General features: G+C 39.5%; 3 protein-coding genes across 8 annotated transcripts in view; 1 reads left to right on the plus strand and 2 right to left on the minus strand.

The window, feature by feature from the left end:
• LOC109031334 (peptidyl-prolyl cis-trans isomerase, rhodopsin-specific isozyme) overlaps positions 1-6,030 on the plus strand; it is a 6,148-nt gene extending 118 nt beyond the window's left edge. The window contains exons 1-7 of one of the 4 annotated variants that reach the window (XR_011899677.1): positions 1-41; positions 774-1,020; positions 1,658-1,777; positions 3,375-3,457; positions 3,811-3,962; positions 4,890-5,440; positions 5,837-6,030. The exon at positions 1-41 is cut by the window's left edge and continues 118 nt beyond it. Coding sequence is in view for 3 of the 4 variants with exons in the window: in XM_019042788.2 (XP_018898333.1) it covers positions 1-41; positions 774-1,020; positions 1,658-1,777; positions 3,375-3,457; positions 3,811-3,962; positions 4,890-5,043 (797 nt within the window). In the remaining variant the exon portion in view is untranslated. Of the gene's footprint in view, positions 42-773; positions 1,021-1,657; positions 1,778-3,374; positions 3,458-3,810; positions 3,963-4,889 lie in introns of all 4 variants that reach the window. The other 3 variants (XM_019042788.2, XM_019042789.2, XM_072299129.1) reach the window with 3 other exon arrangements.
• A 15,296-nt stretch (positions 6,031-21,326) lies between these two features.
• Positions 21,327-56,251, minus strand: LOC109031271 (uncharacterized). Of its 2 annotated transcripts, none has more exons than XM_072299130.1 (8): positions 55,955-56,251; positions 39,020-39,131; positions 34,196-34,352; positions 32,426-32,551; positions 31,355-31,510; positions 28,066-28,183; positions 25,774-26,031; positions 21,327-24,811 (listed from the first exon to the last, which is right to left on the minus strand). In XM_072299130.1, the coding sequence occupies exons 1-8, from the start codon at positions 56,001-56,003 to the stop codon at positions 23,226-23,228; spliced, it is 2,562 nt and encodes an 853-aa protein (XP_072155231.1). In that variant the 5' UTR covers positions 56,004-56,251; the 3' UTR covers positions 21,327-23,225. The 2 variants fall into 2 exon arrangements, with proteins under 2 accessions (XP_072155231.1, XP_072155232.1); XM_072299131.1 differs by lacking the exon at positions 55,955-56,251 and adding an exon at positions 45,004-45,310.
• A 6,910-nt stretch (positions 56,252-63,161) lies between these two features.
• The window catches only part of LOC109031318 (probable cytochrome P450 6a13), a 15,124-nt gene continuing 6,196 nt past the window's right edge, over positions 63,162-72,089 (minus strand). For both annotated transcript variants that reach the window (XM_019042774.2, XM_019042773.2), the window contains 3 exons: positions 68,277-68,644; positions 66,743-66,994; positions 63,162-63,596 (listed from right to left, as the gene is read on the minus strand). In XM_019042774.2, the coding sequence (XP_018898319.2) occupies positions 63,430-63,596; positions 66,743-66,994; positions 68,277-68,644 (787 nt within the window). In that variant the 3' untranslated portion in view covers positions 63,162-63,429. The remainder of the gene's footprint in view (positions 63,597-66,742; positions 66,995-68,276; positions 68,645-72,089) is intronic.

Raw genomic sequence — 72,089 nt, forward strand, 5'->3', positions numbered from 1 at the left:
TATTTTTAATAACGTTTTGCATCACGTTTTTCGGAAGCCTTGTAAGTTCCTATTGATTTTGCAGTGACCATCCAAACCGTTCAAGTAGTCCAATTATTTTGCCTTAACATTCTTTGAGGCGAGCATTTATTCAGGTCCGTAAATGTATAATTAGTTGAGTTTTTCATGGCAAAAAGTCTCGATGTCAAATAACCCGTCATGCTTCAGAGTAGAATACTAGTAGTTTCAGATCACTGATTCACCAATGAATGTTTATTTTATTCACATTTTTCGCACACACATAACACGTATTAAGGCTCAACATACATGTCAACAAGCCCCTTAAAATTTAAATGTTATCGACCGTTATAAAAATCATTTAGAGAATAATAAGTATTTCCACGTATTATAGTTTTAGGTGCTTAAGAAAAACACTTTCTTCCCCATTTTTAGACCCTTTTAAAGTCAAGGAAATGTTATGAAAATATCTTGATCCTCTGTTATAAGAATACGAGTATACGTAACACAAAACGAAAGTCTTATCGACCGCGGAATAATTTAGAAGCTTGCCGTCAGTTTCATGACTTTACACGAGTGAAAACAAACCAGTTGATTCCTCAGAAGACTGAGATTTTGACATTCAACTTATTTAGGACATTAATGATCAAGTAAGAATCTTGCCTCCACCTCGCTTGCAGCAGTAAGGGTTAACAGGTTACTCTTTTGGATTCTATTTCGATTGCTTCTTATCTCTTATTTTATCTGTTATTCTTGTTATTCCATATCATCAAAAGGCATTCCTCGATGATGATGATGACACTGCCACAGCGCCACCGATGCCGATGTTCAACATCACTCACAAAGTTTTTATGGACTTCAAGCAAGGGGACAAAGATTTAGGGCGCATCATATTCGGGCTGTTCGGCGAGATAGCTCCGAAAACGGTGGAGAACTTCAGAACGATTGCAACGGTCGGTATCAAGGGCAAAACATACGCTGGTACAAATATTCATCGGGTCATACACAACTTCTTGATACAAGGTAAAATCTTACAATCAACAGCTCGTAATTTCCCAACTATTTGGATTGGAATCTTAAACCAATGCTTGATACAGGATGGACATTGAACCACCGTAGGCAACATTAAATCATCAAAATTTTGCTCAGCAAACATGAAACATATTGGAAGTATCTAAAATACTCATAAACAGAAAAGCACTTAAGTTTACATCAGTATTAGTCCTCTCTTCCAACTCAATAAAGTAAAAAATCCAAGGAAGTTGAATCGGATACTTTTGGAAACGAACTAAAACCGTGTATGATTGGACAAATTTATGCTAAAAGGAACTATGTTGCGAGCGAACTCTATGCAAATAGTCCCTTTTAACATAAATACGTCAAGTTGGAAGAATATAACTAGAATCAGCCCAAGTACATTTCACTTTGTCTAATTTCCTCCCACGTGCTATTTCTTTTCAAGAAGAGTAAAGCACCATAACGCCTTGAAACTGTACGATAATTTTCCATTTAGTATTACGGATATACGTAAAAGTTCAAAGAAAAATTTTGCTTTGTATTTCTGCAAAAAATGCAGAAAAAAAACAAAGAAATAAATTGGGCCACGCCCGATGCCTCGCAGCTGATCCTAATTAACGTCATCCAATTATTATTCTTCCAGGTGGAGACATCATTAATAATGACGGTTCTGGTGAGACGAGCATTTACGGCAGAACGTTCGAGGATGAGACTCATGAGGTCAAATTTTGGGCCCCGGGATTTTTGGCAATGGCAAATCATGGTAATTATTTTCTTTTCTTAAGTTTTTTGAAGTGATGAAATTCAGGGTCCTATAATTAAGATTTTAAAGAGTTTGTAAACGTGTTAGAAACATTCGTTATTACTTTCCGTACAAATGTCAGGTCAGAGTCAACTTTAAACCCAATTTGCAATCGTTCTAATGCTGTTCTCGTTTTCTGTTCGAACATCTACCGTCTAAAACGTTGTTTTAATTTTTCCTCCTCGTGTAGGGTTTCGATCAGAGACCACCGATGACCGATGAATTCAACCCTTTAAGGAACCATTCAGAAGCGAGCAACAGCGAGATATCTATAAAAAACTGCGCTTCCCAGTTCCTCTCGAGCTTAAAATATTTCTCGATTTGCAGTATTCAATAATGAAGCTTTCATCTCAATTCCAATAGCTCTCTTCTAACGCGTTCCCATTTTCTGATACTGCCAACGCGAAACGGAACGAAAGATCGTTTACTTACTCTCTTGCCTTAACGACCCACACCGTTTAGGAGCACAATATGGGATCTCAGAATATGACTGGAAGTCAATAAATGTAAAAGTGCCCGATTGGAAGATTAACAATTAATTTTAATGATCCAGCACAGCATTATGCCACAAACTACGTTTACTTTAACTTTTCAGTACGTTAAAGATGTTACGGATAAAGTCTGTTTTGAAGAAGGTCCGGATTGGCCCAGATGGATTTAGGTAGGTATGCTGGGTTTTTTGCTAGAACTGTTGCAATTCGACACTCAAGTTGAACAGCGCTATGCACTGCAGATCTGCATGGCCTAAATGTATAGGAAGATTAGCTTTTCCACTCTTATATAAAATTTTCCGTTTTACACTGAATTTTAAAGAACAGAGGAAAAATTACGATGTTTCTTACTTTTTAGGGGGAATATCTATCTGATCGAGCTTACACTAGTTTAATTTCTCACACACAAGTCTGTAAAATCTCTGTAAAATCTTTACTGTATGTTACAAAAATCAGTGATTTTTTTAAAAACTTAAATATTTAAATTATGCAAGACTTTGTACATGTACAGTGCTCATTCTCTGTAAACGTATAGTAAAATTAAAACTTTGAATATGATACCTGCTTAACCACCCAGTACTACTTGGGACTCATGAGATCTTAAACCGTCATCTCTCAGATATTGGTTTATGATGGTTCGCTCCGTGCAGATACGCGTTGATCTCAAAACTACACATACTTCGATTGAATGAAATTGCTCGATCATGAATCATTCCGAAGTGTTTTGTGTATCACTCAACACAATTTAATGATGAAATTCTCTGAAATAACGCAGAGAACTGAATAAATTTTAAGCAAACGTCACAAATTGTGTCACGCTTTTTTCAACATTCATTTCAGTTTCATCAGTATTTTGAATTATGTCTGCAACAAATTTTGTAATGATATTTGCTTAACCACGGTATGATAGAAGTATATGCATTCTATGTAAGAATTTTAAACTTTAAATTTACAAGTTTATCGACAGACTGAAATTGGTCGCAAACGCTGAACTGAAGCACGTAGACCCATCTCAATATTTTAACAAAGCTTATAATTAATGTATTATTTCTTTATGTATAAATTAGGTCCGAATACTAACGGATGCCAATTTTTCGTGACGTGCACTGCTACTTCGTGGCTTGACGGTGATTATGTTGGTTTTGGAAAGGTAAACATTTTTATTTTATCAACTGTTTTAAAATGTGAACGCAATTTATTTGAGAGCTATAATCTGTTACAAATTAGATGGGCCATGCATCTTAAGAAACAGAAAGATCAACGGATCTTGACAACGACTGCAGGTATCGTTGCCAATAGTTATGTCTTTTTCTAAAAGTGTGGGGAATGACACTTTCGGAACCAATGTGTCAAAATGGAGGTTGTTGTCTTGTTTGTACGTTGGTTTACATTTTAGGGAATATAAACCACCCACCACATCTAATCTTGGATGCGATTTTTCTTTACTCTCAATGACCTATTTTTTAAATCAAAATTCATCATATTTTGACATATTTTTGCCAGGTTATTTATGGACTAAAGACTGTGCATTTAATCGAAAAAACCGAGGCAAATGACAGAGGGCAGCCAAAAGTACCGATAAAAATTGTAAAATGCGGAGAACTCCCCTTTGACACGCCGGTTTCGGTGATTAATCCAGGAGAAAACCCTTACACGTAAGTAAATGATTTTTAATCTTTCAAAATGTTTCGACCCAAAATATTCAACTATACTCTTTTCTCATACTGTACATAAAAATGCGTCTGACTCCGTTGCAAATTTTTCATTATTTTCTCCGGCGCAGCGTTTAATTTGAAGAAAAGTAAAGCACTCCTAGACTTGGAGGTTTTTTTTAAAGCATGTTGTAACTAGGCTGAAACTGTTGAACATAATGATGGACACAGTTTTTTATGATTAAGCATTGTAGAAAAGATAAAACTAAAGGATGTAGAAGATTCATAACGTTTCCTCTCAGTTATTGACAGTAACGTTTTCGCAAATCGCACCATACGGCAACGTTGCATCGATGTTGCCCCAAAGCGGTTCGCTCGAAGTCCACGATTTGTAAAGGTTAACCCGGCACACAGCACATGTAGCTCAGACATTCCTCAAGCAGGCACATTTGTAGCCAGGGGTTGTCATTAAGCAAGAAGCAAGCCAAAACGCCTGCAATTTCTAGTGCATGCAACACGGTCATCCTTCGAACACGAATAGTTGCATCAAAGCGTTGTGATCTGAAAGACAAGAGCGCCTGGAATTTCTCGCACATAAAAAACGTACATTTCTCAAACATGAAAAGTTGTATTTGAGTGTTCCCATTAGGGAAGCCTTAGCGCCTGCAATTTCTCGTGTATACAAAATTGATATCCCTTGAACACGAATATTTCCATCCAGACGTTGCTGCAAGAGCGCCGCAGCACCTTCAACTTCATCGTCTTGCGATATCGAAATATGCAATGTCATTTACAATAAGGTTGTGCGATTTGATTATTTATTAAACATTGAAATAAAAATAAGTGCTTATTCAACGGTTTTGTATCTATTTGAGCTAATGAAATGAACGAATAAGTTAAACCTTGCTTTAAATTTTTCGCACGCTGCAGCGTCAAAAACTGGATCAAGGCATCGGCCATTCCACTGGTGTCCTCCTTCGTCGTCCTTGGTATATTTCACTGGATGATTGTAAGGCTCGAAAGGTTTGAAAAATTCATGGATGAAGAGATCTATCAGCTCATTGATGAAAAGAAGACCAACTGATCTCAACTTCGATTATTTTCCCACATCTCTATGTTCGTTTTACAAAGGCATACGTTTTTTAAGTTTGTTTGAGTCTTCTCAAAGACCTGCTTCAATTTTCTTTTTATAATTTTTTTTTTTGTGATTTACGATTATTTTTCCATTTTTATTAACATGACGTGATTTCAAATTTTGAACAGGCAAAATAACAATACAGCTTCACAAATAACTTGAGGCTGAGTAACTTCGAAAAGATCATGTTTTTGTCGTATTTTCCGAGACTACATTGAGACAAACGGGTCTTGAAGTCCGACTCTCCTTCACTTTTGTGCCTCTGCAACTGTTGGTTCCGTCCAGCTCTCCATTGAATTTAAAATACTTCGCTATGAATTAAAATTCAGACTTGAAATAAAAAGGCGTAAGTGAAATTTAAGCTTTCTGTACGAGCCTGAAATCATTTGTCTGTAGTCCAGCCGGGAAATAAAATGTGATGAACTCTCCGAATCTTCCAGAAACTAGTTCCACAGCATATTCTACGGGTAATGTGACAACACCCATTGCAGCTATGAGAACTACGCTACAAAAATCGATATAAATCAATATTTTTTTTCTTTTTCTTTTCATCATAACATTCGTAGAGATTATCGAAAATCACGTACTTTGATGGCAATGTTTCCAATTTTTGCTGAGATTTATTTTTTTTTTCAAATAGAAACAAGTCCATTTGATTGATTTACATTTTCACGAATTATTTACTAAAGGCTAAGAAAATATTTGAAAAATCTCGTGCGAATTATTTGGATTTTATTTCCAGTTGAAAAATTAAATATGATGACGAGGAAGTCTGCAAACTTCTCAAACCAAGACACGGGGTTATCTGCGGTCTCTAATAATTTATGAAATGACCTGCAGGGCACCTCTGAACAAATTTCCACTGTTCCTTGTTATTTTTTACGATATTTATACTTGTTGTACGTAAATTTTAATAAATAATCATTTTTGGTTGAATTATGAGTTTTTCCTTTTTATTGAAGTATATAATATACCTGAAAATAATAAATCAGGTATGACCTTCCTCGGGAATATCATTGGCGGATCCAGCAAACTGGCAACTTTGCCTTCCCTCAATTTAAACCTATGGAATGTATCAATTCTTGGAGGGTCCATGTGCTCCGACAAGAATCGATTATTTAGCATAGGTTTAAATGGAGAAAGTCCGGTTTTGCCAAATTGCCGGATCCGCCTCTGGGGAAGATGGAATGCAGAGGAGAAATATTCAGAATGGATGTGATACTGACACTATTGCTAACAGAAAATTAAGTATTTTTCTGCATTATAATGTAGAAGAACGTTCCATCGAAAACTCGACTTTTACAATTAAGCCAAAATGACGGAAATCGCACTTCAGCCGATTTTGAAAATTTGACGGTTTTTGACTGGACAAACCGAGGCCAAGATAAGGGAAAATTGTGTCTTTAGTCGGTTTTATCAATCGTCTTTTTTATAGTGCCCGTGTCAGTTGCGGATGGAATCGAAGATCAGCATCGTAAAACTTTTCTTGAATTGTCGATAGCCTGTCTTCAATTCTACTCGACATAGCCAGATAGCGCGATAAAGAGGTAGACCGACAAAGCCGATTGCAGACTCCATTTCCTTTCACAATTAGCCTCGTATTCTCCGGTCAACAAACCCAAAATTTCAATATCCGGCCTGATGTAAAATTATATTGACAATATCGAAATGAGAAATTGAGAGAGAAGGAGGTGTTGTTATGGTTGCTCATTTTCAAAATGAAATTGTATTACTTTCTCCTTTTGAATCGTCTTTTTAAATTCTCATTGGTGAATATTTGGTTTTATTTCTATCCTTAAAATATTCGATGTACAATATACCTTATATATGTATAGGTACTTTTTTTTATTTTTTTTAATTTTTTCTTTACGAAATTGTTACTTCATTTTGAAAACATTTATATTTTTAAAACGTGACAAATATTTGTAAAACCTTTTCCAAGCAACATTAATCTCAATGAGCCGCAGTTGTGCCGACAGAAACTGCAAAAATGAATAAAAGAGGAAAAAAAAACCAAGAAGCACGCAATCTTTAGTTTTAACCCATTTGTACATCGATCTTTTAGAGTCAAATACGTCAAATTTTGAGCGTTTGGTTGCGCGTACACCTCGCTGCAGCACAATAAAAGCACAAAATGTAAAAGAAAAAAGTAAAGTGCTTTGGAAATCATTAAATTTGACACGGAACCACCAATATTTAAAAAACACACATTATATTATTATTCTCCTTTGATAAATTGATACTTATTTTTTCCCATCAATTTAAATGAGAATAATCAATGCAAAGTGTGCAAACATTTCAAAATCATGAGTTAAAAAACGCTGACTACGCGAGTATAAATATTAAAGCCCAATAAAGCGGAGCGGCGTGCTGCCAGCGCGAGAGGCTCACTGGCGCCTACAAACCTAAGTGGATACTTCACGCATTGCACAATGCTTGAAGTATCCACTTAGGTTTGTAGGCGCCAATGCGCGTTTCGCGCTGGCCACCCGCCCGCCGTGCGGCGGCGCCTGAAGCAACTATTTCACAACAGATGTTGCACAGTATTATACGAAATTGAACGTATTGAGAATGACAGGCATCCTTTAAAAGTGCAGATCTTTCCTCGCAAAATAAATCAAGATACTTATCGTACACAGGAAAAATCTAAGAGCCTTTAGCTGAGGCAAATATAGAGGTTTATCCGGTTCAGGTATAACAAGGTGGGAATTTCTTGAAAGATAATTAAGTCCTGTTACACCAAAGAGGTGTAGAGAGTTTTAGTGAATTTTGTCTCATGGAATTGACGCTCCCCCATTTTTACCAAAACTCTCAACTATATATTATTCTCCGTTGGACCAAACAGACAAAACAAAAAAAAAAGCAAACCCTCATTCTTCCAAGACATTATACATTTTCATCTAAAAACGTCGTGAGCAATTGTCGTTTGTATTTACACGTGGGCCAATTAACTTTGGGTCTCAACTGGCACGTGGACCAAAACTCCGTGCCGAAAAAACGCGTGGACATAAATTACTGGAAAAAACAGTTGCGCGGACAAAAAATCGTTGACGAAATGTCCTATAACCTTTAAAAATGATTTTAAAAATATTTTCGGAGTTCTTACCCCATTCTGCGGGCAGGAGTCGGACTCGCCGTCGCAATCGGTCGTCTGTTCGAGGTCCAGGTGGTTCTGCGAGGCCAGGCACTTTTTGGCCGCGTCCGGGTTTTTGAAGCTCCAAAATCGGGCCTGAACCCCTTTTCCGCACTCCACGGAGCATTTGGACCAGGAACTCCAGTCCGTCACCTCGCAACCCGCATCCACGTTCCCTCCTCCTCGAATCCTTCCAAATTAAACAAATTTCAAATTAAAAGTGTAAGAGATAACAAATCTTCTTCCGATCTCTTTTCTTGCGAGTGGTCACATGACGGAAATACAGCCACCAATAATCGTTACGATGGCAACGGTGCTTGCAAAAGTTCTGAGTCGTCAGTTGCTCAATCTGGGCTGTGACACATGGGAAAAAGAACAGAGCGTTTTGAAGTTTCGCTAACGATGCAATTGTGAGTACGAAACACTCGTGCAATTGAAACCCAATAACGTAGGAAGTAGGGCCTCTCGCTTGCGGGAAGGCGGAACGGTGGCAAAGTTGTTTCCCGTCATGCCGAACGTGCGTGCGGCTAAAATGTCAGTATGAGGAGTCTTTGCGATGCCTTTCTCTTGTTCAGCTCCCGATCCCCTCTGTGTCATCATCATAGTCGCAGACACGGATTAAAAAGATCATTCTGTAAAGTAAGTATTTTAAGACTCCGCAATAATCGCATCCTCTGGTGTGAAATTGCCCTAGTTCAGTATAGTATTGGTGCGTAACTGAAATAGGGTAATTTCACAAGCTGTGGCGGATGGATTGAGAAGAGAAACTGAGTTGAAGCTAATTGGCACGTGAAATGTCAGGAGCGAGTTAATTTATTAATCAGTCAGAGTTGAATCGGACAAGTGCGTCCACTATCAAAAAAAAAAAAAGGATTATAAGAAATCTTTAATTATAAATGAGCTCTACTCGAGTTTTTAAACTTGGCGCATCGCGAAAAATGAGGAAATGATTATTTTTTCGAAAATATTGGTCTCATTGGTCAGAATCTGACTAGTTGAGTTTTGAGCCCCTCAAGATATTCTTGTGAACATGAAAGTTCGTTGCTGTTACTTTGCGTTTGGTTGCGTCCAACTGTTGGTTCACATTTTCCTTTTGACTCTCCCGAGAATGAGAGTATTTATTTTAGACTATTAGAGCCATTTAGAGGCGTATTAAGAATGATAAATGAGCAAAGCTCTTGATAGCCATCAACTCCTTGACGCGGCAGATTTATCACCGCCCTGATACTCGAGTCAACGTGAAACCCAAAGAATTTTATAAAGTCGCAGTTAAAGTCAAGGAGGCGGTCGGAGCATTTTCCCCAAGATCTTGCTCTCGCGAACAGGGCGCTAAACGTTAATATCCTAACCTAATGACCTGCCCGGGTTTCAAGTGGGCTAATTCTTCCACGGCGTTAATTTACCAGCCGAGATTTCAGGTGGGGTGCCTCTCGAGTCGGAAATTGCGATGTATCGAAATTCGATATTTCGCAGTTGAGGAGGTGTCATTGGTCGGATTTGATCGAGGATAAGTGGGTTATCGATATCGATATCGCAGCGCGGAGGGTCGAAAAAAATAGGGTCCAAATTGCCTTGCGTTGGCGATGCAAATCAACCCAAGCTTATCCTCTCGAGTCCTTTCACAACCTCTCTCCGGTGTATTTATTACTCGCCGCTTTCAATGCAAATTCTTTCAAGACGATTCCATTCGCTTCCGCGGTTTTCGTAATCTTATAATATCTGCCGTATTTCATCTCTCGTCCCTGCCCGGGGCCTGGGTCCTCTCGCTTTAACTCCTCAGAGGTATTAAACAAATTCATTCGCGAAAAGGGAAACAAATCACCAGATCTTGAATAATTAAAAAGAACTTAAACCTAACTTTAATTTCATCCTAAGAAATGCTTATTTCAATAGTATTAACGGCTTCGAGGTGTTTGAACTTTATTAAATATTATTATTCGACTTAGAAGGATCAATTTTGGCTCCAGTCAGAATTTATTTAGATCTTCACAGTTTTCTTTTAATCCCGGAGTGACACGAAAGCGCGATCCTATTCGAAGATACCGAAGGAAAAGTTGCTCGACTGACTAATTTAGGGCCAGGACTTTCTCCACGCGAAAGGGAAAGTTGGGATAACTTTCGTATTTTTAAATATCTTTTAAATTTTAAAGACGTGAATTCAAGAGCACTTTGTCGAGGTGGTTCTATGTCATTTTGAAGAAAGATTTTATACTCGATCAATCAGTGGTTAATTTCTGGCGTTTATACGGAATCTCTCCAAAAATCCGTGAATGTCACGTCGTGCTGAAGTACGTTAAGTATTTCTGCACAAGATTTGACGTAGAACGCACCATAATTCTGGAAGTATGCCTAAAAAGAACAAGGTACATAGTTTCGTCTCTCGGTTGTTGACATTTAGCTGACATGTACTTTTAAAGCTATTTTCACAAAGCTTAGTTAAATCTTCTTTCCAAGTACATGACGGACTCTATAGCGTAATGTGAGGTTGGGAAGTCCAGAAATTATTCATGGGTTGATCGACGGTCGAATCATTCTTTGAAGTGTTGAAGATCGACCATAATTTGCAGTTTCTGTCACTATAGGAATTCTGCTCGGCAAATTCTTACAAAACAGGAAAAGGAAATTTTTTTTTATGTTTTCTTTTAGAGAGTGATCGGGCTTTGTATAGACGCTATTATCAAAAGATATAATGAAACAAATTAAGGATTTTTCCCCCTAAAAAGATACTTTGTGATTTTTTCAACGAATTTTAAGAATTTTATAGCATGGATAATTCATGAAAATATTGCAAAATAATTTGAGACTATTATCCTTTAAAATTTTGAAAACTCACTCTCAAATCTTCTCAAAACACTTCTTGAGTATGTTCTCAATACTACTCTGTATGAAATTCCAGTGTTTGTATGAGAACAATATTGGAATCAAGTCTTCACTCAACTTGTTATTAATTTTGCTTGTTTTTGTAGCTGTAAATGAGCCCATCGACTCGAACTCCGTGACTTCTTGGTGTTTCAATAATTTGCAATAATTTAGTTTTTACCCATTTTTTTATTGAACCGATTACTTTCCAAAACACGCAAGCGCCAATCTCTTTTTTGGTGGTACAGGGGTCTTATTCCTTTTTTTTTTCTGGCACAATCAATCTTATCTGATTTCAAAATAGCCTTCTCAAAGAACACACATTTTGTGGAATTTGAAGATAGTTAACAAAGCGAATTAAACGATTCTTCTTGTTTTTCTTGCCTTCACAATTTTTGCGCTTACGTGATTTTGGTTCACTTTTGTATTACGTCGGGCTTTGTATGAAATATCACGAGTATTTTGAAAATATTTTGTTCCGATGGAGGAGGTTGTTTCAGGTCCACAACAGCGGTATCGGCGTACTTGGAGCGCAACTCGGCCCTGCCAACTTGGATTCTGGAAACTCGGAAGCTGGACGTTTGGATTGATTATCCGTGCTCGATGTTTTAAGGGTTATCCGACCCGGGCACTGCCATTCCGAAGAGAGCAGTAAGTCCATTTCTCTATGAGCCATGCCTAGCCCATGTTTTTATTTGTCTCAAGGTTCATCTCAGCATGCGTTTACTGCTCTCGTCACTATCACGGCGGCATTCCTCCTCGCTGCCCCTTCCAAGTTTTTGACGAAGTTAATCTGTCATAAATCCCGGGAAGTTTTTGTCGTTCCACGTTATTTTCCCAAGGTCTCTAAGAACAAAACCAATCAGTATCAAATGAGGCAAGCAAGACGAGAGCAGCGGCCCCACCTCAAGCAACGCTGTTGCCTAGTTTCACAAATCTTCAGATTCTGAGATCTCTAATCCTCTTGATCCCTCTCCTTCACGTAGTTCAGGAACATATAGAAAGACGAGGGTGGGTTTTAAAGTGAGTTTACCGATTTTATAACTTAAAAAGGGCATACGGACAAGAGCGTAGTTGCATGATAATGAGATAAAGCACAAAAATATAACCCGAATATGCGAATAAATGAGGAGGGAATTAAAACATGGGTAAATAAGGCTAAAACATTAAAAACACAAAAAGGCAGGACGTCTCGAGTTGTTACCAGCTCATTTTCAGAGGAAAAAAACACAAAAAAATTAATATAAATAAATTAAAAAATGAAAAAATTAAATATAAAATTAATAATTAATCATTTAAATTAAATATTACTTAGTATATTTTGATTAAAAATTAATTTAATAATTTTTTCATTAATTGGTTTGTTTCTTTTGCAGCGGAAGATGAGCTGGTAACAACTCGAAACTTCCTGCCTTTTTGTGTACTTAATTTTTTGGCCTTGTTTGCCCATGTTTTAATTCCCTCCTTATTTATTCATGATAACAAGTGGGCTCAGGTTATCATTCCATTTTAATTAATTTAGATTGGTCGCTGCAACTGGAGGTGAAGAAGGGGCGTGGAAACTTTACAAAATGGCTCATGCTGAAAATTTTTTTTTTTATTTTTTTTAACGAAATGATTCCGTTTCGGCTGCCCATAACGAAATCAAATCAAATACTGAGTTATTAGCCGATTTTCACCACAGTGATGTATAATGTGTTTTGATTAAAGCATGGCCTGAGTTCGCATATCACCGTAGTGATAATAGGCTAATAGCTCAGTATTTGATTTGATGGTAATTTTTTAAGTTATATATACAAAAATATACAACAGTTAGACCTTTAGGTCGCTATTTTCTTATTCATGCCTTTTGAAGTTTCAATCTTTTTGCCTTATTTTACCCGCGTTTTAATTATTTAATCTGTTGCGCATAAAAACTACCTATATGCAAGAGGAAATTATGAAACCAGCACTAAATCGGACACACCTTCAGCTTTCTGACGAGATCATTTTTTTTCTTTTTCTGTTTTTGAATTTTGTCAGAGCGTTACGGAGGAATCGTTAATTATTTACCACACCCCTGTCCTCCTCCAAACGCACTCCCCTTTCACGCGCTGTGATAGAACATCACACGATCAGAAAATGTCAGTCTTTTAAAATGCATGAAAATGATTTTTACTTGATTGAATACAGACGTAAGTTACTAGTTTTTCGGCATTGAAACGCTTTTCCCACTAAGGAAAATTAATGGCTGTGATCCCGAAAGTAAAAGTGCACGTTCAATATGAACTCATAATTTAGCGGTAATAGTAATCAATAGTGGTGGTATTTTTACCATTTAGCGATCTTTCCTAGTCTGTCGGCAAATTCTTGCACTTTTTACCGCGGTGCAACAACCTATGTACAATTTCGTCTCAGAATCCATGCCCTTAGTGCTATTGAAATGCATCGCGATCCTTTCAAATTTAACTCTAAAAGTAGCACATTGGCTCAAAGCACAAACATTTTTGTTCCGTGAAGAGTGTTAGAGGAATTACCCGATTCAGTTAAAAAATTAGCAGTGACCCGAAATAAAGGAATTTCATGGTTATTGTATTACCTTAAGAATAGAGCCTTTTTGTGTAATTTTGGGATAATGAACTCTTCAAATGAATTAAAATTATATTCTCCTTTTCTTCGCTTCCACGGGTGCTCCTTTTATCCACTGAGTTGTACCCTGCTGCTCTTTATTCAATATCATATCATTTGCTCAACTCATGCTTGCTTTTCAGCTCTCCTCCGCTGCGAACATTCTCTGTCCTCTTGATATTTTAAGGTAGAATCATTCCTTTTACTTTTGAAACAAGTGGTTTCGTAAAAGAATATTTATACACATTTCTACATATCAAAAGGCTGACTTATTTCCTTTTTGTGGGGTTCACTGAAACGTGAATTGAGCTCACCTTTATTTGAATCGGTAATGTATTGTAGAAATCCATCGTTGCAGGTTTCAGAAGAAAGAAAACGTTCATGTTTTATGTTTTACATGGAAGTTTGCAAGATTTGACGTGAAATAACTCTTCAGAAGATTATTGTGACAAGATTGAATCAAATGGGGTTGTAATTACATGACTTTCAGGATGGCAACAATTGTTTAAGGTTTGAACCTTTGCCTTACTTTTTTAATTGCTTATCGAATTTTTTCAACGATACTCAACGTTGACAAAATATACAACGCCAGAATGGCAAATAGTCTCTACGGCTTTTTCTTTTTAATAATATCATACATTGATCTACCAAGAACAGAAAAACAAGAACCATCTAGGTTTTCAGGTGCGATCATGGTTCTCTTCTTTTAAGAAAATATGCAGATAACTCGACAATCGCAAACTCTCCGCGCATTATACATTTAGTTACAGCCAGACATTTTACTTTGTTGACTCGATGGACATCAAATGATTACTTCATATTGAGGATGGTTTAACGACAAGTATACTAACAAAACCATGCCACAACAACGTGACGATACGTTGTGTTGGCGACGGCGTCTGAGTGCAACTATTCGTGTTTGACTGCTATCTGTGCTGCATGTCCGACAAATTGAAGGCGCGCGATCTTTCCTACGCGTGAGTACTAAGCGCCATTCACTAACAACTGCATAAACTGTCACTCACCATATTCAATGATTATTTTTGTTCTTTATTATGTTGGCCTTCCATATTTACGTTGACCTACAATCAGCTTAAAACTCCTTAATCATTAATTTCCATCATGCCGTAAAACAAACAAATTCTACCACTGGTACTACTACTCTTTTCGCTGTCTGTTATCTTCAGTTCCCATTCCATTACGTTCTTCCTCTTTCTTAATTTCGTTTAAAAGACGTATGAGACTAGTGCAGGGAAATAAGACTATTGATAAAAAGCAAATAACAGTAATTTGATGAACATTTGAATAGTTCCCGATGCACATTCGTAGTTTATAATGTTGGCTGAGAAAATACTCACTCATAAATATTTGTGAACACGATTGTGCGCACGTCCTGATTCAAATTAACATTGTTTACGGTTGCGAAAGGCCGTACTAGCATTATATTACTCGGAGATGCTTCTTAATTTTTTAGATCTCCTGCTTGTATTTTTTAGAGTACTCTTAATCTCAAGTCTCATCCCTTCAATCAAAAAATACTCAAAGCTTTGATTAGCCCTAATCTTCGTCTAAATCGGAAACTCGAAGGTTTTGAAAAAAAATGCGGGTGAAAAATTAACAATGACACCCATTATCGTGCTTAAGAGGCTTAGCGCACGGTCATTGAACACATTGAGGGACATTTTCTGTGATTTTGGAAAAAAAAACCATCAGGTAAAATTGAATAGTTTCAGCTTTTTAATTGAATTGAGCTGAAAAGGAAAAATTTCAATATTAAAAATTGAACACCGGTTTCTAGTTCTTTACGTGCAGTTCTTTGAGCCTGTACATGCGAAAAGAAAAAAAAACAAACAAAAATAATTTGTAATGACTTACCCCACTCAGTCTTAAAGAAAATAAGTCAAGGTAGATACCAAAATTTAAGCGTGGTTAAGCTTATACTTGTAGTACTATGATGATGTAATAAAAAATGTATCAGTGCTATCTCATAGACAAAATCCGGAGGAGATGACATACTATGCTACTTGCGAATTCTCTCGCAGGTATTGTTCGCCAAATCGAAAATCCTCGACTTTACAGCAGTAATTTTCCAGTCTCATGATCGACATGTGAGGCTGTGCGTGCCGGGCGGGGACATTAAAACGTTGACATTTCCATATTTCGTGGCGGTAACAGAATCCTGCATGAAAATTGGACGTATTTCTATCAAACGGAACCACGTGCATAAGACATAAGCCCTGAGACCCGTAAGAATATGTGCATAACAGGGCTCACGTCCTAATGCACATAGTTCCGTTTGATAGAAATACGTCCAATTGGACGAGACGCCCCTGCCGGGTCCCCGTGTCTCAAAGGGTTGAGAAGGCGCGGGAATCAGGAAGCCCCCGGAAGAGGGAGAAGCGTGGGACTGACCAGGTGTTTGCGACGCCCCCGCACCCTCCCCGCCCGCTCGCACCCCCCTCGCCCCCCTCGTCCCCGCCTGTCGCGGTTCCCGGCGTCATCGTCGCGATTCCATCGGCAAGTCCCGAACACTTTCCAAAATTGTCGGATTTATTTCGCGCCGTCGTCAGGACTCCAGACGCATCCATCCATCGCCGCGACCGCAATTCTTAAGTGCCTCCCGGAGACAAAAGGAACCGAAAGAAAGACCCGGCGGGGGCCGCGCTGCGCTGTTGGTAAATCGCGCAGAATCAACACTCCGTCATTTTCATTAGTCTTCGCCCGATAAGATTTCGGCGTGATAGGATCTTGACTGGGTCTGTCGCATTGAGAAGATACGACCAAGTAAGCACACAGTGAAAAAAAAAAAAAAAAAAAAAAAAAAAAAAAAAAAAAAAAAAAATTCACTTAGATTCAGTCACAAACTGATTGCGGTAGACGCACGAGTCGTATAGACAGTTAATATATTACGTTAATATATAATAGTATATTACACGACAAACAAGCTCATTCGAGCGCAATTTTCCCTTACAGAGATACGCTGTTTAGCAGAAAATTCAGGTGGCTGCGCTGCACTGATGATGGGTCCAATGGAGAATTTGCATGCAAATTTTTATTGCTTCATCTGAAAGTGCTTAAAGAGCTGATTTCATTGTGTTTTTATAATTTTTGTCTGATATGGGAAATAGGATAAAAATAGACTTGAAAGTGGGAAAATGCACCGCCCAGTGACGGGCCCAACTGGCGGCATTTCCTATTTGAACACACGTATTTTTGCAGATTAGATCATTTTGTCATACCTTCTCCAATTATTGTTCAACTCATGAACCAAGGATATCCTCGTATTCAGTTCACTGAGTAGTTTCTACCTAAACACGAAATTCATCAAATTTCAGACATCTGCAAATTCTCTATTAGACCCGAGACGCGTCTGCAGTTGCCTTCCCAAATGGTCGTAACTAATAACTGCACCAAACAGCGTATCTCCTGAGGGAAAATTGTGCTCGAGTGGGCTTTTTCCCTCTGCATTGAGATTTCCAGTTTTCTGGATTTTTAACGCACGTTGGCTAAAATAATTTCAACTTACTGTTAGATTCAGTGCTCATACACAACCTTGAGCACACTTCCTTGAGTATTTCAGATTGAGTCACCCGCACAGCACGTTTTACGGCAGAGAGATTTCCTTGCTCACGAATGAACGACGATGACTCCTAGAGGAATAAGTCAGCGTTTGAGTAAATTTCTTGGCTCACAAATAATTGACACGGAGTCCGAAAGGAATAAGTCATTGCGTGAGTGAAGTTACCTGTTTTCACGGCAAAGCAGCTCAGTCCCAAAGTTATGTTGACTCAGAATAAAGTTCAATATTGAACATTCCAAAGTCACTCAGAGCCGAAATTATTTTTAAAAATGTAGACTTAACTTTATTAAAATCAACAACAATTTTTTTAAATAAGTTCGGCTGAGAGGAAGCGTCTCCTTTGGCTTATTACAGCTAGATGGCCCAACTTGAAATGATTTTCCTCTCCAAAAAAATACTTTGACAAACATATCAGTTTGGTTCCTTTTTGCTTAGCTCAGAGCAATTGTTTTGTGGTAATTTTACAGAAAAATACTGCCGGCCGTAAAATTTGACCCAAAAACTTTTATTTCCTTCGTGTTTGAGATTCGCTCAGAATTTTTGAAATTTGGCTACGCTGCCGAGGCTTTCAGAAGTATGTCGTGTAGAGCTAAAGAGCCGAACCGGTTAAAAACGTGTTACTGTGTTTTTCGTATCGTCGCTTTCTTCCTCATTTTTAGACACTGCCGAGAGAAGAAAGATGGGGAGGGGAGGGGAGCATGAACTCAATAATGGAGTACGCTCGCCTGCTTCTTAGCTGAAACAATGTTTGAAACCGTTCTTTCTTCTCTTTTCTTCTCTCAATAAACACTTTTCGTTGAATGGTGAATGTCGCGAATAAGACCGAGAGTTTCTGAAGCTCGTACTCCCCGGTCAGGGGTCCATGAAAAAAGGTCTACAATTCGCAATTTATTTGAGAATTTGAGTGGAAATAATTGACTTTGGTGTTCCTGCATGTTTAGGGCTTGAGACTTCTTTTGAAGGAAGTAGGGGGGAGTGTAAACGGCATTTTGATTAAAATTTTACCAAAAAACTTTTTTTTTTCATGTTTCGTAACAAGAATCTCATAAGTCTACAGCTTTTTTCTTGCAATTTCAAAAGGACGTATATTTTTCATTATGTTTCAAAAAATTTTATCACCCTCTTTGTTTGGGCTCTTCATGTCTACTCATTTTGATTCAGATCATGCCTAGGTATTGTCCTGTATGTAAGCTGTCGTAGCTTTGCTATGCAGAACGTTACAATCATACGCAACAGGCATCCAACGTAAAAATTAGGGATTTCACGACATCAACGATAAAGAATGAGTAATGGATGCGATTATCAGCGGAACAGTTTGAGATGGAAAAGTCGTTTTATATTTTTAAAAAGGGTAAAGGGAAAATAAGAATAAGAAAGGGTGAAAATAATAATGGAAAGAATAATAATATCTCCAAATTAAAATTTTCTGACGACCAACATGATAAGTTTACTCAGTCATAAACTCCTTATTTGCTACCTCCTATAACTTCTCTTTGTTCGTCTATTTGTCCTGAAGAGGACGTGGACGTTGCAATGAATTATATTGAATCTCCTCGCAAATAAAATAAAAAAATAAGTATCTTTTTAAGTAATAATCCTCATTTTCTGTGTTTTCTCAACTAACGGCAGCTGAACTGCTTCAGTGACAATGTTTTTACTCCCTGTTTTGGCCTTTGACATTATACAGGGTTATTCAAAAGTTACGCACCACTGGCCATAACTTTAGTTCTAATTATGATATCGATTTGCGGTTTGTGGCGTCCTCCCTCATATCGAGGGGGAAACTTTTTGAGGTACTTTTCAGTTCTTCACCCCCCCAGGGGGAGGGGGGGCGGGGGGCAACTCAAAAATTTCAAATGGCAACCCCCATCATGTGATACATCGTTGGAAAGAGCATGAGAAAAGAAAATTTTTGGCGCAAACCGGAAGTCAATCTGACCCCCCTGTCAAAAGTTAGGGGGGTCCAAAGGTTATTTAGGGGGTCCGTACCTTCATTTTTTAGAGTAGCTTCGGCGGCTCTTGGACATACCGTTTCTCTTTTCAAAGAGTCCTCGAATACTCCAAGTCTGATACCGAAGTCTTCATATTGCCCCCGGGCCACCACAGCCCCCCCGTAGGAGGGGATGGGCCTGTTACAATGAAACATTGCATTAAAATGCGAAAAGTCACAGAAGAGTTTCAAACTTAGCATCAAATCCGAGTGGAACTTCTTGCCAATGTTAGCGCAAACGCAGCCTGCGACTTTAAAGTGAGTTTTCAAAACTCTTAGCCCCCTGCCCCCCTCATTTTTGGTTGCAGAGCGGGTAAAAACCGGGAAATTCACTACGAATAATGCCCGAAACTAATGTCCAACTTGAGGAGGACCCTTGAAACGTTGCGATCAGTCGGAGCATTGAAGTACAAGGACTGCCACCCCCTTAAAGAACGGAAACATCCAAAACACCCCCGCTGCCCCCCTCATATTTCGTTGCGGAGCGGGTAAAAATCGGGAAAATCGCCAGAAATGATGCCCCGGTTCTTACCAGCTCTGCAACGAAAAAAGAGGGGGGCAGCGGGGGTTTTATGGATGTTTCCGTCCTTAAAGTGGGCGGCAGTTCCTGTGTTGCAGTTCTCCGACTGAGCGCAACGTTTCAAGGGTTCTCGTCAAGTTCTACAGTGGTTTCGGGCATCATTTCTGGCGATTTTCCCGGTTTTTACCCGCTCCGCAACGAAATATGAGGGGGGCAGCGGGGGTGTTTTGGATGTTTCCGTTCTTTAAGGGGGTGGCAGTCCTTGTACTTCAATGCTCCGACTGATCGCAACGTTTCAAGGGTCCTCCTCAAGTTGGACATTAGTTTCGGGCATTATTCGTAGTGAATTTCCCGGTTTTTACCCGCTCTGCAACCAAAAATGAGGGGGGCAGGGGGCTAAGAGTTTTGAAAACTCACTTTAAAGTCGCAGGCTGCGTTTGCGCTAACATTGGCAAGAAGTTCCACTCGGATTTGATGCTAAGTTTGAAACTCTTCTGTGACTTTTCGCATTTTAATGCAATGTTTCATTGTAACAGGCCCATCCCCTCCTACGGGGGGGCTGTGGTGGCCCGGGGGCAATATGAAGACTTCGGTATCAGACTTGGAGTATTCGAGGACTCTTTGAAAAGAGAAACGGTATGTCCAAGAGCCGCCGAAGCTACTCTAAAAAATGAAGGTACGGACCCCCTAAATAACCTTTGGACCCCCCTAACTTTTGACAGGGGGGTCAGATTGACTTCCGGTTTGCGCCAAAAATTTTCTTTTCTCATGCTCTTTCCAACGATGTATCACATGATGGGGGTTGCCATTTGAAATTTTTGAGTTGCCCCCCGCCCCCCCTCCCCCTGGGGGGGTGAAGAACTGAAAAGTACCTCAAAAAGTTTCCCCCTCGATATGAGGGAGGAAGCCACAAACCGCAAAACGATATCATAATTAGAACTAAAGTTATGGCTAGTGGTGCGTAACTTTTGAATAACCCTGTATTATTTACTTATTTTATGAAGAAATTTCAAAATCATTTCAAAAGAAGACTTATAAAACTTGAGACTTCGCTCAGCAGGCTTCTCATTCTGCGGGACGTTTTTCATCCTTCGATATTTGCCAGCAAAAAACGCCTTCAATTGTGAAAGTATACTACAAACAACTCGAGAGTTGTAATAGTTGCATACTTGATCTACAGGCAGGCACTCTCGCGGGTTCTGTAAAACTGCAAATGCTGAAATCCGACGGCGGCGTAAGTCCGCAATCACATATCTCGTTTGCGGTGTCCGAAAATATCTGTCTCTATGTTATGTTTTTAAAGGAGAACAAATCGACATCATTCCTTGAAGTTTTTGCAGAATTTTCGTCACACACAGAGAGGAAAAATCACGACAGTTTTAAAGTATTGCCGTTGAGTAGTTTATCCCTTCCATTTTCCTTGGGTCAACAAAACTGCTCAACCCTCGAAAAAAAGAAAGATACCACTTTATGAAAATAAGGAGAGTAAAAAAAAAATCATAGGGACAGGGTGGATGGATTGAAAATAAATATGAAAACGATATTTTCCTGACTTCTTTCACTTTAATACGTTATTCACATTACAAAAGTAGGTACAAATTATAGTTATTTGACACATAAGATTACTTAGGCATCCAACAACATTCTATTTTCAAGAAAGGTGATAATTAAAATAAGTCACCTCCATAATTAGCAAAAGCGCAATTATTTGTTATCACTTTATTAAAGAAGCTTAGCACGTTAAATTTGAGTCAAGGTGTTTAGTGTCAATTGAAATATTCCAAAGTCAAACACTGAAAAACAAAATTAAGTGAAATCAAGTGCTCAGTATTAGGGTGCCATAATAGCAGTTATCAATTTAAATAAAGTCATTCTAGTCCATGTAAATATTATCTTTTCATTTTCAATAAAATAAAAACGTTCTTAAAGTTTATATATTATCATGGAATGCTTAATTTAACTCAATTTTTTTCGATGTAACTTTTGATAACGAGCGGGATAGTATTGTTTTTGGTTAATTAATGTTATTCAAAAACCATTGAATAATGTTGCATTCATGCGCAAAACATGTACGACTGACTTATTTATGATTTTTTGGTCACAGTTTTATGCTAGATGGCCTTGAAAAATTCTGTACCATCAAAAGTTGACAAAACTTGGAGTTTTGAATCTTCTTCGTGTGTTCCCTCAAATGAAGAAAACTTGAAGCTCCTAACTCTAAATTTTATCAACATCGGACGTATTTGTGGCATAATCAAGAAAATTTAAAAAGCAAAAAATCCTCATAAATATAATCACTGGGCACATTATCTGCATCTGCAAATAAAGTATAGAACGTGGTAGAAAAAAGTAGAAATTGATACAAAACCATAGGCAGCAAATAAATCAGGACCACCTAACAGCGATCAGATCATAATCATATTGACTAATCAACTTATTTGACTAAAGAGTTAATAAATTACTTACATAGTCCGTAATGATAGGTCATTATAATACATTATATAAATAAAAAAACAACAAAAGAAACATACAAAAAAAGTTTTTGGATTATTTAAGGAGAGCAAAAAATATTCTGTCTTTCAAACCAGGCCTCTTCATGCTATAGATTACTCTGTAGTTTTTGGTGCATCAGTCCTGAGATGCTTAGTTTAAATTACGATCATTTTTCGTGTTCTTTTCTGATAATCTCAAAAGCGAGATCCCATGGAGATTCTCTTCCTGTATACTAAGATACAGTGCGAAATGAAAACAAGGGCCCATTCTTTCCACCACAATGTTACAAAAGCTCTAGGAGTATACTGATGGCCATAGGAAATTCAAAAAGCAGCAGTGAATTTACTTAACAAAAAAGAATGGATTACGACTTCAAATCATACTTAACATTCTTTCATTTTGGAGAGCAAGAGGCAGAAAAGATGAAACGGCACAAAATGTACAAAACAAAACAAATACGAAATGTAGGAAGATCATTGTAAAAATTATGAGAGGGTTCTGTCTGGAGTTTCGCAAGCGTTTTACGCTCACCTATATAAAAGAAAATAAATAAAGCAAAAAGAGACAAATAGTTTGTTTCCAAAGAGAGATAGCCAAAAATACTGTCGAATCCTCGGTCCTCTCCCAACATTATTTACAGTCTGTGTACAATTTGACCTACGCTTCCTGATACCACAAATTTCCATTAACGAGCTTAAGACCTGCAAATTTTGCTTATTTAAAGAGTTACCCTCACAATTCTCTCAAAACAACCCTTCAATCTATCATGTGTGCAATACACGCATGCAGCGGTAGAGCTTGTTGCATTAGGCAACAAATGAAGGGGTTTCTCTGAATAACTGCTGTGAAGGATGGCGTGTGAGTAGGCAAGATTCGCGGGTCCTCATGCTCTCTTTCCGTCGAGACTTGGGAGGAACTTGAGATAGCTGCCGGGCAGCCGAAAGGCGCTTCATTTCTTCGCGGTGCCGCCATTGACCAGGGCGGCCGGCGGGGTGGGCCTCTGACCGCTGCTGTTCCGCGCCATCGTCTTCTTCTGCTTGTTCTCCGACTCCTCCTCAAAGGACATCTGCGAGTGGATGCACTCCAGGGACTGTTGCTGCTGTTTCTTCTGCCCGACGGAAGAGCGGGCCAACCGCGGGGACTTGGCAATGCGGGGCTCTCGTTTGTTCATCTGCTTCTCGACCCAGCGCAGCATGGTCAGAACAGCATCGGGTCCAGCGAGACGGTAATCGGCCGCCGTCTTGACCGTGGGCGAGGAATCCACTCGGAAGGTGATGGCGATACCCTGGAGAGCGAGCATGGCGTCTTCGTTACCAGCGTAGATAACCCGGACCCGCTCTGACCAGTCGACACCGTACATGGTGCGCAGGATGTGGATGGAGGCCCGGCCTTGGTCCCACTTGACCGGGGGCTTGGCCTCGATGGCCAACTGCCCGATGTGCGGCTCGAAGCCGGCCGCCTTGAACAGCTCCGTCGCCTTGTTGACGATGTCGTCGCGCATGTTGAGCGGGGTCTCTCGGTAGTGGAATGTGAGGAGGAGGCCCTTGTTCTCGATCCAGGCCCCCTCGCGACAGACCTCGTCCTGGAGGGAACGCATGAGCTCGCGCAGTTTCTCCGCGTACTCGTGCGGCACCGGGTGGATGAACTTGGTGCCGTCCGGGTGGAGGATCTCCAGACCGTGGGAACCGGCGTAGGTCACGTTCTCGATGCCGACCATCTTCTTGACGTTCTCGAGGCTTCGCCCGGAGATGACGGAGATGTTCACGTCGGGCATGTTGGTGAGCCGCTCGAGGACGCGCTTCGTTTCGTCGGACATGACGGCCAAGTCAGGATGGGAGGTCAGGTGGGTGAGGGTACCGTCGTAGTCGAGGATGAGGCTGAGCTTGCAGATTCGGTCGATGTGGCCGTGGAGGTACATGTCGAAATCGTCGAGGGTGAGTTGGAGGGTTTTCGTGGTCAAGGGATCTTTATCTTCGTCGTCGAGGGCGCCCATGGAAGCGAGGAAGGAGTTCATCCAGTGGTTCACGTCCCAGATCTCCTCACGATGGCGGAGTTGGATCATGCGGAGCTCACGTTCCTCGAGGGGCATGTGGAGGGCGCGGTGGATGACCTCGGCGCAGTCGTTGATCTCGTAGGGGTTGACGACGAGGGCCTCGTGCATCATGCCGCCGGCGCCGGCGAAGGGGGAGAGGATGAGGACGCCGGGGTCGCGGATCTGGCAGGCGACGTACTCTTTGGCGACGAGGTTCATGCCGTCACGGAGCGGGGTGACGAGGGCGACGGCGGCGTCCCGGTAGAGGGCGGCCAGCTGCTCCTGGCTGATGGTGCCGTAGATGTAACGGATCGGCGACCAGTTCGGCTTGGAGAAGCGCCCGTTGATCCGCCCGATCATCTGGTCCATCTCGTCCTTCAGCTGACGGTACTCCCGCACGATCGTCCGCGATGGCACCGAGACCTGGAGCAGTGTCACCTTCTCGATGTATTGAGGGTACTTCTCCAAAAGACGCTCGAACGCCAAGATTCGGTGCACTAGACCTGCAATGACACATACAATTATGAGAATCTTTCACTAACTACTCTTTCACATGCTACGCAATGTATCTTGTAATATGATAGTTTAATTTCTGCCCTCTTTCCCCTCTTCCTCTCCCCCCTCTCATTTTGAAGAGAGTGTTATTTCCTTTTTTCACATGCCGAGAGTAGAAGAGACCCTTTTTCAAGAAAATAACCGAAAACGGAAAAATCAGAAGTGGCTAAAATATAAAAGGTCGCAATTGAGGCAGTAATAAAGGAGAACTTTTTGAAGCCACTTTCAGTGATAACCTTAAGGTAATCGGTCGATCTTTTTCTTCATTTTAAGCAGAAAATTCAATTATCAAAGCTTATTTCTAAGACAAGCGCGACAAGAGATGTAACAGAGATCCTCCCGTTCCCGGGGAAGTTTTCAGGAATTCACGGATAAAATCTTATTTTCCCAGTAAACTTCGGCAAAGAAACACAGACACACAAGCACATGCACATTCACAAGGTAATCACTCACAACTACCGGAATTTTCCAGTGACGAACCCTGGAATTCCAGTTCCCATTCCTAGCACTTTACCATCGCAAAAAACTTTGATACATAGGTACGACTGACTAAATTTAATTAACACTAGTTTCTCTCGGAACTGCACAGAGAAAGAAACTTCGTGCGTGGGACCCGAAGTTGAGGTCATATGGATCTCTGAAGTTTTCGGATCTAAAAACTTGAGGTCCAGCTGTCGAAGTTCGGATCAGACATCTGAAGTACTTCGATGTATACCGAAGGGTCCGGGTCACACATCTGAAGTACTCCGGTACATACCGAAGTGCCTCGATGTCTGACCCGAATATCGGCTGCTGGACCTAATGTTTTCGGATGCGCGATCAGAAAACTTCAGAGATCCATATGACCTCAACTTCGGGTCCCATGCACGAAGTTTTTTTCTCCGTGTGCAGGGTGGGATTAGCGCATTACCTTTGGTGTAGTCCAGACGGTCGACCCCGAGGATGACCTTGACGGATTCTGTGTCCTTGATGGAGACGGGGGCGGCTTCGGCGAGCTGGACGAAGCGCTCGTACGGGATCCCGATGGGCAGCGCTTTGACGTGGATCGTCCGCCCGGCCAACTCCACGAGCATCCCGCTCCGGTCCACGCGGCAGCCCAGCCGCCGGCAGCAGCAGTCGATGAAGTTAAGGCAGTAGTCCTCAATGTGGAAACCAACGAAGTCGTTCGCTGAAAACAGATGCGGCTTTTTAGTCTAGCGATACCAACCTCTCCGACTAACAATTCCCGAGAGATGTTCCCATAGAGTTCCCATAGTAATGTAAATGGGAGAGCTGGCGCCATGTTCTGCTCGACGAGTTCCGAGCCCGGTGTGCGCCGAGCTTCGGTCACTTTTTCATTACATGTTCGATCCGAAATGGTGGTGTGGAATCCGTTGTAATTCCTATCTCCTTTGTTTACATGGCCGGGTACCCGTGTATCGAAATAATCGATGTGTATCGAAAAAGTGACCCGGCGTCACACAGGAGTCTCGGAATTCGGGCCCCGAAAAATGCCTAGAAGTAGCGCCAGCCCTCTTACTTACATTACGACCCTATGTACTCTATGGATGTCTATCAAACATCAGAAGGGAAGTTTTGGAGGGGCAATGTCTGAGCAGGGTGGCATGAAACGTAGGAAAGAAATGAAACCTTGGAAATAGCAGAGAAATATTTCATGAAATTTTACAAGGCTGTGAAAATATTTTTCAGGGGCTAAAGTATGCAACCCGCACTCAAACACACACAAATAGAAGAGAGTCACATTTTTTACATTTTGCAAAACATGAAAGGGAAGGGATATTTTTCAATATTTTCCATAAATTTCTGAAATATCATGAAATATTTCACGTGGAATTGCGACATTTTATTTTTCATGAAGTTTTGCCAACCTGTGTCTCGGCTTCCTGGGGCTAGTCCTTACTAGGTTTATTTAGTTTTGTCTCTTTAGGTATTGAAATTTAAGATGTTTAAAGGAAAATTCGATTTTAAAATTAAGATATTAGACTTTAGGAGCATCGGAAAGATATTCAGGGTCATCTGTGAGGGAATTATTTCCTATGTTCTACATTTTCAATCTTGTTAAAAGTTTTTTATTGCTTTGTGCTCGGAGCAATGATAATACGCTCAATATTGAATGAAAAATAAAAACGGGAGCGATTTCCTCTTGTTGAATCATTTATAACCCTGGTAAGAATTGGCGATAGGAGCTGCGTTTCAAAATACCATAGGAGTTCTTATAGCCGACTAAAGAAGGCTATTGAAAATCATATAGCTGGCTGTAGAAAGCGGAGCAAATCATATAGCCGGGCTATACGAAGCTATAAAAAATTATACAGTCGGGATATAGTTCCTATCGCCGGACTTTACACTTAATCGCCATTGGCTATAAAAGGCTATACGAAATTGTGTAGAAATTCGTGTGCTTTGGAAATAATTAAGTTTGATATGGAACTACCTTAATAACACACGTTATATTTTCCTTTAAGACGTTTTTTTTTCATCAATTAAAATGAGAATAATCCATACAGAGTGTGCAAACATTTCAAAGTCATGAGTTGAAAAACGCTGACTCCGCGAGATTAAACATTAGAGCCTAACACAAAGCGGAGCAGCGACGCACTGGCGCCTACAAACCTAACAGGGATACTTCACGCATTGCGCAATGCGTGAAGTATCCCTGTTAGGTTTGTAGGTGCCAATGCGCCTTTCGCGCTTTCTGCCCGCCCGCTGCGCCGCAGCGTGCCACGGCGTCTGAAGAAACTATTTCACACCAGAGGTATTGCACAGTATCATAAGAAATTGAAGGCGCTCCAACATATTAAGAATGTCAGGCATCCTTCAAAAGTACGGAACGTTCCTCGCAAAATAAATCAAGATACTACGGCACAAAAATAGAGCGGTGGTCCAAAAACTAACTAAGGCCTAGTATCCGTATTTAGTAACGTTTAGCATAAACTTTATCGTCTGGCTGTTGCTTAGTCGCCATCGGCCATAAAAGGCTAAAAGAAATTGTACAGCCGGCTACAGAAGCAATTGGAAATCTTACAGCCGGCTTTACGTCTATAGTATTTTGGAACACAGATTCTACTGCCAATTTTTACCAGGGAAACTATGTTATCTTGTGAATTCATCGTGTACCTACTGAAAAAGCAAGCATTTGAATTAATGATATCCTGGAAAGGGTATAATTTGTACTAGGTCAATCGCAACTCAAAACACTTACCCAATATTCCCTGCAGAATTTGGTCGTCCCAGGGGAAGAGCCTCATGATATCCCAGGATGGGAAAGGAATGTGCAAGAAAAAGCCGAGTTTGCACCGCAAATTCTCTTCATCACAAACCTAGAATCAACAAAACTTACTTAAGTCCCACATATTTTTTCAAACATAAAAGTGTCGACACGGTAATTTATTAGGTATAGAGAAGAAATTGGTTAAATTTTAAATCTACAGGATCTTATTAGATTTTCGAAAATATTTAACTTAACGGATTTGGGAGCTTAATGCAGTAATAGTGACAATTTTGTTGTTTAAAAGAAAACCAAGTTTGAACTTGAACAATTGATCTCAAAACTACTCATTATTTTGTAAAACATAGTGAATTTAAACAATTAATAGAAAATTTGAAGCGTAGAGTTTAAACTATCGACATTTAAGACAAACTGGTTTTTTAAATCAGCATTCCATGTAAAATACTGAGAATGAAGTAACCTTTACAAAACCTGGAAAATTGGTGAATTCATTAATGAAATCAAACTTTCCTTACGATTTTTTTCATCCCTTCTTCTCCCACGAAAGTCCTCTCTCTCCCTCCTACTCTACTTCAAGACAATTTGTCAAGCAGTCCTGGACCAGACCCCTCCTCCCCAAAAACCTAACGTCATCTTTTTGTTCGGTAGACAAAAAATCAGGACTATTCTCCAATGTTGCCACATTTCCGCTGAAAATGTTAGATTTACTCGGTTACTATTGAGCATTTGATCGAGAATATCAGGGAGTACCGTCAAGAATCAGCGGAATTTAAAACCGAATCTGTTATTTTTGTGGGTGAAAAGCTAATACCGTAGGTAGCTTTTGGAACCTTGGAATGAAGATTCGCTCTTTTGTCTAAGACACGACGATTTATGGACCGTTCTATGCCTATTTGCTCGCGATACGCAAACAGAATAGTTTCGCATGAGGTGCGTCCGATTCATGCTTGGTTCAATCACCCAGCCGACTTTTGATTTGAGTATACGTGCCACTTGGCAGTCGAGAAAATCAGCGCTGCAAGGTGCCGAACTTAATGCACGCACGACGACCTAAAACGCGGTCGATGGCGGTCATCTTGGCAATGGCGGCATCGTCGAATTCGTCCCCGCGAGCAGTGGCGAGACGTGAATGATCGATTATCGATATTTCTCCATTTGAAGCTATGGTAAAGAATCGATAACTGAGGCGTTCACTGCGAACACCCTGTTTATCGATCCTTTCCCATAGGTTTAAATGGCAAATCAATCGATATATCGCAAAGCACGCCACGCCACTGCTCGCGAGAGGGTCTCGCCCGGAGTTTGACCCTCGCCTTAGGATCGACGAAAAAACTCGACTTTTTTCACGAGCTTATCGCCTTCACAAACATTGACAAATATGTTATCAGCGAATCGGTTGATAGGTCAATGGATACCGGGAGCCATGTCGCTCGTTCGACTTATCCGAAACGTGTTTATCCACCGTTTCCGGCCCGTGTTTACAAAGTGAAAGCTGGATGTAAATATTTTGCATCTCGTTAGAGACCCTCGCTTTCGTATTTGCAACGCTTTCAGTTTGTCTTTGAAAAAGATGTGCGTTTTCAGTTTTAAAAGACTGCTAGTCAAGGTTAGCACTATTTGACAGCAAGTCGTATGGATCGTATTCGATAGTGGTTCGATGTATCGTTTGGTTCAAAACAATAGAACATAACCTCGAACGAAAATTTTAGGACTTAAGTAGGAAAAGCTGAAAACGAGAAAAATCCTAACAATCTCACTTTTCATTGCCATTTTATACTCATAAGAATTAAAAATCCATCACAAGAGATCCGTTCCGTCAGATTCCTGACTTTTAAGGCTATGTTTACATGTTGAACCAATCGGAATTGATACAATCTCACCTGCTTGATGTGTCGAATCCGATCCATGTTCTCCCAAATTAAATTTCTGCGATTTTGCAATTAATTTTTTATGTTCAGACTGCCTAAGTGCGTGGATAAATTCTCCTTGTAAAGTGTCGGGTCATTTTATACTTGGGTATATGGATTTATAAATTAAAATTTATCTCGAAGTTGCTCGTTACTATATAAAATAACTTCGCATTGCGTTTGGAACGCTCCCAATTGAACAGTAAAGAAGGTGAGTTTCCACTTTTAATGAACTGATCGTCAAAGTTAGACTTATATACCGGCGGGGCAGATTTTCTGCCGACTTAAAATTCGGAGTTATTTACACGCTATTTCTGACGTTAACTTTACATTAATGCGTAAAAAATCCCCTGTAAAAATTGTGAGTCACTTCCCGGTTTACCGAAGGATATTTATCACAAATGTGCTAATTCTTGTACTATAAAATTCAAAAAATTGATAGAAAAGGTGAGGCTAAAATTTTTAATATTGCTACTCTTTGAGAATCGGCAACTGGCAGGATTCTCTGAATCAAATCACAATAAATCAGTGAAAATCAGGCACATTTTCAAAATTTGGTAAGTCTTAAAATTGACTATTATTTCGTCTATACATTTAGCTGAATGCCTGATTTGACAGATTGCCTGCGATTGGCAAAACATTGTAAAGCAAAGATGATTCTAAAAATTTCTCATCAGTGAAAATCCTTGAATATCTATGTAGTTCATAATCAGTCGGTTCGAAAGTCAAATTGGCTCTAAAGAATGAATCAACTCACTTTAATTAATTTATGAATCACTCAAATTTTACAATGTTTTCCTTCTTCGATACGCTGCACTTGAAACTTGGCGAGAAAAATCAGCGCATCGAGATGACCCCTCATTATAAACTACGCCGAGGCAGTAAGTCAAGTGCGCAATCTGGCCCAGGTAGACCTTGAGTTATTTAGTTTTACTCTCTTGTCTCCCTTATTGGTAATTTTTTTTTTTCTTTTAAATTTTTGGGCGCTAGTACTCGCCTCATAAGCTTATTTTCCCTTTGTTTTTACTAATTTATTTTTCTTGTTTCATTTACTACCTATCAAGGCCTGTAATTTAAGACAAAAAATATATGAGTTTTTGATCAGTAAACTGTAATTATTAGAGCTTTTTCTTTTGTCAAGAGATTCTTGACTTCACCAATCTGTTTTAAAAAAATATTTGCAAATCCGTCAACCTCTAAATTATTACAAGATCTGAATCACCCCGAAAAGTCTATTGCATTAGCTATTTTTGTGCATTTTTCATAGTGTTATCTACAGATCTAGGTGTATTGGTAGAAATTCTGAGAGCATCTCGTGTGAAACCCACACGCAAGGAAATAAATGAAAGACAAACCTGACGGATGGTTGTGGCCGCGGTGAAAAGTTGGTAGTCATGGATCCAAACTACGGGCAGAGTCTCAGTTTTTCCCTCCTCGTCAAGCTCCTTCAAGATTCGCCTCAAAGCGTCCAGGGTTGCTTTCGCGAATAAGTCGTTCACTCTGCAGTATGCCTACAAGTTGACAAAGGAATAAAGAAAAATTTCATTTTGAATTTTTGAATTCATGAGAAACAGTTATTTGGTGGAAATGAATTAGCGCATTTGCATTCTGAGAGAAGTTTTCAAAGGTCTCAATCCAATTTTTCTTATGAATCCCCGAAAGAGATTTTAATTTACTTTTAAGGACATTAAACTGCACTGCTCGTCATATCCATACGTGTAGCTAAAACATTTGAATGTGTATAAGCATGGAGAAAAAAAAAGAATTTTTTTTTGCATTTCGGGCATCTTGGATTTTTTTGATGACGTAGGTCGGTACGGACGATTTTCATCATCGAATTTCTTGGAAATGGTGTATTTCATGGAAAAAATTCATCCTATATAAAGTGTTAGAAATAATATGATGTAAGCAAAAAAAGCGGACGTATGGTCCATTTTTCATACTTCAGATTCCGGATTTTGCTAAGGTACCTATACCGGCCTATGTTACAGGGTAAACAATCAAGATGCAAACACTTCATTTTCTCTCTATGGTGTATAAGAAGGGGGAAAGGACCCATTTACTTCTCAAGAGGATCTAATTGGTATTTAACAGCTATATGTATAAGGTCACAGCTGTCTGTGGGAGGAGGGCCATCAGTTCTCTGAGGTTTCAGCCCCCCTCCCTCCCTTCAACTAGGTATTTGGCCATAAATGGTCCTCTGAGGAGTTTAAAATAGATGTTTCATCTTTAATTGTCATCCTGGCGCATGAAAGGAAATTTTCGCTTCTTTATAGAATATTAATGACTTAATGACTTATGTGAAACCAATTATCATCTTGCCCAAGACATCCAACTATACAGTTACCAATCTAAATGAGCGTTTAAAAATGTGACATTTTTTACAAAATCTATTTGAGGCAAGGTAAAAAATTAAAATTTCTCACCTTCCAAGTATCTGCTTGAAACACGGCTCTGTCGGGCATAGAGTGAAACAGAGGCCAAAACGTTCCGTTACAACATCCATTGTAATAAGCTTCGAACTCGTTTTCGTCTACATTCACTGGAATAATCTGTAAATCAAGGTATTATAGGATAACCTTCTTTCTCTAATATTTTGACGATACATCGTAATTTCATAGCCTGGAATCCATCTCTCTTAAAATGTATTAGTTTTAAGGGCCATAAATGAGAATGGCCAAGCATTCAGCTTTGATGTGTAGTATAGTTACATAAAAATGGCGGAGAAATTGATTTTAAAAAAACTCATATAGCTCATAGCGAAAAGGTGCCCCAGGCCTTTAAATTAATAAAATGTTGTGCGAAAGCCAAGTGATTTGCAAAGAAGAAAACAAATAATAAAATCAAAATATAAGTTATATAATAATCAAATATAAATAATCAATAAAAACAAACAATCTGCTGTAAAGTATATCTGACATTAAGTCCAGCTCTATATAACACTTGGGTCAGTTACAAAAAACGGGGACCAGTGGAAATATACCGATGACGTTATTCATAATAAGTTTCAGCTCATATGTCCATGAGGATGATCTCAGAACAAGCACTAACCACTGAAATTAGCCTTTCGCTCAGTATTTTTTGACACTGATTACTTGGCTATGACCTTAAATCCGTATCACATTAATTCTGGAAGGAAAATGGTGCTGCGACCTTAACCAGGAATTCGCTCCTATGTTTCAAAAATGCAACACACACAAATATCAAGCAGATATAGTCGCATCTGTGCGATGCCATGTATTAATTTTACTTTTTATGTTGGTAGTAACGAAGAACGAAGGAGCTGGCTTATTTTCAAGTAGAATGCGCCTGTCACAGATACAATCTGGAAGATACAGTCGCGTAAAACGACTTCTCTTGGGTAAGGTGGCACGTAAAAAAGTCCGAAATCGAAAGCTACTCTTTTGTGCGCAATTTTCGTGATTTGGAACACGACCTTTCGAATTTTCCGCGTCTAGGGGCAGTTCTCAGTCACCTCATGTGGAAATAAGCAACGGCAGCTCGTGGTAACTTGCAGTTGACGAAAACTGACCACTCTAAACATAATATTTATCAACGTGACCTGCAAATCGATGAAATTCAGGTGACAACTCAAGGCATGGACATCCATTAAAGATCACGTTTGGCTTTTAAACAAAACAAATGAACAAAAACAACGAATCGAGAGCTTTCGGAATTTACCGACAACCACAGAGACCGCAAGTAGTTACCGTTTGCTCGTTTCCAGTGACTAAAAAACTGCCCCCAATTTCCCGCGTCTGGGCGCGGGTAGTTTGGAACGGCGTGTTCCGAAGCACGCAGATTGCGCGCGAAGGTGTGGATTTCAGACTTTTCGGATATGTCCAGCCTAATTTTTGGGCTAAGCCTCTTTAAAGTTTCTTCGCACCGCTGTATCTCTCGGGTGCAACTGACTCATTATATCGTCACTCTCCGGGCGAAGTATCACAAATGCCATGCGACGTTTCAAAATTTCTGCCGCCATTTTATTTTTTACAGAGACATTGTCGGTTGAATCTGTTTGAAAATTCCAGTCCATTTTATCAGCAGCACGAAGACTATTCAGTGAAACTTTTGGACAGCTTCGTTGAACAATTTATCTTTATTATAAAAAATAAAGGGGCTTGTGATGCTTTGGCCCGATGGTGACGATATGTAGATTAGATAGATGAGATATAATCAGAGATAGATTAGGCTACCTGACTAGAAAGAAGACCCGCAGTTGGGGCACGATCATCTGGGTGAGACTCTGGTATCTTTTCGTCCGGTTTCATGTCGTAGAGGCCGGACCAACCAATCCAGACACCCTTGTAGTCGATGACTACTGGAGCCACCGCTGTAACCAGACCGCCGGCACTGCAATCAAAACAAATCATCATTTAGCATATTTTCAAAATCGACACTTTTCTTTTACCTCCGTCGATCTAATCAAATAAAGAAAAGTGAACCTAGACCTTGACGTGAAATCTGAGCACTCGTGTTCCCAAAAAGAGTGGCATGAAGTCAAAGTGTAATTTTGAGAAAATATATTTTTAAATACTTATGCGGAGAGTTATACGTACATATGTCGCAGGCAATCAGCAATCGCCGTCAAATTGCAATCTGTTCGTGTTGAATCAACAAATTAAACAAGTTGCAAGTGAAAAAACGAGATAGGAAATAGTGATTTTTATGCTTTGAATTCAAACATACGTTATTTCCTTCTTCTTGATTGTGTGGTACCAGCTAGCGCACTCGCGAGTTTGTGAAATGAATCAATAATATGTGTTGGGTTTGGTTAGGTTAAGCAACTAAACTAACTCCTCGGCAAAGCGGAGAGTATTGCTGGATTTGAAGGCGTTCCAAGCTGAGGTCGTGCCTTGCATCTCTTCCCTAAAGAAACCTTTACCACATCGATGTTATTGCAATTGCAATTTATGACGAATTGACAAGCGCGGAGCTTGCAAATTGCCGGCGATTGCTAACCGCCTGTGATACAAGTCTAATCAAAACCTGTGGTATTTTCTGAACGTACGAAAAGAAAACCACTGCTTCTCCCATGAAATTTAGGAGCAGAAATTTTTAGATCATTAATTTATCAGCAAGCATACAGATTTCAATATAACAGCAGAGCTAGCTTTCAAATTTATCGATGAAGCTTAACCTAATTTACGGCAGGCCAGACTCATAAGGAAACCAAAATTACAAATCATTGGATGCATACTTATTGCAGATGGCAGATGTTTCCTGTTCTACCTCAAAAATTGTGGGCGACATGATATTGCGCGAAACCCTCATTTATCTCCCCTGTCAAGTCTATCCCTTCTAAATTATCATTCAGGAAACGTTACTGAATAAAGAGATAGTTTTTCGTGAATGCTTCAACGATTAACGGCCCTACTTTTAAAATTGTTAGAATGATTGAAATTCGAAAAACTTTAATTTCAGCGATTTTGAAGCAAAGTAAGAACTTGTAAAAACCTGTTTCTCATTTAATTGCATGGAACTAAAAAACACGCTTCTCTATACAATTTCTCTATTATTCTGTCATTACATTTAAATGTGAATGCAAAAGCTTGGAGAGAAATCGTTTACATCCCCAACGTATTTATTTGGTTCGTAACCTTTGAAGATGATTTCGAAGGTATAGAGCGGCTGTTTCCGACGATAAATTAACTCTGTATTTTGACCTCGAACAAATTAACGATATGAAGCGTTGAAATTATCACGAAAACATAACGAAAGTAGATTGCTTCATTTTTGTGCTAATTTTCTTTTCTGTGTGAGAGCCAGACGCTCCCTCCAAAATATTTCAGCAAATGAAAAGAAAAAAAATAAGAAATTAACAAGGATAAGACTACATGCAGCAGAGCATGCATTATACTATCTGTTGAGAAGATAAAAAAAACTTCACGGCCTGACAGAACTCCAACGTCCTTATGACGTCCAGGTTCAAAGGGCTGTCTCATATCTTGCACTCTCCTCTGAGACTTGACGCCCCGTGGGAAATTTCCTAAGTGTTAAGATTAAGTCGCGAAAAAAAAAATAATTATTAATATTGAGGAGGAGAACATTGTGATAAGAATGAGACGGAGTATGACTCGAAGACGCTGATAGCAGGTGTGGAAACATTGAACTCAGGTGTGGGGTGCTCTTTAAAATGAAAGTGATGAAAACGTGCCACCCACAAATCGTGCACGGCGATAGTTTGCTTATCACTGATTCGATGGGATTCCCTTATTCTACGCAATGTCAAAATAATTTAATAGACTAAAATAAGTCGCGAGGGTGACGAACCAGTACTGCCGTGTTTAAGAGGAATGTCTTGTGTATTTCCGCACCGTCGGCAAAATTGCCCAATCTACGGACTGAGCAAATTTTTCGCCAGACACTAGTTCTTTGATGGAATCTATGTTACTTCTGCACAGTTGACAGCCACATTTCTGCCCCTGTTTTGCACAGGAAAAAGGTAACGACAGTTATCTGAGTGAAAATTTCAAAAATCGGGTTTCAAGGTACACCTGTGTACTATACTAAGCTGCATCAATATGTGCACAAAGTATGCAATTCGAGCGTGAGCTTTGTGGTGTATAGAAACCGTGTTATAGAAAAAATATTTTTTTCCTCGATTTTCCGCGATAATTTGCTGTATATCAACACTTTACACAAAGTTTAATTATGATACCTTACGTCAGGCCTAAGCTACAAAGTTTTTAATTTGCAAAATACGCCGCAGACAATGACACTTGCGCACAGATTTCTTGAATCGATAAAAATGTAGTTACGGTTCTTTGGCCCTTAGCCACTGAAATAAGCTGTTGAGAAGAGCGATTTTCTCGAAAATTTTTGAAATTTGGTCCTTACGAGGGGAGGAGCTTTGGGGACAGTAGTGAACGGGTGGTAAGGGAGGGAGTGAAAATTTCATTTTGGAATTGGATCAGAATGGCGGGAGGGGGAGAGCAGGCTAGAAAAATTTTTGTGGGGGGCCCAAAAAAACTTCGTCACGCCATAGGCTTTGGAGCAAGTCGTTCTGTGTGCGATTGACGGATTTTAAATTTCAAATATGAGGAAGATTATTTGGATAGATTGAAATGGTAGCATCCAGATCAATCACTATGAAACGGGATATAAAATTAGAGAACATCTGTCCAACCTTAAAATATGGTCAAAAGCTTTGTTTTTAGTCGAGCATTAATATAGATTCATCATCGATCGAAGAGAAAGTTTTTGAACTTATGAGGCTTCAAAGGTTAATTTTTTGTACGCATATTTCTCGGTGATTGAATTGTAAACTGACATTTCAGCTCACCCCAAAAAAGTACTGAAGTAGCTGCAATCTACAATACATCAAAGTGGTGGCGATACGCCAAACCAGAAGTTGAAGATCCACAGTAATTAGGCGAAAGCTCTTCTTTACTATCAGTTAAGAGATTACACGCATTATCAGTAATTACACGTGCTTCGTCAGATACCACAAGATATCCCCGGTGCTAACCCGCATTATACGTATGTGCAATATATTACATCAGACTCCAAACCAATCTATTTCTTCAATTTTCTTAGTTTCATTTAAAGATAACAAGAGGGGAGGGGGTGGATTATCACCGATGCGTAGGCATGTCACCTACGCCGTCGAACCGCGAAGATAAGGCCGGGTTATTCTCCGATGCTAGTTTGGAAATACAATAAGTCGTATGCACTAGTCACAGCCGTAATTGATGCGTGACTCCCACAGATTACCCAAAAAAGTTATACTTGATCCAGACGCGAAGTTATTAATTTCGATATTAATCGAGGCATCGTTCTTCTAAAGGAGTTACGTATGGCGTCATTCGCCGCCGTAGTGTATCCCATGGTTTTCTCTATACCTGGCTTTTCCGGTACAGTGCTCGAAGCAACTGGTGTGAATGATGCTGAATAAAATAAGAACGCCGTAGTCTCATCACAAATTTTACGTTTTTTTTCTCTCGTACAAGAAAACTCCATTATTTTTTTAATAAATTCCCTCTGCGTGTTTCCTGACACAATCCTTAAAATATGAAGAATGCATTTACACTGATTATCTTGTAGATTAGCGTATTATCAGAAAAAAAATACTAATATTGGTTAAAATTACAGTGTTTGTTGATTTTGATGGTAGATTACGTATACTGATTGATGAATTCAGTCTTGAAGAGGCCTGATTCACTACCGTGTTGGAACCGAGACATAAATCTGTTTTTCCTTCTTTTTTTTGCGAAGGGCTGTGTTTGTATTCCTGTTAATACGCGCAGAGAGCTTAAAAGTAGGCAAATCTCACTTCAAAGACGATTCAGTATACATCTTGTTGTTCCCGAGTCACGAGTTATTTTACGTATACTTGTTACGGTGCCAAAAATTACCTCGGTTTTCCTCAATCAGAGGTTTCTTAGAAAAATCCGTCTTTAGGGGAAATTTTCGAAATGATGGAAAGTTAAGGAGATCATTTTCACAATCAGCTATATAACATCTACCCGGGCACATTTTATAATTTGAGGATGGCACATAAACTGTTTTTTATGTGTCGCACGTATTTCTTAATTTTCTTAAACATTTTCTTCACAGCACAACAGTGCTGTGATGGCTTAGCTTATGGATACGTCAGTGCAGAATCTCTGCTTTAGATATGCATTTTCGTAATTCATAGGTCTCACGTTTTTGTTCAAATCGAGGCATCCACAATTGCATTTAAAACCAACAGCAAGCATAATGCGTCATTATGGGATGTGATCAACTGCATCCCATATTGCATCACCCCTACTTGAAGGCGCTTTCGCAACTGTCGCGTAGTGCTGTCCTAAATCCCACTGCAATATTTTGCAATTTGCCCATTCATAATTTGAAATATTGAAAAACCAGTGAACAAACTTGTTTTATCGTTACAATTTGACTTTTTGAAGCACCAATATTTTTTAAATGTTCAAAATTCAGAGCTCAAAAAGCATCGAGGATGACTGATGAAATATTCTTTAAGGAGTGTTAAGAAAATATTGAAAACTAGTGAGCTATAATTTAATACAACTTACCTTTGTTTCCTCTCAAGGGTTCCATCTTTGTTTCTGTGTAGGACGAATGGCAGTCGGTTGGACACCACAATGAGAGGTGCGTTAATTCCTCCTTTCCCGGAGATGGGAGCACCTGCACATTTAAGAAACCAAGACTTTAGTACTTAGTAGTGACTTAAATTTATCAGACAGACACAGAAAGAGTGGAGAAATAGTTAATTCAGGCGTGTAGATGCTTAACTAACATACCTATTAGTACGTGTGCAGGCTAAGAAATTTTCAACCAGGCTAAAATTTATTTTGCTTCGATTGAAGCTATTTCATAAAAAGTTGACAGTGAATATAGGAGAGTACACTGAAAAAAATAATATGTTGTTTTAGCACATAGGATGCCAAAAATGTGTCTGGTGATCCCAAGATGCTGCTTTTACTGCCCTTGCAGTTTACTTTACATCCTATGAGTGCAAATTCAACTGCGTGGGCAATCAAGGTAGCGTCCTAGGATCATCAGACACTTTTTTGACATTCTAGGTGCTAAAACAGCATACCATTTTTTTCAGTGTACCGATGGTACTTTTTGCGGACTCACGCTCGTGAACTAAGTGAGAGATCCCTAAGGTTTCGATTCTTCAAATCTGATTTTGTCCAACCAGTCAAAGTGAGGTCGAACTAGGCTGCCGTGTGCGATGGAAAGAGCGCAAGTGAGCAACACAGCTGGGTATTCGCCTTCTATCCGCCGAGTAGGCAAAATCATCTCCTAAGAGTTCAAATAGTTGTATCCTCAGAGTTTGATCTGAATCTCTATTGCCAATGCAAATCCTTACTTCTGATATTGAGTTTCTCGATTGATCCCTCATAAACGCGTAGTATTTGTGTTGTATCTTATCAATAAGTCAAAACGAAGGGTATTTAAATTCCACCGCGTACAACCTCTTTTGGTTTTTGATCTGACAGGTTTCAATGGTGTGATAACAATATCCTTTAATAGAAATAATTAATCGGATACGTTTACAAAACTACCCTGGCGATATTCGAGGATAAATTACTGTTGGGTTAAGAGCCAGATTCAATGTGCCTCGAGTGTGGAGCTGAGAAAACGCATATTTCAATTTGAAACCTCCCGTTATCCTTCTTTTTATAGTTTGGAACATTTTCTGTATTAATTTTTGAAAACCACAAGAGACATTTCCCCATGTGAAAATTTGGGTGGGGAAGGGGAATTAGAGAAGATTATAAGCGATGATAATAGTTCTCTGTACTTTGAGAAAATGGATAAACGTAGAGATTTTGAGACGTTACAGTCGAGTTGGTTTCTAATTTCACCATCGATTCGTCTACTTCTTTTCTCAGTAATTATTATTAAACGGCTGGTTGTTTTTTCATAGTTGTTCGCAAATATTTCAAGGGACTGCGATTGATGATGATTCGAATCAACCACGGCTTCCGAGAAGCAAGTTTTGTGTAAACGGCTTCCAGAGATTCGCTATCAAATCAAAATCAACCTAAGAACATCAGACGCTGCCTAATTTTCTATCATGTTTCACTATCAAAACAGAAAATTAAGCAACCCTGAAGCTTGGAATCGTGCGAGTATATTCTTCATAATCTGGGGTAAATTCATAGAATGTTCAAAGGCGTAAGGTAATTATGTTCTCGGTGAAAAAGAAAAGAAAAAAATCAGATAGAATCAGGCAACGTGAAACGGAAACAGGCTGATTCCGGTTAAATCCGTATAATGCATATTATCACCCGATCATCTGGTCCCGATGAAAAAAAAAAAAAAGGTTGAAGCGTTCATATTCCAACTGTAGTAATTGTAAAGTGCAGTTTGACCTCCACTAATGAAAAAATCAATTGACCTAAATTCCCAAGCAACCGGGAAGAGAAAGTGTTTTTCTGCACGGTCTCAAAGAGGAGGGGGGAAATCCCAGTGCCATTCCATGATGCCGGTGCAACTGGACTAATTGCACGAGGTGAGTGCCTAAAAGTATGCACTTGTTGACGCATTCTACGCGATCGGCTTATCAACGCTGACTGATTTTCCATCTCGATGAGTGTCCGAATGGGGTCAAGGCGCCGCCAGCCCTGTTTGCCGTCCGCCGTCGCCCTGATTTCCGTCGCCGCCGTGCAAACATCCCAAGATCCGGCTTCCGAGACTTCTCTCCCGAGTTCCTCACCTTCCGGCCAAAGTATCACAAGCGCCATGCGACGTTGCAAAATTTCCGCCGCAATTTTATTTTTTTACACAGAAATTGTTCAACAAAGCTATCCCAAAATTTCACTAATTTCTTTTTCTCTGTAAAAATATAAAATGGCGGCGGAAATTTTGAAACTTCGCATGGCGCTTGTGATACTTTGGCCGAAAGGTGACGAATTGAGGAACAACACCGTATGAGCAACCGGATGTTGCCATAGTTTTTCTAACGAAATATTTACTAGGGAGTAAATTTATGAGTATTTTTCCTCAAAAATGTTGCATGCACCATATAAGATTGCGAGTAGAATTCTCTTTTAGCTCAACTAACATACCGAAGCCCGTTCCGTGCTCTCCGGGGTTGAGAATTTTGAAGAATAATCAAAAAATTAAGGCATGTTGGATCAGAATCGGGCAAATTACTATGCAAACGTTCAGAAAACAGCAAAAAACTGTAAAAAAAAGAAATGGCGGCAGAAATTTTTGGACATCACAAGGCGCTTGTGATACTTTGGCCGGAAGGTGACGATAGAAGACTACTCTGGGCTCTAATGTGTCTCTTCCGGTACAGTTAAAGACGGCTTTCTCATATTAACTGCAGACGTGATCGATCAAAAAAGCCCTTTTTATCTAAACAAAGAAATTAGAATGAAGTCTTCAGGTATGTTAAAAACTCACCAATTGAATCCAAACTAGCGGTGGACATGGCGAAGTAAAGACAATTTTTTTACAAAGACTGAGGTTCTCGAATATCGTAAGGAAATGTCACGTCTTGAGCAGAACGGACGGAGGACAGCGGACCAAGGGAGGAATGAATTGAGGAGGATTCGAGTCGATCAATTACACATGAGAAGCCCTACCAGTTAATTTCTCCTCGCTTCTAATTTGTTCCTCTCTGCATATTTTTCCAGCTTCTCAGAGGACCCCTCAGAGAAAACATCCTAGCATTCGCAGCGTCCATGAGCAGAGAGCGTTTAAGTGAAAATCGATAAGAGATGGTGAAAAAATATGTGTCTCTCCCAACTGGAGACCTCTCAGAGAGAAAATCACAAATTCCAAACGTTCTGAACGACAGAATCGGTCAAATTAGTATAGTGTGGTCTATCTCATGCTCAGCATATGGCTTGCAACGCAGATTCGTCGAAGAATCGAAAACTAGCGAAAATCCTGTGACTGAAGTCACGGGTCTATAGGTGCTCCCTAATAAATTATGATTTTAAATATGAATAATTTCATTAATTGGACGTATTTCTATGTATCAAACGGAGCTAAGCGCCATAGGGGGAGGAAGGGAGAGCATGGCTTGGATTGGCGAAAGTTGCAGAATGCAATGCTCGTTCTGTCTTACACTCGCAATGCAGTTTCCATTTCCATGGCGCTTAGTTCCGTTTGACGGAACGCGCTGTCCAGGATTCTAAAATTCTCAAAAGGAACTCAATTTGGCGCTTAGTTCCGTTTAACAGAAATACGTCCAATTAAGTGTGAGGTCAACCAAAGCAATAGACCCGGGCCGCTTGAATTGAAAAAAACTAAAGCACTAATAGTAAAAACTAAAAGCATGCGTAAATAATGCTAAAATTTTAAATACGCGTAGGTGTACACTAAAAATTCTCAATTTGGTATAAATCTATTTTGCTATTGCAGCTAAAAATGAGCCTGTTATGGTTCAACATCTTGCTTTGCTCCCTCTAGTATTTTTTTATAGTCTTCCCGTACCTACTCTCGTTTTTAAAAATTTACTCCTCTGTGTCTCTGCACAGGTAATTATTTCACGAGAATCTAAAATTGCAGTTGAAAGTAAATGGTTGAACATAATTAATTGACTGGAAGCCGCAGTTCGACTGAACTGCGTAACTGATTTGAAGTCTCCTCATCAAAAAACCGATGAAACGGAAGTATGACTTAAACATCAATCTTAGCTAGTAATTGAAAGGAGGAAAGATGATAAAGTATGAAATCGTATGATCAATTACATCATTTTGACAGCCTCGATCATTGGACCATTTTTGGCGTGTGTTCAAACCCCCATTTTCAAGAAATCTGTGACTCTTATCAATGCATCAATTTTATCTGTTGCGCGTAATGATAACGAAGATGAGTCACGGGGATTATTTACCCTTCCAATGAGAACAGTTTCGTACAAGTGTCAGAATCCATTGTTTAGTCAACCAAAATGTTTTCGCACCGTCATTTTTCCTAACTCTGGTTTCCCAAGATTTCGAAGAGAAGTTGTCGTAGTCCAAATGTAATGTGGAATGTAGCTCACACTCAAAAATATAATTTACGCACTCTTTTTTATGCATCAGTAAAAACATCTTTACAACGACACTTCGGTCGTAGAACAATATACTAGTTTTATTTAAAAAGTATCCTTGTATGTTGAAAGAGCTCAAGTTAAAATTCATTACATTTATTCAGAATTCATAGAGGGCACTTGGATGAATTAAAAAAATTTCAAGGAGATCATAAGGAAAATCTGTTAGCTTTTTTAGTACACTTTGACTACATCTTTTCTTAAGAAGCTTTTTTTTTTTGAGCTTACCACAAAAAGTTGCCACCGAAAATTTACGGACGGATCCGTAAACGCCAAAAAGATTTAAGCATACTGCAATACTTTTCCTTGTGTAAATTATTATTTACAGTTAGGTTTGTGTATTTGAAATTTTTCAAGCGCACTCATAAGCGAGAAATTACCGTGAATAGCGTGCGGTGCATTCTAAAATGTCATTTAAAATTCTACCTCGAGGGAGGGAAAGAAAGGGGGACAAGGCAACGTGAGTCGAGTTAGCTTTTTAAGGTGAATTTATAAGTCAGAAAAATCGTCATAATCACAAAAATTGTTCTGTTTGTCTAATAGTGCTTGCATAGTCTCCGGGAAAGAATGGGCAGGACAAAAAACCCCTTCAATTGTGCAGCGCGGCAAAATCAGTCCAGTGCGCGATATGAATCCTACTAAATGCGGATTTTTGACCATTCGGTCGTTTTAATTCGCAGGTACAAAAAACATTAAAACTCAAAAAACTTTCATTTGCTCAAAAAAAGAAGAAGAAGAAGAAGAAAAAAGAAATGAATCCATCAAGTCAAACAAGAAGGACTGATGAAGAGATGTATTTTCTGGTACACAAAATAAACTGATACGACTCATCCATAGTTACCGCTGATTTTGGCGCCAATCTTGAAGTGATATAAATACATTAACAAAATCAATGGTGACGCTGATTAGATCCACTCTTACGAGAGCCCTGACTGAGCCAGCCAGTTTTCCAGTAAGATTGGATTTACATGTGATGAACTAAACTAGAGAATCAACCGCGATTGTTGGTTTGCGCCGAAATTAGACACAAATATAGTTAAATCTATCATTTTTTGCCTCCGGATTTGAGGGTCTATTGAAGAAGTGAAGAAAAATTATTTAAAGCATGTGAAAAATATAGGAAATGATTAGGATGAGAGGTTATACGAATGAGGTGATCATGTCAGTGTAATACTTCTAGGGGTGAATTTAACGAATAATTGAGAGAGTTTTATGAAGAATTAAGTAATTAAAAAACAAAGGCTGAGCTATTACCTGACTTTACAAATATGTGGAATGATTGCGACTCAGACCATGCTTTAATAAAAAAAACAATGTGCAAGAGGATGTTAATATATTTACTTCAACATGGTGGACTCGCAAACGTTTCGACCAACACTTTGGTCTTCACCAATGCAAATACTTGTAAAGTCGGCTAATAGCCCAACCTTTATTTTTGCATTATGAGTAGCCGAAAAACCGAATAATCTCGTTGAGTAATTAATGTGCATGATTTACCTGGGCGGGAAAGCTTGTACTTGAACGACATGTTAATCCAAGCGATTGGAACTACCGAACTACGTTACCGACGCGTTTGAGTTTCGAAAGACGGACACTGGATAATACCGCAATTTTAATTAATTATCATAGATGAGCACGGGGAGCCCTTGCCTCTTAGGTCGGGTGCGAACGGAGTCAGAGTCCAGGTCAGTCTCCAAACTCTCAACAAACAGACTGTCTTATCAACTCACGTTCCGTTTTTAATAATTTGACGCCCGTCGGTGGTTGGTGTGGATGTGGCCGACGTCGCCTCGATCCCAGTCAAATTTTTCTGTGCTGATTCTGCAAGGCGCATGGATGCGAGCTTGACATTGCAAAGACCCATTGATTACATCGAGACAATGACATAATTAGATAAGCCTCGCCAGGGGTGGGGGTCGCTTTAGCCTCAACTTCAAGCCATGAATGGCGCCGAAAAATTACGATTAATGCTATTCGTTTTCCTACGTCATACTCGAGACAGTTTCATGTTAATATATAGCACCATTTCAGAAAGAGTGTAAACATTGATGGGTCCCATGCAGTGTTCTGCCCTCCCGGCCGCCATGCGTCAAATGCGCCTAAAATCGGGCCTTGGCGCCTAAAAATTAGGGGGGCTGGGCCATCATGGGGCCTAAAACATTTGACAGGTTGAACTTGCAATCTGGAAGCGGCGGTAGCGATGAAGCGATGGTGGCGAGGTAGCGATGATCTGTACGCACCGTGGCCATTCGCTATGGCCCGTGTCCAAAAATTTAATTTGGCTCCTAAAAAATAGTAGATGGCTCCTAAAAATTGGGCTTTCCGGTCAAGGTGGCGCCTAAAATTTTAGGGGGAAGGCAGAACACTGGTCCCATGTTTACCTTAAACGTAGAGTACATAGAGTCGTAATGTAAATGGAGAGCTGGCGCCATGTTCTTGTCGACGAGTTCCGAGCCCGGTGTGCGCCGAGCTTCGGTCACTTTTTCGATACATGTTCGATCCAAAATGGCGGTGTGGAATACGCAGTAATTCCTATTCTCTCCTTTTACATCGGATGGCCGGGTCCCCGTGTAGCGAAAACAATCGATTATGTATCGAAAAAGTAGCCCGGCGTGACACGGGAGTCTCAGAATTCGGGACCTGGAAAATGCTTAAAAGTGCGCCAGCTCTCCCACTTACACTATGACTCTATGTACTTTATGACCTTAAAGAACCAAAAAAAGGCGGTGACCCCGGATGGGAGGGCGTTGTCGCAATACTAGAGATCAGGGTTGAGAAGATTTTTTCGAATGTTCTTCGTAAAACTGGATTCTGAATAAATATGCCTTACTTTGCAATTTGAGTGAAGTTCACGATAATGCAAGCAAATAAAACTTCGTTTTCTATCATTTTGATTTATATCTATGCAACGGTCGGCATTTTTCATTCAATGTTGCGATCAGAGACAAGATACCCTCCATTGGTAGTCTGGCAATGGTGGGAGCTTTTACTTTCGAGACTTTCCAATTTCAACTTTTGACCTCCCTACTAGGTGGATGTTCAGCAGCGTGTTGAGTATTTCGTTTTGAAAAAAAATGAAGTTTGGTAATCTAGTTCTGCTCATGACGTCATCCAAAGCTCATCATCCACCTACATAGGTCAACAGCCAAAAAAAAGGTGACGACTGCTGCTCCCTTATAATCGTCCATGAGGAAATTTTAAATCCCCGAAATAAAAAGTTTCTACAAGTCGCCAAGAGGCCAGTTGAGGGTCTCTTTGTCCCTGGTTGCAACGGCTCCAAAAGCTTCCCCGAGAACATATTATAGGAGGATAATTTAGACCAAAGTTTTACACAGGAATCCTAGTAATTTAAAGTAAGCGATCAAGTCTACAGAAACGCTTAAACATATACTTAAAAAATAATCATTATCAACTAAAAATATTGAGATGTACCTCCCTTGCTTTGCACTTTTTGCGAAGGAGTCCGACGCTTTTTTTCAATTTTGACTCTTTTTACCGTACTTAAAAAACCGATTAACATCCAGTGCCTACGCTGCTCATTGCTTCATATCTTGAATCTATAAATGTGTGTTGATGGCTTATTATGCTAATAATCAAAAAAATTCAGATAGGAAGACACTAGGAAATTTAAGGGGTCATTGCTTTCACATATGTAACCGTATAACATCATCATAAAGTAAAGAAAGTTCCCCATGTTCGCTCCACGAATCAGGAACGAAGAGGAAGACAAAATGTGGCGCAAAAGCGTGTCCAAGGCAGAAAGTTAACGGCATGTTTTGATTGGGAAGCAACAAGCAAACGAGAAAAACGGATTTTTATCGTTGGAAGTGAAGGTCACAGGTCAAATTTTGTAGTTGATACGATTGCTCTGCCATTACTTGAGGGACGGGGGAAGCAGTGGCAATGTCTAGCGATACGCAACATTATAAAACGACTTCTGCGTTAGAAAATGTGTTAGAAAAAGAGAGGTTAACGATAATAGCGCTTTTTGTCACATCTTCATAGAGAAAGTTCTGCTTTTTAGGTGAATCTACATTGGGAGTAAGCAAACAGTCGTAAATCAAACAATGTATTCTAAACTGCTAGTTTCATTATGAATTTATAACACAAAACAAATCCATCACACCTAGTTTCACATTAAAGCTGTTTATTCCTGTTTTTTTTTCTTATATTTGAATAAAAGCTGAAACTATACTTGCACAAAAATAAATAGAACTAAATTCCATAATCCTCCCCTTCATTGGAAAAATCACCAATTACTTCAATTTTCCCTTTCTTTTTTTATTGATAGGAAAACGGATGGAGGCCAAAATAAAAGAATGAAATACATGCAAAATTAGCGGTCCGAAAATGTTCCGTTCAGAGAATTCAAAGTAAAAAGGAGAAGATAAAGAAAACTAAAAAGAATTAAATATCAAAATAAAATAAAATGGAAAATCAAAAATGAAAAGAATCCTACTTACATTTAAAAAAAAAAAAAAAAAAAAAAAAAAAAAAAAAAAAAAAAAATGCAGCGTCAAGCATTTCAGAACTCGCCCTTGGATCTCTTCCCTCCCATTCGTAGAGAGAATTATTTCGACATTATTTTCAATTATTTTCGTTTCCCCGACAAGAAGTAACTAGGTCTAAAATCGCGTATTCTTCAAAATCCGATTGATCATAACAAAAAAAATTATTTGGAAAAATAAAAAAAAGAAAAAAAAATTAAGTACGCTAGAAGCCTCGTGGTCCAAAATACTATATTTCGGTTCGAAATCAGCACATTTACCATACTTTTTCCCGTTTAGATCAATCAAATTTTGAAGAAAACTCGATTCCAAATATCTGGTTGATAATTCCCCTCGGTGACACGGCAGTTCAATCATGATTGGAGGCCGTTCACTGAATACGTGACGCCACAGGGAAGAGAGTATTTGAATCTACGTTACGAGCGCATCACGTGGGGTAGAGAGGGGGGAGGGGTTCCAAGGCCGCGTTATAAAATGCTTGACCCATTAATTTTTAACTTTTTTAAAGTAAGAAATATTTTCATTTTTTCTTCTTCATTTCAACTTATTTAAATACTTCATTTTAATGGATTTTTTTTTTCATTTCCTTGATTCTTTTATTAATCTCCCCTCACTTTGAATTTTCTAATCAGAGAATGTTCGGACCGCTTATTTCGCATTTATTTTCTCCTTTCATTTGTACTACTAATTATTTTTCTCCCATTAAAAAAGAGGGACAAAAACGGAGAAACCGATTTTGGGTGGTGAGCAGCATAACATTAAGTTGGAAGATAAACAAGGAATCAAAGGCTACTCGGAGTGTAAGCACTTGGGAGTACGGTTAACCCGGGATGAAAAGACGGATAAAGCTATTAAGTATAGAAACATTCTAAGAAATAAGGCCTTAGCGATGTCAAATAAAATCCTTTAGCATTATCGAATTTCGAAAGAGGGGAATTTACATCATTATGGTTCTAACGTCTGGATATGAAGTTTGGCAGCTAGAGGAATGGACTTAGGATATGCTGAGAGCATCAGAGATGGGTCTCTAAGGGAGTCAGCAGGAATTTGTATAGGAAAGGTCGGGTCCGTAATGACAGTATGCGTCAGATCAGGGAATTGAAATTGGCACCGTATTCTACTTTATGACCAAACATTTGGTCTGGTATGGTCAGTGGTCATGTGAGGAGAATGACGGGGGATTGGCTGCCAAAAATTGCGTGTTGGGATTCCTCCTGGGAGGAGACGAAGGAGATACCCAGTAAAAAGGTGGTGTCACAGGGTTGAGCAAGAAATAGGGGAATGCCAGCTCCCAGAAGGCCTTCAGGAGGATAGGGCTCAATGGCGGTTAGGCGTTGCAGCGCGCCATAGAGCGCTGTAAAAGCGGATCCTGTGTATAACTCTGGTGTATGTATGTGAAAAAAGAGAGGAAAAACTGAGGTTATCAGTGATTCTCTCATCGATGGGGAGGGCAGGTTAAGGGAAACGCTAACATATTTAGTAGGGATGCTTTAAATCTGCATCGTACAGAGGGAGGTCTCTACGGGGTCAAAATTTTATGAACGGCCCCTCGTTGGCGTGCATTGTTTACGATGACAAAATCTGCTGAGCGAACAGCGCAAGGGTTAAAAACCTCGAAGCGACCACGTGATCTTGCGCACTTGTTCCGTCGTTCGAAGCTAAGCACTGCTAATTGCTCTGCGTCTTGTTTTGGCATCGCTTGTTTACGCTATTTGCACTAATAACTGCTACCAATAGCCATTAGCCCGCGGTAGATCACCCGCTGCCGCCGTATTTGATAATGCACAGTGGCATCAGACGCTTCCACATGCAAACATCGGGTGTTGGAATCTCTGACTTTGCAAAAATTGTTTAATTTGAAGATTTTATGTGATATGTATTGTGATATAAGCCGCTAAATCAGGCCCTCGTAAGGGCACCAAAATACGCACTCTCGTGGGAGTCGTGGGGCGCCAAAGTTCCTTACAACCACCGCCTCCTCCCTCCATCATGAATTTTTTTATGAGGACTAATTCAATGGAATCAGGGGTCGTTCATAAAATATGTCATGTTTTCGGAGGGGGTGAAGAGTTAAACACTGCGTTACGTTACTTGCCAATTTCGAAAAGCTGAGATGAAAAATGGACGAGAAGTGGCAATGTTCTATCCAAAATTAATAAACAAAGTGTTACGTAATTAAGTCCGGGGGGGGGGGTCGCAGACCTGTGTTACAGTGCGTTACAAGGGGAAGGAAACAAAATTATTCGATTTTTAGGGTAACGTATTTTAGGAGCGACCCCTTGGTCAAGAATGTAATGATATCAAAACTCTTACGTTTCATATCAAATAATGATAGGTACAGTTCCTTGTTTTTGAACAAAGTGAATTGCGCGATTTTTGAACTTTATCACTGGGGGAAGCGGGCTCATTATCACGAAAAACGGTATTTGAGGGGAGGGGGATTTCAGGTTGCACCCTTAAAAACTCCATTTGAGGATTTTTTGGTGTGAGATTTGTTTTTGCTCAGGCTGACACCATTCTAACTTTACTTATGCGAGCAAAGTTCCGAACGTAAAAGGACATCCTGAATCGCGTAAGAATTTCCGACGATGAACGGAAGTTTTCTTGTTCCGATGGAACTTTTCGGGTTGTCGCAACAAGAAAACCCTGATGACTTCAACATAGCCAGAAACTGCCGAGGAAAGCTATGTTCTTAAGATAATGATCCCAATTTTTCTCTTAATACACTGGTGTTCTTCCCTCACAGACCACGAGCTTGGCGAGAATTTCAGACAGCGAGCCTCCGCCGTGATCAGAAACTTCACACACGAATCAAGACACCTCGGACGGACAGCAATTTAGTAATTATTATCAACGATACATCGTGACGCTCGCAATCCTCAAAGAATGGTATGCTTTGGTTTTTTCAATGGGCCCATGCATGAGGCGTGAACGTAACTATCAAGGAACCCGCGCCCGTGACTACATCACACCTCATTCACGTGGTCCCCAGCTCAACCCACTGTCGCAAAATCATGCCGATTTATTTATTAAATCGCAGATTATGTAATTAATTAAATATTTGATTTTCCATAATCAAATCTATGCACCTATGCGCCGGCCACCTTGCGCAGATCAAGGTTACGAAAATAAGATATGCAAATACCCGCTGGTGGAAATTTGGAGATCAATTCTGCTCTCCTACGGAAGAACGCCGTATGAGCATTCGAATGTTGCCAAATTTCCTCTCAGAAAATATTTATTTTGAAGAAAGTTATGTATATTTTCTCTTGGGATTTGCAGGTGTTTCATATCCAAATACAAACAAAATTCCCTGAGAAATCGGTAGAAAAATATACATACATTTTCTGGATTTTTCGTGATTCCTTGAGGGAGGTCTGGCAACATCTCAAGGCTCATACGGCCTTTTTCCTTAGCACAGCAGAATTGGATCAGAGCTGAGAGACTAAATGCTTTGGATACACGGAGTTCAGGCGGAAATAATATATTTTAGAGAGATAATTTTCTTTTCTTTTGTATTTTTGGTTTTTATGACTTATATTCCATTTTTGGAGCCTTCAAAAATGGACATTCATTAATTAATTTCACTTGATTAGATGAATGAGAAAATGATCGAAAATTCCCTTATCAGTGGCATTACTAGGCGACAGTTTGTGTACTTAATCACCGTTATCAACATCGAGCTCACGGGTGAACATTGATTGGCTAGCCAAGCCAAGGTCTTCAAAATATTTTCTTTGGTTAGAATAGTACAAAAAACACGGTGGTCAAAAGTTGCGTCAAATTTTTACGAATGCGTTGCAAGCCAAAAAACCATTCTGGTGGTAATCTCGACGGTCAGTACCAAAGAGTCAAAAATAGAATACGAAACGTTAGTATTCAAGTACGGAGAAGGATGTTATCTGGCCTACCGCGAATATTGAAGGCGAAATATCAATTCGCGCAACCTCCATTCATGTCAATCCTGTTTCCCCTGAATGTTCAGTCTAGAAACGCTGCTGGTTTCGACAAAATTGATGAAAGATGATAGTATCTAGTCTGTTGCCGTTTCATGCACTCTTGCTCTCCTCTGGAATAGACAGGATGCCTTACTCTAGCAAACTATTTCTTTACGGCTCGAAATGAACCGACGAATATTACGAAATATTTATCAGAACACTGATTATGAGACCGAGGAGAGGCACCGTAAAGATGGGAATCTACATTCCAAATAGGCATATTTTTCTCATTATGATTATAAGATTTATAAGAACTTTTTAAACATGTCGATGGTTGCACTCGTGAGCCACATACTACGATTGCGAAGTTTCATATTTCAGGTGTTCCATCAAACAGGGGGAACATTTTAGAGAAATGAAACATTGAAATTGATTAGTTTTTCAAATGTAAATCAAGTTTGACAGAAAAACTGACACGTTATATACCAAGATACATGGTTTCTGAGTTTCTCTATCACAGTCTCCTTCCTTAGGAGCGTTCTATGTATTACAAAATGCTAAATTTACGATTGATTTCATTTTATTAATGCTTTAGGATTTCATAAACATAGTTTTTAATTTCTTGCACGGTAATCGGACGAATCTAACTTCATGTTTTGCATGAAACGCCCCTCCAAAAAAGTAATCAGCTTATGTGTTCTTTCATTTGTTTGTTTATTTATTTTCATTTTTTCCTTCTTTTTCTTCTTCTTTTTCCAGCATTTTCTCGCCCCCTCCTTCCCCTCCTCCAACTCTTCCTCCTTTTAGTCAAAAAAAATACTCCCTCCTCATTAAATTCCGGGGGTAAACCAAATCACACGAATCAACATACCACTGCAGATCCTCATACGAATATACACGCTGAATTCCAGGCATAAGAAATAGGGTACAGTTTCCAAAACAATATAGGAAGAATGTGCTATCGGTGATCATTGAACATTAAAATAACATGAACTTTTAGTGAAAGATGCGTTAAAACATAGGAGATCCTGTGTATCTCTTTTTCGTCATCTTGATTCCTTGATAAAATCACGTATTCGAATCAAGGGAGCTGTCGAGAGCTCGTCAAACTAATTTTTTAGACGGAGGTATGAAATTAAGTTAGTTTAAGGAAATGGAAGCTATATACTAATGAGTGCATGAGTGCCACGAATCAGCGTGAACTTGAAAGGGAATGCGTCTAAGCATTTTTATTTTTTAACCTTCGAAAAGTGTCGAGCAGTGCTTTTTGTTGATGCTGTGAGCTCCATATAGACATTTAGAAATGCACAATTTAATGGGAAAAAAGTCGACTCAAGGCTGTCACTATTCGTTGAGAACTAAAGAAAATGAAACGACAGATACCGTCGCCTCACAGTGGATCGAGTCAATAGGAGAGGTCGGACAAAATTTGGAAACTTTAAGAGCTTGTAATTTCGTTTATACAAAACTTTGAGGTTCTAAAAGCGGTTTCATTGGTTTTCTCGTGAAATTTTCTTCAAGAAGCACCTTTTAAAATTTAAAATGTGACGAAATGAGCATCAAAATTTGCGGTTTTAGTCAAAAATTTCACGTCTAACCTCTCTAATTGATCCGAACCACTGTGCGGCGGCGGACTTTCACCGATGATAATTCTCGACAGCTTCATATGAGCAAAGGAAAACTCCGCCGTACTTTGAAAAGCGAACGAAATTCATTCAGAACTGCGAGGATCCTAACGCAATTGAGTTTTTGACATAAAGTTTTTATGAAGCACCGTTTTTCCCAAAAAGTTTATTGAGTCAATTATTACTGATCATAGAGACTTGAATCGAACAAAATAAGGCATACCAAGAAATTCATTAGTTGGAGTCTAACATAGTGGAGAATCTAAGAGATGGTCACGGTGGCAACTCCCCTCCCCTTGGGCAAAAGGCATAGAGAAGATAGAGGAGAAAGGGAGGAAAGGGGGGAAAAGGAAAACTGAGAGAAAAAAAGAGAGTGAAATCAACATGCCTTAAAATTTACTACAGTGATTTTGAGACCTAACTAAGCGACTGCTTTGTCGCATATTTCTCCCTGATACCATACACCTCGGAGGCAAAAAGTGTAATTACTGAAAAAAAATTAAAACAACTAAGAGGGGTAAAAATCCGCCAATTTTGAAAATTCAAATACTTCACGAATCTTAAGCTAGAACTGACTAAAACTCAATCTTAGACGGTTCAATATTATCTGAAAGAGACCCCTCGAACTACCCCTATCCTCTGAGGGCGTTCTCTTTTACCCCCATATTGCATCACCAAACGCCCTTCCCCTGATGCCCGCGAGATGTCTCTGGAACTAGGATAACTTACTGTGAGGGCAAGATATGTAAATAACAAGAAATTCGAAAATTGGAACAGAGGCCTGTTGCTGCACAGAGATTTTATCTGGTCTACCTTGGCGAATTGGAAAGGTACGTTCCCTTCATATACCTTCCGTGTCATTTCTGCCTCGTGTAAATTTTCAGTCATAAAAAATGCCTGTATCCGAAAAAGCCACCCGGCCATTATTTGATGTCCTACCCAGATGCATTGATTTTCACACACACACACAAATCCGGGCAAAAGGTAACGAATTTAATTCATACATATACCTCATGACAGTTATACTCTCCAATAATGCGCATATTACGTGGATTAAACACTCAAAAGACCACTAACTTATAATTAGAATCCAGTTCCATTATTTGAGTGGATGAGCTATCATTATTAATTGATTTAAACTGCGAGAAAAGAACGAGACGAGTAAAAATACCCATCGATAATGCGTTCCTTCACAGCATAAAATCTACTTTTTTTCTAGATATACTATGAATGGAACCAAATTGGCTTATTTCATCCTCGGAAAAGCGAGATATTTTTTGTTGTAAAAATTTTAAAGTCAAACCGCACTTTCGTAAATAAAGGTCATTCCAAAATCCGCCTGCAAAAATGTTCGCGAAAAGATTTGCACAAGAGACATTGGTTGGTGAAAAAAATAAAAGGAGTTAAACGCCTGAATTTGGTTATTGGAGAAAGATCAATTAATTTGATTGAATTACACAATGGATTCCTCCAGGAGGACCATCAAAACAGTTGTCCGGAAGAAATTAATACGCTCAATACAAATTGAGACATTTTTTTGCAGAAACGACGTATTAGCTCCGTAGTGCCGCTCATATCGTGCAACTTTGTAAATAACTCGAAGCAAACCACGAAAACGCACATGTTGATCATTTTTACGAGATGTTAAGTCGAAATGAGGTGAATGATGAGGGTAAAATGTCAGTAAGACTTTCATATTGTTTTTTTACAAAAATAGCACGAAATAGCTTAGTCTGATCAGCATTGCGAAGAATACTTATTAGTCGTTTCTATGGTGAGAATTGAGTCATTTGATCATGCACACTAGGACTGATTTGACCGGAATCAGCCTGACTATATCAGGCATCGTTGCCTAATTTCCCCAATGTTTTATTCGTTTATCAAGAACTAAACGACATTATGACTTGAAATTTTGTGCGTACATTCGTAATAAGGTAAAGTAAATGATTGGAAAGTTTCGAAGCATTACGGAACTTAATTTTCCCGTGAAAACGTAAAATAAGAGAGAAAATTAAGCAACGTGAAGCTGATTGGAGGTCTCAACCGGAATCAGCCGAATTATATCACACGTTGCCCAATTTACTCTCATTAATAACTTTTCAACAGAGAACTAAGTCACTCTGAAACCTGAACTTTTGTGCGTATACTCTTCATAATCTCAGGTATTAATTCACAGAAAGTTACAAGCCTCTATGTAAGTTCGTATCCTGATAAAAATTAAAACACGAGAAGAAATTAGGCAACGTGCAATGGAATTAGGGTGAATCCGTTAAATCCGCCCAGTTCTGCTTGGATCCCTCCAATTTACCGTCGGGGGTGGATAGGGACCCCGTGGGCACCGGAATGTGAGAAAAGCCAATGATGAAGGAGCACTTACCGAAGATGCTTTCCTGCACCACTTTGCTGTTACGTCGCACGGTCCACATGATTTCACGAGAGTACTAACGGTCACTCACTAAGAGGCGGTCCGAGTAAAAGTGAGCTTACCGTCGCCACGGATTTTCGACCAAGCGAATGACCTAAATATATATCTAAAGTTCAAAGATAAACTGATAAAATCACCCGTTGATTTTATTTATTTACTTTGACCAGCTCAACAATTCTGATTCCTTTGGCCGTCGCCACCGGATTTCTGATTCTCGGGACGGCCCAAGGCGCGTTCGAGGGGGCCTTTCGGATAGCGCGTCAGCGGTGACGTCACTGTTGGTGCCTCTGATATCGAGCGCACCGTAATCGTAACCGTTTCTACGGAATCGCCTCTTTGATTATCAACGTTTGCTTCGAGAAATTTGCTTGTGATAATCATTGACGCGCCAGGTGGGGGAGGAAGGGGCGGTACCTCCTCCACCCCCTCACCCTTCTTCACCTGGAGAGTCGGGAGTGGAGGCCAGAGTGGGCGAGAAAAAAGTGTAGAGATCAGAGCAAGAGCGGTTTCATTTGTCGTTTCTCAGACGAAAGAACGTAATTTCATTACAAGGTTGCAAAATTGCCCACAGCAATAAACTTTTAATGAGAATATTACTCGGGCTGCGTTTAACAGAAAGGAACCAAGCCACATCAGCTATTGCCAAAAATTAACTGGGCAATTTAATTTTTTACAAGGGACGTTTGTGCGGATTTCTTTGAAATTTTTAAGGAATTTGCGTCGTACATGCAGAAAATTCACTGAAATTTACACACAAATCCGGACAACTGTTTTCATGTAAAAAATTAAATTGCCCAGTTAAATTTGGCAATAGCTAGTGTGACTTGGTTCCATTCTGCTTAACGCGCCCACCTAACAGTTTCTGCTCAAAATTTTGCTGGATTTTGCGCGCCATCAAAAAAAAAATCTGTGGAACTCGCAGTTAGAAACGCCCAATAGTTTTGATGCAGAAATACAATTTAAAAGTATAAATCATGCAACGTTGGAATTATGTCAGGCTCCATCATTTGAAAAATGACGAATCATTGCATTACAACGGCACGACGTTTTTCCTGTCGAATTATGTATTTCTTCGCATATTTTATACTGGGCATTCAGCGACTTTTTGTTGGGTCACGAAGAAAATTAACTCTAAAAAGAAAATTTCCAGCCGCTATTTAATAGAATTATGGATTCTCAAGCAAAACTTTGCAAATAAACAATACGATTAAGTTCTTCTTATACTGATCCCCTCAAATTTTGGATGACAATTTTTAGCCACGAACCTCTCGTCGAAGTAGTGACATTCATTTTTAATATTATCTACAAGTTGTTGAAGAACATGCATGTTGGTGGAAAATCGTTAGATATAAATACGATTTTTTGTCATTGACCTTTGAAAGGCAAGTACCGACTTTTTCATTTGAAAATAATTATCATTTTCCTGAATTTAAACTCTACGGAGAAATAATTTTTTTTTTTAAAAAACTTCAAGATAACTGATTGTTTTGAAAGAAATATATTATTCAAATTAACTTGTTTGCTTCAATTTCATGGAAGGAATGAAATTGACAATTTTTTTTTCCTTCGTCAAGGCTAATGAGGATTTTTTCTCTTTTTCTCTATTTTTTACGAGTATTTCAGTTCCTACGACCAGCGGCTGGTCAAAAAAGCGCCAGCTATCGTCCTGTAGTTACGATAACTGTCGCACAGTAGCGGGCCCATTTTTAAGCAGCCACTGGTTGTGACGACTGCGTCCTATTTTTTTCCAAGTAAGGTTTTTTTAGAAGAAGAAGAAAGTAACATGATTACCACGATAGATTTTCTGCACCATTCTTAAATATCTGGCGAAGAGTATCCAATATGCACGTTGTCCGACAGAGATCGAACTTTTTTTCACTTTTACTTTACACAAAACGAATAAATAAACGACAGTGATGAGTAGAGGGCAAAAATGGTACCTAGACCTCCAAGCATGAACACCGAGATTATTACCACCCCCAAATCCCGCACAACACAAACTGAGAGCTAGTCTTCTTGTCACTATTTGTTTAGCGCATTTTGTCACCTCTTCAAGGAGCAGTGTCACCACACTTATGCGCAAAATATCCTCAGCACTTTTAACACCCTCATTGTGGGTTGGTTAGCAAACTATCACTGGAGAAGTTCATCTGGGTTTATAGAAGGTTGTAGTTGAAACAAGGCCGTAAGTTGCGGAAATCTAGAGGAGCAGTAAAACTTTACCGTAAATTCAACGGGTTTTTTGCAAAACTGGCGACGGATCTGGCAACCTCTCTCTCGCGGACAAATCCTCTAATGGACTTTCAGTTTCAACCCTGCCGGCTTTCTCCTCAGTGATCATTGGCCTCGGCTCGGCACCAGGGTTCCTCTTCAAAATTACCTAATTTTTAGATCACTTTTCGACACTACCGTGTATTACTCTGGCTTTATGTAACTCACCAGCGTGCCGAAAACAAATAATCACGCGACTATTGGGCTCCCGTCGTGTATTTGGGTGCACCACGGCACGTGCACTTATTGGTTCTTGATTCCGCTGATATTTCTCGTCAAGCTCCGGAAAAAAAGCTTGTATCGAATTTTCCTGTAATGTTTCTCGAAGAGAAAGTTTATTCGTTATTATTTAAACCGATCGAGGCCTTTCGCCTATAAGTGGAAACATTTAAATGATAAAAACGTGAGCCAAAGATGCATATTTTTTTTATAATTTTATTTTTTACAGGTGCTAATGCATTTCAGGAATCTACTTCCCATCTTCAGAGCATTACCTAAATTACGTTTGGTGGCTACATTGTTAAGTTACATATTAGAAAAATACACTTACAAAACAAAAGACAAACAGCAAGTACAGCAAAACAGGATAGTAACAAAAATTGAAGCATTGAAACAATCTCCAGCCATTTACTCGTATAGATTCCTGGGCTGTGATAATGATAACAAGCATATAAACAAGAAGGAAAGAATACATGGGAAGTAGATTCCTGAAATGCATTAGCACCTGTAGAAAATAAAATTGAAAAAAAAAGTTGTGCATCTTTGGCTTACGTTTTTATCATTTATCATTATATATAGATGCAACGTGCGACTGAACAACTTTTCACATGGAAACATTAACTTTTCACAATGTACCTCTAAAACCTTGGGAATTACCTCTTATTGCTTGTCGAGTTACGTATGTGAGCAATGCGTTTGTCATGTGAACCAATATTTGGTAATCTTGTAGGGCGTACCGTTCAACTCGTAGCACATGCGCCAAAATGGAGGTCAAATGAGCTTTTTATAACTACTGGCCATAAGTAGATGTTGAATTCCCAAAAATGAGTCTTCATGGTTTAGCAATCTTGGATTTGGTGGATTTTTTTACATATTGCCAACCTTCTTCACAACAAAACGAAATGCCCTCCGGACAACGGTGTGCCTACATTTGATTTTCATGCTGGCAGCAATGACGACCACATCCAAGATTTTCGATCCACCTCTCGAGGTGGGTCGGAAAGAGGGATCCAAACTTTGGCCAAAATTCAAGTATAGAAACTAACTTCAGCAGAGTGTTTTTCTCCTTTGGTTTGCAACCCTGCCGATCTGGTTGAAAAAGTCGCCCAAATCTTTTTGCTAAAATTCGGCTTTTGTTTTTTGCTCAATTCCAATTGCTAATCAATCATCAATAGGCGGTAAATAAGAGGTTTGAGGGACAAGGCGCATAAGTGCAGTTTTTGAAAAAAAAATGAGATTTTAATAATTTCAAGAAAAACCAGTCTTACTGTACCTATATTCTGTGGAAAATTCACTCTCAAATTCGGATTTTTAAGCTTCAAAAAGTAAGTTTGAACTTTCTTTCCTTCATAAGGATTCATGTAATTTCAAAACTTCAAACACGCATATCTCGAAATAGCAAAAACCGCACTTATGCGCCTTGTCCTCCAAGCATCTCAAATAGGATTGCCTCGCGAGTTTTGTATTTACCACAACCGATTGCATCGCTTGCATCGTTGATAAGAAGGCTCTAAAATTCATTGTTCCTGATTAGAACTCAGTACTCCCATTCCTTGTCCGTCAACTGAGATTCGGAACTTTTTTCTTCCAATTTCTCCCACTCCATGACCGTCAAAGATCCGGAATTCTTTTTAGAATTTTTCAAACATAAATGTAAAAGATCCGGAACATTTCGGGAATTCGAACAGTTCCGGGAAAAAATTCAGGAAAATCTCAAAAGTTCCGGAATTTGGTACTAGTTCCGGCAAATGGAGCACTGTTGGAACTTTATCGTGTCGTGCCCAACGACGACGTCATCAATTGACGCGATGAATGGGCGCTACCCCTGTATTTCCTCAGCGAAAGGATACTGTTTTCCCAGCGCGGTGGCAAAAGCGTTCGCAGAATCGTGGAAAAATCTGATCACGCTGAAGAGCGGCGCGGCGGCCGAAGCTGCGGGAAAAATCAGTTGGATGGGTCAAGAGCGAGTTCGCGGAGGGAAGCACCAAGGGGGGCCCGGAGGGGGGCGGGGGGCCCGTAACACCCGAGCACGAGTTTCACTCGTGGTTCGCCGACGCAAATTTGATAGCGAACATCTCGCCGGAGTCTGCTGATTATTTTTTTCGCGAGGTTAATTGATTCTTATCGCTCGTCAGCCCCCTTTGACACCGGTCTCCTTCCACCTCGCAGCGTTCAGCCGGGGGATTTTGAACGGACAGGTGAAAGCGTCTCTCCGTTGCCATCCGATCGACTGGAGACTTGGCGAATTTTCGAGATCAAGTATGTCGTACATGTTTTTAAAATTAAATTCGGCTTAGGAGCCGCGCAGTGGACCGAGTGAACGGGAGCGATCGGACGAAATTTGGAAACTTTGAAAGCTCATATCTTTGAAAATATAAAACATAGGAGTTTCAGAATGGCTTCATCGATTTCTTTGTTTTTTTTCCAGAAACACCCCTTGAAATTGAAATTGTGACAAAATGTACATTAAAATTTGCAATTTTAGTTAGAAATTTCGTGTTCGACCCCTTCTGATAGCTCGTTCCACTGCGGGCCGTTTATTTAGGTATTACGTAAGGAACTTGAGGGAGGGAGGGGGGTTTCAGCTTGTCTTACAGGGTCTTGCGAAGGGAGAGGGGAAGTCAAGTTCAGTTTTACGTAAGCCGACTCTTGTTAGATTGCGGTCCAACTTTTTAAAGAAAAAAATAACATCTGCTAATAAAAATATACATATATTTTTTTCAGGCTTCTTCCGTATTTTTCTGATATATTTGGGGTCAGGACAATTTTGCGTTCTTCAGAAGGGTAGTGAGAGGTTGTCTTACATGTGCCTCTCAAGAGGAAAGTGGGCCAAAAAGTGGGCCAAAATGGCTTATGTTACACTTGAATGGTCCCTACGAACGTGCTTTCGCTTCCATTCGTCTGCATATTAAAAATTGACGAATTTCGGCGAGCAAATTTTTTAAATAAATGCAGCGCATACCAACTTTTTGGACAAAAATGCCGAAAGGAATCAAACACAGATATGACTTTTTTCACAACTTATCGCGATGACTGCTTCTTAGGTAGTGTACTGTAAAAGGTAGCACTAGATACATACAGTCATCTGTTTTCATCACATATAAAGTGATCGCAATCTGTTAAGTACTCTTGTTTTCCCTAAATGATTCAATTCCATTAGATCAGTTTTTCTTCCTTTAGGTGTCAATTAAAATTAGAAGGTCCTCATTTTTCCAAGTTCATTTTCAATTTTTTCAGCTATATGTGTGCTTCATTTCCTCAAGCTGAATCTTTCTCTTCCAACGTTTAATTTTTATTGGAAATTTCCACTTGTTTATTATTTTCAGCTTCATCCTGTGTTTATGATTTTACATCGGATAAAAGTCTAAAAAAATAAGATTCTCAATTGATTTTACCGTCACGTGGAAGAGAAGCAGCAATCAATGTCACAGAGGAGGCTATTCCATGCAAATAGATTTCAAAATTTATATTCACAGTAAATAACACAGAGTTTGGATCTTATTAAAACAGAACGTTTTCAATTTCAAAACTAAATAGCTTCATCTAATAATTTCTAAATAATGGTTTGGCTCTTTAAGGGGTCATCGCTCTAGTGCGTGAATTAGATTAACGTTTTAAATTCATTTTCTTCGTTAACTTAACACCTTTGCTATCTTCAACACTTTATGATTTTCTAAAATATCCCTGGGTTTTCCGAAAGAAGGTAATGGGATGCCATCTAAAGCCTCTTTTCCTCTTTTCTAAAAAGAGAGGAAATCATTTCAGTTGCCTCTGCCAATTTAATTCAGTCTTCTTCCCATAGAAAAAAAAAATATCACAGGCGTTACTTATTGGAGTACTTAACAATACCGTCAAAAAAAGTCATGAGAAGGCTGAAAATGCGTGGCCATTGATGTGAAAGAAACCTTATACATAGATGTGACTTGATGACATTGTATTTTTCAGAAAGAAAATAATTTGGGGTTTTCATTAATCTTCTCACTCTGTATACCCTCATTTGGCCCATTTGCAAGCACTAGCACATGCATTTTAACCCTCTGTGTAATCCGTGTAAAGCATGAAATAAACTGCTCTATATCTGTTGACGAAGAGGCACTGATTTTGACCCACATTCTAACGGAGGGAATCACACTGAGTGCTGAGTGACACATTGTTGAGTGTTGCACTGTTCCCAAGGTCTTCTTACGTTAGTCAGCATCGCATCGGAGCTGCTATGCAATACCTATTGCTGATTCGCTTACTCTCAAATCACATAATATCATACAGATTCCTTAGAACTAGAAAGTGAGCGAAGATAATGAGAGCAAAAACAGTGTTTGGGACAGAGATGTCTATGACTCATCTTCCTCTGTTTTCTTTCGGTAATAATTGCGCATTTTCTCGCTACCCCAGTAACTTCTTCATTTTTCTACTAAATGACCAAATACTGGATAAAAAAATCGGAATTAAATCGATTAATAAAATGACATCTCGGTGCACCAAATATTCGATTTCGATTATTTTATTTATATTTTCATAAAAAAGAAGAAGCCTACTTAATAACTTACGAATTAAACCGTGTCCTTGTGTCTATTCCTTATACTTCAGAACTTTATCGTTAAATAATATGAAAATAATTTTCAACCAACTATTCAACGACGAAAAAAAAATGGCCGGACTAAACAGACAGTGAATCTTTAGGACCAATTTATTTCAGAAAGCTGGAACACTTGCCAGTGCGAAGCAATTTTTCTGAATTCTAGGTCAATATTCAACCTAACAAATACTTTCCCCCACATCAAAACATTACATTTCATGATACCCGTAACAAAAGAAAATTAGGAGTCATTGAAAGAACGCATAAAACTTGTAATCATGTCGTGAGGTTTTCCTATTGCACATCAAAATTATTGGTTTTCCTCTTGACGAGAATCCTAAAATCACTGTAAATCAGGATTCTACTTTCTCCTCTGTAGACGCAATTGAAGATTGGCCTTTGGAGCCAGCATAAAACGTGTTACGTCGAATTCCATCCGTCTTGGGGTTCTGGCACTCGGATGAAAGGTGTAATTTGGTATGAGGGTCATCAACATAGTTTTGACGATCATTACGACCAGTCGATTTGCTGAAACAGATAGAACATTTTACGATCAGATCTCTCAGAAATTAAGAGAGATCGCAGAGATATATTCGAGCATTAAATAAAAATCTGGAAAAACCTTTGATTGATTTGATGAAAAAATGATTCACTTCATCGGCATAATACGCAACGCTAAAACTAAATTAGAGATTAAGTAAGGTGGAAGAGACAGTCAAAGCTTTAAAGTTAGTGTCTCATGCGATGGAATCTGAACGAACTCCATCATAACGTACAATTATTCTATCTCCATTGATGTCCGTGTTGCATACGCACGGAATTGAAGGCGTTTTGACTGTCCAGGCACTCACCACTTCATCCGTGGCAGACTTCAGACATCTCTCAAGACATGAGGCGCTCTACAAATCATTCACAGCATATCGCGCTATCAAAACTGAAGCACAAAAGATACTCATATCCTACACCGGAATATAACTATTAATGCCTGAGAGATATCTCTGCAGGGTAAACAAAGAATTAGATCGCTCTGCCATTTTTGATCCTCTTAGTAAAGCCCACATATGCAGATGGCGTCGCGTCGCAGGTTAAGTGTCGAGTGCCTGGATTGTCAAAACGCCTTCACTCTCGTGCGTATGCAACACGGACATCCGCGGAGCTCGAATAGTTGCATCCAGGAGTTGAAATGAAATTCGTTTTGTATTCATCGAATGCGACACTAACTGAAGCTTTGATTGTTTCTCATAAATCTTAACTTATTTCCAGCATTGCCTATTGTTCCGATGAAGTAAATCACTGTAAATCATAATTGATTTTTATCACGACATTGTCAATTTTCCGAATAACGCTTTGATTGTTTGAATATATGACAAAGTTACCGTCCTAAAATGGGAGATGCACCCCGTACCTTCTCTGGGCTAAAAACGACGAAAGTGGAAAAGTCATTTTAGGTTACATTAGGCAAAATTCGAGCAAGCATCTCAACACACTTGTATTTTATCTCAATGAAGAGCTAGAAAAAAAACCCATTAGAAATGTAAATCAACCAACGGGTACTTTAGAACCCGGTACGACAGAGCTCAAAGGTTCTTGAAAATATTTCCTACGTTAGTGATTGCTTCCGGTTCATCTAATCGGAGCACCAGAAGACTGAGTTTTCTTAAAATAAAAAATGAATCAATGATACAGTATTTAAAGAAAGCCGACCTATTTTTCTCGCATAAAATTCTGGGCAAGGCGTTGACAAATATCAAGTAAGTGTTTCTTCTCAAGTTTTTCTGTAGATAGGTATTTGTGTTTTCGAACAGCCCTCACAAATATATGTATTCACCAAAATTTTGTTCGGCCAAGAATGAGGAATTTCACCCCAGTAAATAGGATACGTTGAAAACGTAAACCACTTATTGAAGTCGCGAGTTTCATGAGGCCTTAAAAATACCGCACCCCGCCGGGAGGCAAAGGCGACCCGAGAAATATTAATGACTTGGACGGAGAGGGAGCCGGGAGCTGAGAATGAATAACCAGGCAAAAATCAGCGAAAAAGAGACCAGGGTGCAGGTCTGTATGGCATTTCGGAACACACACGTATCCTATAGCCAATTTTTACCGGGGAAGTAGAGGGGACATTTACGGTTATATCATTTTATTAGCAGTTGGTTTTAATCAGAAAACTCTTCGATTTGACTCTGCAACAACAATAAATACTTTAAAAGCATAAAATGAAAATTTCCACCTCTGCCATGAGTTAGATTTTCTTCCGACCAAAAATATAAGGCTACTTTTATGCAGGGCCACTAACTTTCAACGAGAACTCCAAGTTTCAAGTTGATCATTTACAGCCCATAACCATAGCATCCAAATGTAAAATCTTTTGTCTTCTCTTGAACACGCAACAGTGAAGCGCCTTCAATTAGTTGATTAGACCAGATATTAGACATTGAGGTCCTCGAAATTCTTTTTTAACTCGCAACAGCGAAGCGCCTTTAACTAGTTGATTAGACCAGATATCCGACATTAACGTCCTCATAACTCATTTTTAATCGTTACTGTGAACGAACTTCGTTGCTGTTTTTCTTCCCTAAGATTTGATTTAAAAGTCTAAGCCAGTTCGTTAGGACCCATTTCCACAGTTATAAATTGATGACATTCTTGAGACAAAATCTTTTTCAACTGTGGCTTTGTGCACACTCCTAGTTGGTCCACAACATGCGCAAAAAACTTTTCAAGTTTTTGGTAAACTTTCGATCCATTCAATGTTTTTTTTTCTCAAGATGGGTCATCAAAACCGATACTTCCAAATTTGTGCAGTATTATTCGATGTCTGGTTAAGTTCATTTCGATTTAATTCACTGGACGGAGAAAAAAAAATTGTTGCTCATACAATGTTCATGGTGGATTCCAGGGTCTGCGTACGTTTTTAGCACTATTTACAATGTGACTTTTGCGTTAGTAAATATTTCGACCCCGTTGACAACGGTGCATTCTTACCGGGACCGACATACTTGTCACCACGATGCCACAAACGTAACAAACAACGTAACGACAACTATAAAAAATTAGGCACCTAGGATCACTACTGGATATACGAATTTGTTTTACTGGTGCGAATTTGATTCAAGCTCCCCTTGAAAAAGGATCTGAGGGATACCCGAGGCTAAAAGGGACATAGGGAAGGTGATCTAGGCTTGGGAAAAGCTATGGATAAACATTTCACCCATAGGCGGAGTCAGCTTTGTTGCCTATGCGCTGAAATTGAAGGCGAGATATCTGCCGACAAAATTACACATCGTTTATTGGTTCCGTGAAAGCATGCAGCGGGCACAAGACGATTATATATTTTCGAATAGCTCTCTATTCATGCTCCCCGGTAGATTTGATACCTATCTTTACTCTTCGGTACATTTTCCCTCCGTTTTTCACCATGCTTTTTCCTCTCTCTGATATTAGTGTCTTCACTGTGATGACGTCAATGACCGCTATCCATGCTGCCGTGCTAAGGAAGAACGCCGTATGAGCCATTAGGCGTTGCCAAATTTCCCTCGGAAAAGAACGAATTTTTAGGAACATTGAGGATATTTCTCCTACAATTTTTCAGGGGATTTTGTTCGAAATTCGATCTAAAAAGTTTTTTTTTAACCATTTTTTTCTGTTCTCGATGTTTCGTAAGCCTTACTTACCAATGCAGGACCTTGGTCCGTCGCCGAACGGCAAGTAGGAGCCGGGAACGATTTTGTCGAGATTTTCCTGGGCGAAACGATCCGGGTCAAAGGTCTCCGGATCGGGGAAGTGCTTGGGATCGTAATGAAGGGCTAGAATCGAAATGAAGCACATAACATCCTTCTCGACCACAACAGTGGTATCCGGAATCTGGAACGGCTCTGTGCAACAACGGCCAATGATCGCACTCACTGGATACTTCCTCAGCGTTTCTGAGGAGCAAAATCGAACCCAAGAGAGAAATGCAATCTTAGAAATTAAGCATGTAGAATCAAAAAGGCACAAAAACCTTCCAACTTCCAGAGGATGAACAGAACTGTAATATTTTGGGCATGATAATTTTTTTGGCGCTGAAGCTTACATTTCAGCTTAGAGTAATCGGACCTTAAAATTTCAAAGTCTACTTGATATTGTGGATTCTGAGGGAAATATGAATTTGTACCATTTTGTCGCTCAATTTTTTCCTCATTTGGATTTTATGCTGTTTTGATCGTAACTTTTCAATGTTGTAACTTTAAGATGATTTTTGGAGGATGCAGTAAATATAAACGGTTGGGTGTACATATTGCAGTTCTCAATAAAGGCCTTTTTTTCATTTCGTTCAGTTTTAATCCGTAATGAGTCCGTTGCCCTTGTCACAGAATTGTGTTTGGATGCTTGATCCTTATGGATCAGGTAAAGATAATAAGAACTGTCCAAACTTTTTACGTTCAATATTAAACGAGATATCTTCCTTTGAAAAGTCGGGTTTTTGACGTCGTCCACCGCGGTAGTGACACCCCTAGTTTCTTCCATCTTGCTTTCATCCGAATTTCACGTTGAATAACCAACCAGTCCCAATGTGCATCACACCGACTGATGAAAGCAAGGTGGAAGAAATCAAGGGTGTCACTATCACTGTGGATGACTTCAAAAACCTGACTTTTTAAAGGGCGAATTCTCGGTTTATATTGAACGTAGAAAGTTGCTGTTCGAACAGACCTAATAATTTTTAGCTGATATACAAAAATCGAGCATCAAAACACGATTCTGTGGCCAGCGCAACTGACCCATTTGAACATGTTTAAAACTTTAGAGGATACATCCCTGCCGTCGTTTATGTATAAGATACTTAATATGAAACGTTGTTCATCCATGTCTTCGTCTCATTTTTGACACCGTTTTGACGGAGCCTGCGGGGTGCGGGCTGATAGTTGAAATTGATAGACAAAGCGATAGACAAAGACGACATAAGGAGTGTGGAGCGATCCTAATGGTTGAAATGGGTGGTTCTTATAGACTAAGGGGAGAAAATGATAGACTAACTAAAATATCTCTCGTGGGTTGCCGTTAGTTAGTCCATTGCCTACCTCCTTTGTTCATTACAAGCATCCGCTCCCACCACAAGGATCCCTCTATATCCTTTTTGTCATCTTTGTCTATCGCTTTGTCTACCCATTTCAAGGAACAGCCCGCTGGGTCCCTGGGAACACAACTCTCCAAAATGGCTCTTACCACTGATAACCTGCTCCATGAACTGAAGTTTCCTCGTGTCCTCGAATGAGATCCCACCCCCTGCTTCAGCGTGGACCCGACGGACTTCTTGGAGAAGTTTGTGCTGGAGCTCCGGGTGAAATGCCAGCTCGTAAAGACAGAAGACAAGCGTGGAGGCCACCGCTTCGTAACCCACCGAAAGGAATGAACTGATCGCTCCTAACATAACAGTCTCCGTCAGGATTGAGCCGGTAGCCGCAGAGTCTTCATCAGTCTTAGCTCCACTTTGTTGCTCCGAGTCTCGGAGATTCATCAGAATTTGCAAGAAATCCTTACGATTCGGCTCCGTATCTTTTCGTTTCATTGCCTCGACGTCTTTGATGATCGACCTGAACATCAATGGAAATTTTGGTCACGCGTACGCCTCAAGCACCCCCCGTCCCACATTGAGCATTGAACATGGACCAACTGAGACCTCCTCATCATCACACCAAACAGTTTAAGGTGATTGGACGCCATATTTTGTGTCATTGGTTCCATTTTTTCAGCAGCTCGTCATTTTGCTCGAAGTTTGAGATCGCAATTCTGTTGTCAGGAGACTAAAGAATTCACTCACCAATTTTGCCAAACAAATTCAACGTAATATAGGCGTGGTTTCTTTAGAAGGAAAATATGGCATTCGAGTGCAGTCTTCATATCAGTTTCGAATGCGAACCATGATACCATGTTCAATGGTATTTTTCCTCTAAAAAAACCACGACTTTATTAAGTTGAATTTGTATGTTTTAAAATTGGTAAATGAATTACTTAGTTCTGATAACAGAACTGGGATCTCAAATTTCGAAAAAAATGGCAAGTAGCTGGGAAAATGGAACTAATCAATGCGATATATCGCATGTCACTCTGACACAAAATGTAGGGTCAATCGAATCACCTTAAGAACATAGAGCCTGTGAAGCATTCCAATGTCGCTAACCTTGCAAACATAAACGATCATCTAAACTAGTTTCACCTCTACTCCCAGTAAACTATGAATTCAAGACGAAAATTACCGTCGCAAAGTTTACTTTTTGCATAGAATGTACCTAAGTTGCACAATCCCAGCAACATTGAAATGCTCTTAGTTCCTTTTTGCAAAATGCGATCCAATTGGTTGTTGCTGCAAAAAATAGTTTCCCACAACCTGCTATACAATGCTCCAGTGACCATGTAAGTTGGCCCGAGCACTAACTTTTCAGGAAGAAAGCCTTTCCCCTACCTGGTTTCTCACTTAATATCCGCCCGAGTTTCGCATATCTTCCGTTTCTCCTCATCGCAGCTTCCATCAAACCGCAATTGCCCGGAAACTAGGACCGCACATCTTATCTGATAAAATCGTTCGCCCTTTAGACCGATTCTGGGGGGTTAGGCTGGACTAGTCGATGAGTCAACTGTTGATCTAATTTCATTACTTGAACGTAGAAGAAAAACGGAGTAAAAAATCACTAATGTGTGATCAATTTTCAAGGACAATTCTGTAATTTCTCCTACGATTTTAAATAGATTAAAACGCGTAATATCGAAAATCTAAGCTCAGATTCGGATTCCTCGTGAAAAAATTGATGAGATTGCATGTATTATATGTTAGAATAGCGTGAAGGAAAAAGGTTTAACGACGTGTATAGATTCTGTCGTACTATTCGTTTGAACTACGCCGCCGCGCCTCGCCGGTCGCCCGAGATTCAACCGAACGGGGAGGCGCCGGCGCTTACTAAAGCGTTCGGTTTCGTCCCGAGGAATTTCTCACGATAAATTCTTATTCTTCCTCCTCCGCTGACCCACTGAGCACTACCCATGTTGCCACGTTGGATTCATATGCTCGAATCAGTATGTCTACGTTACGTCTCTTTCCTTCACGCTATGCTCCGGTATGATACATGAAATCGCATCGATTTTTTACGAGGAATCCGAATCTGAACTTCGATTTTGGGTATCACGCGTTTTAAGTAAAATTTTTCAACTTCAAAAACCCGAAATGACTGAAGTGGCTTAAAATGCCATCTCGGCTCCTGTTCGATGGATTCTCCTGACAATTCGGTGTCAGGGTATGATACATGAAATCGCATCGATTTTTTTACGAGGAATCCGAATCTGAGCTTCGATTTTGGGGATCACGCAGTTTTAAATCAAAATTTGCAAAATTCAAAAAATTCAAAATTCGAAAATCCGAAATGGCTTAAAATGCTATCTCGGCTCCTGTTCGATGGATTTTTCTGAAATTCGGTGTCAGGAGGTATTTTTCGACGGGAAACTCGAATTTTTAGTCAATTTTTAAAAATTCTCAAATCCAAGATGGCGGACGTGGCCTAATATGCTATCTCGGTTTCTATTGTTCGAGTCTTGTGAAACGCGGTATCCCACGGTATTTTTCAACGGAAAACTCGAATTTTTAGTCAAAATTTCAATCCAATTGGAGTGCTAAATAGTCGCCGTTCTGTTTCTGAACGGGTCGGATTTTCGACGGAAACTCGAATTTTTAGGATGTTGAAAATTCTCAAATCCAGATGGCGGACGTGGCCTAAAATGCTATGTCGGCTCCTGTTCGATGGATTTTGCTGAACCGCGGTGTCGGAGGTACTTTTCGACGGGAAACTCGAATTTTTAGTCGATTTTTAAAAATTCTCAAATCCAAGATGGCGGACGTGGCCTAAAATGCTATGTCGGCTCCTGTTCGATGGATTTTTCTGAATCTCGGTGTCTCAGGGTATTTTTCGACCGGAAACTCGAATTTTTAGTCAATTTTTAAAAATTCTCAAATCCAAGATGGCGGACGTGGCCTAATATGCTATCTCGGTTTCTCTTCGTTCGAGTTCGCTGAAACTCGGGTATCACGGGGTATTATTCGACGGGAAACTCAAATTCCTAGTCAAATTTCCAAAATTCGTAAACCCGAGATGGCGGCTGTGGCCCAAAATGTCATCTCGGCTCCTGTTGGTTTTTGTGAAACGTAGTATTAGGGTAACTCTTTCCAGTCAAGTCTTCAAAATTTGAAAATCACGATTGCTAGAAATCAGAGCATTGTATGGTGGGTTATGATATGAAAAACTATTTTTCGCAGGACCAAGTAACCCGCTTCTTCAAAAATAGCATCTTCTTACTCATAAGTATGTATAGTGAAGAAATTTTAAGCCAGGATATTTTTTAACTGACAGTAGGTATTCCATGTAAACTTTTGATGAGCCGCCGGAAAATTATATTCTATATGTGTTGAATATAAAAATGTAAACATTCTAAAATGAAAATCCAAAACAGAAAGTGCTGATCGTAATGCTTGGTATTCCAACAGAATTTTTCTCTTCTTGAATGCACACATGACTCCTACCCCTGTGAAACATCAACAAAGGTTTTCATGGCATTTACAGGCAAATAGCGAAGGCTAAAACAAGGTACCTCGTACACTTTCATTTCTAAGATCCTTAAAAAACTATAGCAGATTAAAGATGCCAAAAAATTCAGATAAAAATGCCTCCTCTCCAAAACTTATGGCTAACAAGAAATATTCTTTGTCCATGATTACAAAACTGGCAAACACCATCAGAAAATGCAAAAAAAAAAAAAAAAAAAAAACTATGATGTGCTTCTATTTTCGATTTTTCACGTCAAGTTATATTACATGCGTGTTTTTGCATCGTCATTGACAATTGAGTGAACCTGTGAATCAAATTGAGGATTTCATATGTTTCATGGGAGTAATTTTCTTCCGGCCGAGAATGTATTACATTTGAGATTTCTTTTTTTCAACGACACAAATAAACAAAGTGTATTTCACATACCTAAACTCAAAACATTATTGTA

This window comes from Bemisia tabaci, chromosome 4 (genome assembly GCF_918797505.1).
Source record: "Bemisia tabaci chromosome 4, PGI_BMITA_v3".
NCBI lineage: Eukaryota > Metazoa > Arthropoda > Insecta > Hemiptera > Aleyrodidae > Bemisia > Bemisia tabaci.

What these genes read in the sequence shown, in the direction of transcription:
- LOC109031271 (XM_072299130.1), bottom strand. Translation starts at nt 56,003, where the DNA reads ATGTGGACCGTGCGACGTAACAGCAAAGTGGTGCAGGAAAGCATCTTC. An exon ending in ACCCTTGAGAGGAAACAAAG is followed by an intron (nt 34,353 to 39,019) that starts GTAAGTTGTATT and finishes TTTTGATTGCAG; the next exon opens with TGCCGGCGGTCTGGTTACAG. An exon ending in CCGTCTGGACTACACCAAAG is followed by an intron (nt 24,812 to 25,773) that starts GTAATGCGCTAA and finishes GTGTCATTGCAG; the next exon opens with GTCTAGTGCACCGAATCTTG.